The sequence below is a fragment of the Oryctolagus cuniculus genome, chromosome X (assembly GCF_051225735.1).
Source record: "Oryctolagus cuniculus isolate XC-2025 breed Fujian yellow rabbit chromosome X, ASM5122573v1, whole genome shotgun sequence".
In the NCBI taxonomy this organism is placed as follows: domain Eukaryota; kingdom Metazoa; phylum Chordata; class Mammalia; order Lagomorpha; family Leporidae; genus Oryctolagus; species Oryctolagus cuniculus.
The window spans coordinates 102925053-102997141 of record NC_142888.1 but is presented as its reverse complement, the minus strand read 5'-3'; the positions used below and the strand labels follow the sequence as shown (position 1 = coordinate 102997141).

General features: G+C 36.4%; 1 pseudogene; it reads left to right on the top strand.

Moving 5' to 3' along the window:
* The first annotated feature begins 40905 nt into the window (after window positions 1-40905).
* LOC100354728 (large ribosomal subunit protein uL1 pseudogene) lies at window positions 40906-50383 on the top strand (annotated as a pseudogene).
* Window positions 50384-72089: the final 21706 nt, after the last annotated feature.

Genomic DNA, 72089 nt, shown 5'->3' with positions numbered 1-72089 from the left:
TATTCAGAACAATCGAAGAAGAGGGAATCCTCCCAAATTCTTTCTATGAAGCCAGCATAACCTTAATTCCTAAGCCGGAAAAAGATGCAGCACTGAAAGAGAATTACAGACCAATATCCCTGTTGAACATAGATGCAAAAATCCTCAATAAAATTCTCGCTAATAGAATGCAACAACACATCAGAAAGATCATCCACCCAGACCAAGTGGGATTTATCCCTGGTATGCAGGGATGGTTTAATGTGCGCAAGAAAATCAATGTGATACACCACATTAAAAAATGGCAGAAGAAAAACCATATGATTATCTCAATAGATGCCGAGAAAGCATTTGATAAAATACAACACCCGTTCATGATGAAAACTCTAAGCAAACTGGGTTTGGAAGGAACATTCCTCAATAGAATCAAAGCAATCTATGAAAAACCCACAGCCAACATCCTATTGAATGGGGAAAAGTTGGAAGCATTTCCACTGAGATCTGGTACCAGACAGGGATGTCCACTCTCACCACTGCTATTCGATATAGTTCTGGAGGTTCTAGCCAGAGCTATTAGGCAAGAAAAAGAAATTAAAGGGATACAAATTGGGAAGGAAGAAGTCAAACTATCCCTCTTTGCAGATGACATGATTCTTTATTTAGGGGACCCAAAGAACTCTACTAAGAGACTATTGGAACTCATAGAAGAGTTTGGCAAAGTAGCAGGGTATAAAATCAATGCACAAAAATCAACAGCCTTTGCATACACAGACAATGCCATGGCTGAGGAAGAACTTCTAAGATCAATCCCATTCACAATAGCTACAAAAACAATCAAATACCTTGGAATAAACTTAACCAAGGACGTTAAAGATCTCTATGATGAAAATTACAAAACCTTAAAGAAAGAAATAGAAGAGGATACCAAGAAATGGAAAAATCTTCCATGCTCATGGATTGGAAGAATCAATATCATCAAAATGTCCATTCTCCCAAAAGCAATTTATAAATTCAATGCAATACCAATCAAGATACCAAAGACCTTCTTCTCAGATCTGGAAAAAATGGTGCTGAAATTTATATGGAGGCACAAGAGACCTCGAATAGCTAAAGCAATCTTGTACAACAAAAACAAAGCCGGAGGCATCACAATACCAGATTTCAGGACATACTACAGGACAGTTGTAATCAAAACAGCATGGTACTAGTACAGAAACAGATGGATAGACCAATGGAACAGAATTGAAACACCAGAAATCAACCCAAACATCTACAGCCAACTTATATTTGATCAAGGATCTAAAACTAATTCCTGGAGCAAGGACAGTCTATTCAATAAATGGTGCTGGGAAAATTGGATTTCCACGTGCAGAATCATGAAGCAAGACCCCTACCTTACACCTTACACAAAAATCCACTCAACATAGATTAAAGACCTAAATCTATGACCTGACACCATCAAGGTACTAGAGAACATTGGAGAAACCCTTCAAGATATTGGCACAGGCAAAGAATTTCTAGAAAAGACCCGGGAGGCACAGGCAGTCAAAGCCAAAATCAACTATTGGGATTGCCTCAAATTGAGAAGTTTTTGTACTGCAAAAGAATCAGTCAGGAGAGTGAAGAGACAACCGACAGAATGGGAAAAAATATTTGCAAACTATGCAACAGATAAAGGGTTAATAACCAGAATCTACAAAGAGATCAAGAAACTCCACAAAAACAAAACCAACAACCCACTTAAGAGATGGGCCAAGGACCTCAATAGACATTTTTCAAAAGAGGAAATCCAAATGGCCAACAGACACATGAAAAAATGTTCAAGGTCATTAGCAATCAGGGAAATGCAAATCAAAACCACAATGAGGTTTCACCTCACCCCGGTGAGAATGGCTCACATGCAGAAATCTACCAACAACAGATGCTGGCGAGGATGTGGGGGAAAAGGGACACTAACCCACTGTTGGTGGGAATGCAAACTGGTCAAGCCACTATGGAAGTCAGTCTGGAGATTCCTCAGAAACCTGAAGATAACCCTACCGTTCGACCCAGCCATCCCACTCCTTGGAATTTACCCAAAGGAATTTAAACTGGCAAACAAAAAAGCGGTCTGCAGCCTAATGTTTATTGCAGCTCAATTCACAATAGCTAAGACCTGGAACCAACCTAAATGCCCATCAACGGTAGACTGGATAAAGAAATTATGGGATATGTACTCTTTAGAATACTATACCGCAGTAAGAAACAATGAAATCCAGTCATTTGCAACAAAATGGAGGAATCTGGAACACATCATGCTGAGTGAAATAAGCCAGTCACAAAGGGACAAATACCATATGTTCTCCCTGATCGGTGACAACTGACTGAACACCAAAAAGGAAACCTGTTGAAGTGAAATGGACACTATGGGAAACGGTGACTTGATCAGCATAGCCCTGACTGTTAATGAACAACTTAATACATTATCCCTCTTAGTAGTTTTTTTGTCTGTTCTACTTAATATGACTGGTTTAATTCTGTAATTAATACACAGTTATTCTTAAGTGTTGAAAATTAACTGAAATGTGATCCCTGTTAAACATAAAAGTGGGAATAAGAGAGGGAAGAGATGTACAATTTGGGACATGCTCAAGCTGACTTGCCCCAAATGGTAGAGTTAGAAACATACCAGGAGATTCCAATTCAATCCCATCAAGGTGGCATGTACCAATGCCATGTCACTAGTCCAAGTGATCAATTTCTGTTCACAGTTGATCATAATGAAAGGACTAAGAGTCAAAGGGAGCACATAAACAAGTCTAGTACCTGCTAACACTAACCGATAGAATAAATAAAGGGGAGAGTGATCCAACATGGGAAGTGAGATACTCAGCAGACTCATAGAATGGCGGATGTCCTAAATAGCACTCTGGCCTCAGAATCAGCCCTAAAGGCATTCGGATCTGGCTGAAAAGCCCATGAGAGTATTTCAGGCATGGAAAGCCAAAACACTCTGGCAAAAGATCTCTGTGAGTGAGGTCCCAGTGGAAAGAACAGGTCTTCAAAGAAGGAGGTACCTTTCTCTGAAGGGAGGAGAGAACCTCCACTTTGACTATGACCTTGTCTAAACAAGATAAGAATCGGAGAACTCAGAGGGCTCCCATAGCCTTGAAAACTCATGACTGGAGCATAGGGAGACTACTGATGCCATAGACAGGAGTGTCAATTGGTAAAGTCAACAACAGGAGTCACTGTGCACTTACTCCTCATGTAGGATCTCTTTCCTTAATGTACTGTACATTGAGGCTTAATGCTATAACAAGTACTCAAACAATATATTTCACTTTGTGTTTCTATGGGGGTGCAAACTGTTGAAATCTTTACTTAATGCATACTAAACTGATCCTCTGTAAAAAAAAAAAGAAATTATCAACTCCCAACTTGAGTCTCACAGGGATTAAACATGACAATAGGTCTGATCTGATTTCATCATCATTTAAAAAAAATCATCTATTATTTTTCACTTTATGTTTCTGTGTGGGAGCAAACTGTTGAAATCCATACTTGATGTATACTAAGCTGATCTTCTGTATATTAAGATAATCGAAAATGAATCTTGATGTGAATGGAAGGGGAGAGGGAGTGGGAAAGGGGAGGGTTGTGGGTGGGAGGGACGGTATGGGGGGGAAGCCATTGTAATCCATAAGTCGTACTTTGGAAATTTATATTCATTAAATAAAAGTTAAAAAAATGTAAAAAAATGATATGGAAACGACTGAATTACAAAAACACTGATAGCATCTGCACATTCTTTGTATTCTTTAAAATAAATAGTCTAAATGCTACCTCTTTCAAGATCCTACCCTTCCAGATTTTTCTATATAAAATTAACTTTGTTCTCTCCTCCGATTTTGTAAAATTTGGTTGTAAACTCATTCTAGTCTTCATAGTATTAATTACTGAACTATCTATATTTCCTTATAGATTGTGAGTTCCAGGAGACAAGATGTTTATTTAATAAAAATAATAATAATTAGAAAAAAAAGGTCAGCCCCACCCAACCGCCGCCCTCCCAGGGTCTCGTAGCTATGGTGATGTGGTTTGCAGTTTGGTGATTTCTTCTTTCAGGGCAGTTTAGAGTGCAGCTTCTTCTTCTTCATAATTCCCTGACACATATATATGCCTTGTTCTATTTTCAGTTTCCTTTTCTATCACATGACATAATATGCAATTCCTTAATTATTCTGCAGTTTATTTGGATATGAACCTATTTGTTAATTGAAACTTTTTCCAAATGGTACTATCCAGTTGTTCCAACACTATTTATTAAATAATTATTTACTTACATGTTATTTTGAGAGGCTTTATTTTATTACATATTTAAGCTTCACATATAATTTGGTTAATTTTTAGGACAACACAATATTCCACTGAATATATTAATATTATGTCTACAGTCCAACATCTGCTATAGACAGTTTCTTCTGTTTATCTATTTTCTGATTTTTGAAATCTCATCTACTTTTTAAAAAGTACTTTCAAGAAGATTGTTATATCTTAGCTCTGGTATTACATGAATATATAAGTCAACAAAAGACAAAAATCGCAGTTTTGAAGCTTATCATTTTTAGTTTTTCTGTCATTCGTTCAAGCTGTCAGCAATAAGAACATACGAGTATCAGTTACTTTTATTACTTTTCCATGTACTGACTATTTGAAGGCACACTGCATTGACCAGAATAATGGAAAACATTAACACACAATGCTCAGTTACAGAAAAGAGAGCTGAAATTATCACAATACCTTTTTAAATTCTTTGGAAGATCTATATGTATAGCACAAATAGAAATATTAAGCTAATTTACTTTTGTAACACCATCATTAATATTATCCAATTAATCTGTCATTTGAATTCCAGGGTCCCCATGTATAATTATTTATATAGACAGTATGACACAGCTTGCTGAAATGAATATTTTAGGTAATTTCAGACAATGACATTTTTTAATAACAGTAATTTCTTCTTATTTTCCAGTAAGCAAGTCCCTGTTGCTTGTACAGCAAATAAGCAATACTAAATATATCACTACTTTTCTTTGTAAATTGTTACTTTTTATGATGTTAAGGATGTTTCTTATATTCTTAAAATTCATTACATTTTATTGGGAGCAAGTGTTAAATTATATCTGAGACTTTTGACATCTATTATGATTATCATATTGCTTTTCTTATTCAAAAATAATATGGTATATTAATAGATTTCCCATGCTAGTAATAATGGCTACTACTGATTATATGATTACTGTTCAAGTATTTTGCATATGTTACCTCATTTATCCTCACAGTAAACCTGCTATTTAGATAGATGTAGTATTAGTTTCCTAGGACTGTTTTATTAAATTACCAAAAATTAGTTGCCTTAAAACAAGAGAAAATTTATTTGCTTAGAGTTCTTGAGGCTAGAAGTATAAAAATCAATATTTTGGCAGAGCTACAGTTACCTTTGAAGGCTTAGAGTCTGCCTTTCCTTGACTCCTTCAGCTTTTAGTGGATGCTGACAATTCTTGGTGTTTCTTAGCTTGTAAATGCTACACTCCAGTATCTCCATCCACCTTCTCATGGCCTTCCCCACTTTGGGTGTCTGTGCCTTTGTCTCTGTTTTAGAACACTGTTTACAGGTAGGGCCCATCCTAAATTGAGGATGATCTCATCGTCTTCAGATCATTAGCTTAATCACATCTACAAAGTACCTATTCTAAGAGAAGGTCACTTTTTCAGGTACTGGGGGAACATTTGGGGGAGCTCTTACTCAGTCCTCTACAATTTGCCTTCTGTCCTCCTCAAATTTTGTGATCATTCCATAGGAAATATACACTCATTCAACTCCTGCACTCCCAAAAGTGTCAACCCATATACAGAATCATTTCTAAGTCCACTCTTACATAAATGCTATCTGAACTGATAATATTTAAATGAGTTTAAGTTTCACCTTCTAAATAATCTAAATCCCATCGGCCAAATCACATATATGTAGATGTTGGATTTGTTCTGTCCAAAACCCCTCTGTTTCTGTGGACCTGTCTACATAGCAGATAGTTTGTCTACTTCAAAATACGAAGATGGGACAAGGATACAATATATACCCCACTTTCAAAGAGTTTCTATTCACAAAAACGTTGGAAATCTATCAGTATCAATTGCCTCAGGTTTTTGTGCCTATGAATAATCCTTTGAGCTTCAATCCCCACCCTCTGGGGATTGAATTATTGAATTCCACCTTGTAGCTTGTGATGACTCTTCTCTGGGCCAGTGGTGGCTCCACTTTTTGACCCTGCCTCTGGGCTTATAGAGGTGATTCTCTTTGTCTCATGTAGTGATTCGATTTGCCTCTATATCTGACTCTCTCCTTCAATTTGTCTCTGTGGTTTCTACCTCTACATCTGTAAATCTTTCTTCCTCTTTTTGGAAGTGTAGTATATGCTTACAACTAACTAGGTTTAGCAGTCCCAATTCCTGCTTAAGGAATTTCAGAAGACCAGTTGCTCCTTTTCACTTAGTTCTTTATCAGTCCCCTTCAATCCAAACTGGCAGTGTTCTGCTGGTACATTCTGAAAAATGTTATCAATATCTGTATGTGAAGGGGTCTAGTCTATTATACAAGATGGCTCTCCACAGATCCTTTCTCCATCATTATTACTGGCTTCTACTGAGAATGTTGATTAAGTCCATGAGTCATCCACCTAATCTCTTTAGCAAAAGTTTGGTCAGCCATACTTTTGAACTGTTTGTTTTTCTTTACTAACATATGCTTTCTGAACAGTGGATTTAAAATTGGTGTTCCTATAGGATTTTGAAGACAGAAATCTGTTACTCTAACACCTTACTAGAATCCCTGAAAATTGGCTAATTTTATAATCTGAATAGCCCGAATTCCCCAAATCTTCAAGTGCTAGTTCCTTTTGGCTTAACAGTTTCTTCCTCAATTTATATTTTCCTTCTTATATTTTACTGAAAGCACCAAAGAAAACTTAGTTCACTCTTTCAACATTTTGCTTGGGAATAGTCTCAGCTAAATACCCAGGTTCATCGCTTGGAAATTCTTCTTTCCATGCAATATCAGAATACAATTCACTTATCTTTGTATTTATTTATGACAAAGATTGCATTTCCTATGGTTTGAAATAATAAGTTCCTTATTTTCTTTTGAGACTCACAAGAAGCACTTTTAACATTCAAATTCCTACTAACATTTGATTCATTATGACATATATTCTTTAAGATACTGGACGCTTTCTCTGTTTCTTCTCACTTCCTTCTGAGCTCTTACTAAAATCCTCATTAGTGTTTATATTTACATCATCCATCACATCAAGGAAATCTAGGCATTTGCATCATGTTTCTCAAAAGTTCTCTAGCCTCTACTCATTATCCAGTTTCAAACCCAAGTTCACATTTTTAGGTAGCTGCTATAGCATCATCTAAAACTCCACAATGAAAATCTATATTATTTTCCCAGGGATGTTGTAAAAAATTAAAACAAACCAGGTGGCTTCAAGAAACAGAAATTTATTTTACTACAGATCTGGAAGATAGAAGACTGGAAGCAAGGTGTCAGTATGGCTGTGTTCCCTCCAAAGATTCTATGGGGGCAATTCATTCCTTGCCTCTTCCTTTATTTCTGGTGGATGCAGACAATCCTAGATGCTCTTTTGTTTGTTGATGAATCACTTCAACCTGTGCCTCTGTCCTTACATGACCTTTGCATGTCTCTGTATTTCTGCTTTCCTGTCTCCTATAGAGACAGTCACTGGATATAAGGCCATTCACCATTATTCAAGGAAGATCTTGTCTCAAGATCATCAACTACACATGCAAAGACTCTATTTCCAAATATGCTCACATTCACAGGTTTAAGGATTTAAGACTTCAATATATCTTTTGGGAATCACTATTCAACCTAGAGATGTTATATAATTACTACTATATTAATGATAACTTTACATTATTTCTTCATATCTTCTGGACAGTTGTGTGTAAAGCAAATTTAATTCTCTAACCACGTTCTTCCACCCTTAAAATTATTTTATATCATGGCTGGTACTTGGAAAGTATACAGTAATATTGTGTCTTATTAATATCACTTTTATCATTATGAAGTTACATCTTTTATCTCCTCACTTATTTTTGTTTTTAAAAACACTCTTCATCTGATTGATAGACATTTGTGCAGCACTTTTCTTTATTATCTTGGGACTTAAATTATTTCAGTTTTAGTTATTTATTTTAAATATTCTTTGTTGTAAACGTCTATATATTATAATTTTGAAAAGCAGACAGAGAGATCCCATTCACTGTTTGGCTCCATAAATGCCTGCAGTGGCTAACAGTGGGCTGGAGTCAAATTTGAGAGCCAGGAAATCAATCCAGATCTCCCTCAAGAATCATAGGGATCTAATTACTTGAGCCATCATCTGCTGCATTCCAGAGTGTATTTTAGCAGAAAGCTAATACGTATCAGGTGCTAATGTGGGACTTGAACCCAGGCACTCTGATATGAAATGTGGCATCCCAAGTAATGTGTTAATTATACTGCAAAAAAACACCCAACCCTGGGAACTAAATTTCTTTACTTAATTAATTATTTGCTGAAAGGTAGAGTGTCAGAGAAAGGGAAAGACAGAGAGAAAAAGAGACCTTCCATCCACTGGCTCATTGCCCAGATGGCTGCAAGTATGGTGCTGGCATTGTAAGCAGCCCCTTAACCCACTGCACCACAACACTGGCTTCAGGACTACATTTTAATAGTAACATTTAGAAGTATATGTTGTATATTTCTAAATTCATCATGAATAATTTAATCTTTTATGGCAGTATGGTAGGAGTGTAGTTCAGCATTCCACACATGCAATTTTATAATTTAAAAATTTATATTTGATTCATCTTCTGTGCTAGCGTCTAAATGTGTTTCCCAAAATTCTTTTGTTAGGAACTTAATCCTCAGTGCAGAGATGCTGGCAGGTAGAGCCTTTTGGAATGTGTTTAGGTCATCAATGATCCACCTGGATGAATGGATTAAAATATCTTCTGACATTAATGGGAGGACACAACCCTCACCCTCCCATGCCCTTCTACTTTTGCCATATGACAATGCAATAAGAAGGCCTTAACCAGATGCCAACACTTTGAGCTTGAGCTTTTCTGTCTCCATAGATTACCCAGTCTCAGATATTTTATTATATCAGCACAACAGGGAATAAGATACCCTTTCATTTAATTTTGTAACTGTGTGTCATCTCTTTTTTATATCTCTTTGGTAAACAATACATAGTAACTGCTTGTGTTTTAGCAGAATTTATGTCTCTGTGTGTATATATATATATCAGATACAAAAGCACTCACATCATGAATCTTCAATAGCTTAATTTTCTCAAAGTGAGCACATCTGTGTAACTTCCTTGGATCGAGGAACATAACATAACCAATATGTCAGAAATTCACCACATACCACTTCAAGGTAAATGCTTCTGTCTCCTTTTCAAGAGTTCTTGCGTAGATTTCTTAGGGTTTTCTAAATGGACAACCATATTTTCTGCATCCTTTAAATATGTGATGCTTTTTAAATTTCAGTTATTCACCATTGACTAAGAGTAGAACGTTTTGTTATTTCCAGTCTTTGGAGGAAAAAAATTCACTATTTCATTATTAAGCATGCTAGCTGCAGGGTTTCTTCTAAATGTACCTTATCAAGTTGGGGAAGTTTCCTTCTTCTCCTATCTTGCTATAAGCTTTCACCCTAAAAAATATCATTTATTGTCAAATGCTTTGTTTTTGTTGTTTTAGACTACTTATTTGGTGAATCACATTGACTCATTTCTAAATAATGAAGCATGCTTGCATCATCTGAATAAAACCCATTTGTTCATGACACATACATGTCTCTTTTCATGTAATCCTGGATTATATTTGCTAAGCATTTTTTTTTTTGGACAGGCAGAGTTACACAGTGAGAGAGAGAGAGAGAGGGAGAGAGAGAGAGAGGTCTTCCTTTTCCGTTGGTTCACCCCACAAATGGCCGCTACGGCCTGCACGCTGCGCCGATCGGAAGCCAGGTGTTTCCTCCTGGTCTCCCATGCGGGTACAGGGCCCAAGCACTTGGGCCATCCTCCACTGCACTCCCGGGCCACAGCAGAGAGCTGGACTGGAAGAGGAGCAACCGAGACAGAATCCGGTGCCCCGACCGGGACTAGAACCCGGGGTGCCGGCGCCACAGGCAGAGGATTAGCCAAGTGAGCCGGGGTGCCGGCCAGCATTTTGTTAAAGATTTTTGCATCTGTGTTCATGAGGCATATTGGTATGCAGTTTTCTTTTTTTGTTTTATCCTGTCTGGTTTTGCTGCTGCTGTTGTTTTTCAAGTTAATGCTGACTTTACAAAATTACATAGGAATTATTGAAACCTATTTTCTGGAAGAGCTTGTACCAAATCATCTATTTCTTCTTTAAATATTTGTTAGAATTCACAAAGGAAGCCATGTAGGCCTAGAGATTTCTATTTGGATAGGTTTTTAATCATCAATTCAATACTTTAATTGTTGCCAAACAATTGGGGTTATCAATTACACATTTGTTAATTTTTGCTGGTTTGTGGTTATACCAGTTTTCTTGTTGCTTTTCGAACAAATTATCACAAAGTTAGTGACTTAAAGCAATACCATGTTATTGTGTTAGAGTAATGGATATCAGAAATTCTAAGTGCGTCTCACTGGATTAAAATCAAAGTGTTGGCAGGGCAGTGATCCTTCACAAGGATCAGGGTCACCTGCTTTCTTGTGTTGCCCAGCTTCTAGAGCTGAATTCCTTGCATGGGTTGGTCAGGAAACCATCCTCCTCCTTTAAGGGCAGGAGTGTAGTTATCTTCAAATCTCTTTGCTTTGGCCTTAACAGTACGTGTTTTTTTTTTTTTTCTCCTCATAAGGGAAATTTGTGAATATATTAGTCTCACCTGCATAATCATGAATAGTCTCACTGTATTAGGATTCTAAATCACATTTGCAAACTCTCTTTTGTACCACATAAGATAACTCTCATGGGTTCTCATGATTAGGATGTGTACATGTCTTGGTGGGGTAGAGGGAATCTTTTAAATCAACCACATTGGGCGTTTGAGGATTGGACATTTTCATCTAAGTTGTTCAGTGTACACAAGAGGAATTATTTTTAGCATTTTCTTAGTAATCTTGAGTGTCCTTAGGGTGCATCATTATTTTATTTTATTTTATTTTAGTTTAGTTTAGTTTAGTTTAGTTTAGTTTTTTGAAAGAGTTACAGGGGTTGGGGGAGCAAGATCTTCCATTTGCTAGTTCATTCACCAGATAGCCACAAGAGCCAGAGCTGGGTCAGGCTGAAGCCAGGAGCCATGGGCTTCTTCCAGGTCTCCCATGTGGGTGGCAAGAGCCCAAGTGCTTGGGCCACCCTCTACTTCTTTCCCAGGCCATTCCCAGGGAGCTGGATGGGAAGTGGAGCAGCCAGGACATGAAGGGGTGCCTATGTGGGATGCTGGCATCACAGGTGGCAGTTTAATCCTCTATGCCACAATCCCAGCCCCAATAGTGGTAATTTTTGTGTTATCTTTTTTCTAAATGTTGCTAAGGTTTTTAAATTGCATTGATTTTTACAAAGAACTAGCTTTTGATTTCATTGATCTTTGCCTTTGTAATTTCTGGTTTTCATTTAATAAATTTCTGCTTTTATCTTTATTATTCCTTAATTCAACTTGAAATGTATTTGACTGTTTCTAGCTTCTTGAATTGAGAGCTTAGACTATTGATTTAGTTTTTTCTCTATTTTAATGTAAACATTTAGTGCTATGAAGTTCCCTCCCAAAACATTTTTAGTCATATAAAATTTTTATTTAATTCATTTTGATTTTTTCAACTCAAATATTTTCTAATTTTAGTCCATTTTCTCTTTGATTCATGAAATATTTAAAATTGTGGGGGCCGTGGCCGGCACTGTGGTGCAGTGGGTTAATGCCCTGGCCTGAAGCACTGGCATCCCATATGGGCGCCGGTTTGAGACCTGGATGCTCCTCTTCCAATTCAGCTCTCTGATATGGCTTTGGAAAGCAGTAGAAGATGGTCCAAGTCCTTGGGCCCCTGCACCTATATGGGAGACCTGGAAGAAGCACCTGGCTCCTGGCTTCAGATCAGCTCAGCTCCAGCTGTTGTGGCCAACTGGGGAGTGAACCATCGGATGGAAGACCTCTCTCTCTCTCTTCTCTCTCTCTGCCTCTCCTCTCTCTGTGTAACTCTGACTTTCAAATAAAAATAAATAAATCTTTAAAAAAATAAAAAAAAATTGTGGGGGCCAGTGCTGTGACATAGTAGCTTAAGCCTCTGCCTCTGATGCTAGCATCCCATATGAGCACTAGTTCATGTCCTAGCAGCTCCTCTTCTGATCCAGCTCTCTGCTGTGGCCTGGGAAAGCAGTGGAGATGGCCCAGGTCCTTGAGCCCCTGCACCCACATGGGAGACCTGGAGGAAGCACCTGGCTCCTGTTTTCAGATCAGTCCAGCTCTAGCTGTTATGGTCATTTGGGGAGTGAACCAGTGGATGGAAGAACTCTCTCTGTCTCTCCCTCTCTCTGTCTATAACTGTCTAGAATAAAAAATCTTTAAAAAAAGTAATAAAAACTTAAAAATTTTATTTGTAGATGTTGCTGTTATTTATTTTCTCTTTTGTTGGCTTTACATTATTTTATCTAATGTATATCACTTTGAATATTTTTCTTAGTGACATCTCTAGGAATTAAAAAACACAATTAGCTTTTCAGTCCACCTCAGATAAATATTTTACAATAGCAGTGGGAATATAAAAATTAAACACTTCTTTTAAGGACCTACTTTTATATCTGCTTTTTCACCTTCATTCCTGATGTATATTTTCAACAGATATGTAACTCCAAGTTGACAGCGCTATTTATGTCATTCTATTTCCTTCTACCATCTGTTGTTTCTGATGAGAAATCAGCCAGTGGAATGGCTGTTTCCCTATAGATAATGAGTAATATTTCCTCTGGCTTTTTTCGCAATTTTTTAAGTTTAATTTTTGGTAGTTTGACTATGAGGTGTCAAGGCCTAGATTTATTAGCAATAATTGTACATATTTATGGGCTATGGTGTGACATTTTAATACTTGCTTAAAATGTGTACTGGATGCTTAGAACTCCTTTTTTTCTATTTGTTTATAAAATATGTGTTAGGTTATTGTGAACTATGCTGTATAACAATGGGAACTTACTCTTTTGATCTTCCTTTCATCTGGTTCCCTTTTATCCCTCCAAGCCTAGATTAATCACTATTCTGTGTTTACATATAGATGGGAGTATGTGATATTTGCCTTTCTGTGTCAGGTTTATTTCACTTAAGATAAGGTACTCAAGTTGCATCCATTTTACTGCAAATGACAGGATTTTATCCTTTTTATTGGCTTCATAATATTTCACTATCTATATAAATATACACACACATACAGACAGAGACATATATATATATATATATATATATATATATCACAATTTAGTTATCCATTCACCTGTTGATGGCCACTTGGATTGATTCCTTATCTTGACTAACATTAATGGTGTTTCAGTAAACATGGTGGGGTAGGTATCTCTTTGATACAATGAGCTCATGTCTTTAGGATACATACCCAGTAGTGGGACTCATAAACCACATGGAAGCTCTTTTTCTAGTTTTTAGTGAATCTCCTTGTAGTTTTTTATAGTAGATACACTAATTTACATTTCTACTGAAAGTTTATAAGAGTTCCACTTTCTCCACATCTTTGCCAGTGTTTTTTATTTTCTCGGATCACACCAGTGTAATTTCAGCTTTAGGTCCTGTTGATTGTCTTTTCTCATGGGATATGAAATTTCCAATGTTTTTCATATGGCAAGTAATTTGCAATTGCAAACTCACCATTTTACTATGTTGTGAAACTTTGGGTGTTATTTAAAGTTTGTTGCGAGTATTGGTTACTGTGTTTTATCATGCAATCATCCTGGTTATGTTCAGGCTGCAATTCCCAGCCTCCTTTGTGTGGCCTAAGGCCACAGTTCAGTTTCATCATCTTTTTAGTATTCTTCAATTATATCCTTGGTTTATAGTCTATGAGCTAGGATGTGGTGCACTATTTGCTCAGTCCTCCAAAGTCTTTGGTTTCTCATTTTGGATCAGTTCTATACATGTGTAGCTTCAGAGTGATTTTATAACCACATTTAAGGGGGTCATTCCCCCAAATTCTCCATCTCTGTAACATCACTTGTACTTTCTGCATCCAAGTGACATGACCAGAGACTGACCCTCTTAAAATCATGTTTTCAAGAGAAAAGTCACCCATCATTCCTCAGAGTTTGGATACTTCAGGCTCTCATTACTGGCTGCTGGCTCCAGCGTGGTGACATTGTCTGATTGCTGGTGTAGAATACAACAGAGAAAAAAATGGTGGCTTCTATACTTTCTGAATATTATGAGCTCCTTCTCTAGCCCTCAATGTGGAACAAGAGAGTTTTTCTGGAACTATCTCTGTGCATCTAAATTTCAGGTGTCTAGTTGAATTGAGTGGGGGTTGAGCAAAGTGGATGTAATAAGAGAAAACTAACTGAGGATCTGAATGCACTTCAAAATTCTGTCACTCTGGCTACTTATATCCTGCTGTATCATAAATTCTGTCCATGTTTTATATGGAATTTCACTGAGAGATAAAGTAAGAATGCATATTTTGTCTTTCCTAAAACTAGAACTGCTCTTGTGCACTGTTTTGAGTAGAAGTGATGATAAAAGTCATTTTTGTATTTTTCCTGAAGTCTTGTGGAGAGCTTTAATTCCACATTTATACTATGTTAGCTGTTTTTTTTAAAATATTCAGTATTTATCAGATTACGATTCTCCACTATCTCTAGTTTTCTAAGAATACTATCATTAATTTTATCAAATGATATTTATATATTTAAGAGGATCAGATTGTTTCTTCTGCTATGATAGTCAAGTAGTTTGATAAATTTTTAAATGAACAATTCCACATTTCTAGAATAAAGCTAAATTCATCATAATGATAATCCTTTTCATTTAACCCAGGTTTCAATTTCCTAAAATTTTGTTTAGGAATTTTGCATCTATGCTTGCTAGTGTAGTACTTAGTTTTCTCTTCTTCTAACGTCCATGCAAAATTTTGGTATACTATTTTTTTTTTATTTTTATTTATTTTTGACAGGCAGAGTGGACAGTGAGAGAGAGAGACAGAGAGAAAGGTCTTCCTTTTTGCCTTTGGTTCACCCTCCAATGGCCGCCGTGGCTGGTGCGCTGCAGCCGGCGCACCACGCTGATCTGATGGCAGGAGTCAGGTACTTCTCCTGGTCTCACATGGGGTGCAGGGCACAAGCACTTGGGCCATCCTCCACTGTACTCCCTTGTCCCAGCAGAGAGCTGGCCTGGAAGAGGGGCAACTGGGACAGAATCCGGCGCCCCGACTGGGACTAGAACCCCGTGTGCTGGTGCTGCAAGGCGGGATTAGCCTGTTGAACCATGGCACCGGCCAAATTTTGCTATATTATTAAAACATCTATTTTCACTCAAAGACAACAGGCAGATGAATGATCTTGGCTTTATGATCATAATGTCACATGTGTGCATTCTTATGCATTTCCAATAAGAAATATTCAAAAGATCAGTACAGAGTATGAAATCCATTTTAATCTGTATGATATCACCTGCACTTTGCATCATGGAGAGCAGATTTGATTCATCTGCTTTTCCTTGGTTATGTTGATCTCCTTATTCCTTCTTTCAGCTTACTTGTACTATCATGACTGTTCCCTCCTGTTTCTACATTCACTGATACTCACTATTTGTACTAATATTCCCTATTTATCTGTTGAGAGCACTTACATTTGCTTAAACATGCCTGATCCTCATTTTTTCTGCAATACGTAATACCTTCTACATTTAAGCTGGAGCAATGCAGTAATGGAGAGATGGGTTTTATGAGGTCGATGTAGAGGTGACACTTCTATGAACATATTTTTTCACTTTTTTTGCCATGTATTTTATACAGTAAAAAGTATAATTAATGAAATGACAAAATTAAAGTTGAAAACCAGCCAAAACTAACTTAATGACATGTAAAATAACACACAAAAAAAAATAGTTTCAAGTGACTTTTGCATACGGTATTGAGACTGTACGCCATTATTAGGATATGTTTCTTAAAAAATAAAAAGCAGAGAAAATTTAATATTGATGTAGTAATCTGACTCTTAGTGAAAATACTCTTAGTAGCAATATTGGCATTTTAATTTTGAAGCTATTATGTATTATGAAATAGTTTATACGTTAACTTTTTATAAGAATCAAAGAAAAGACATACAGACATACAAATTATTTTAACCAAAATTTATTTAATGTTTTATTTTAATTAAATATGCAAATTAGAGCTAATAATTTTCTTTGTTGTTGTTGTCAATATATTTCCTATCTTCTTTCATTGAAAGGCTAGACTCCATGACAATACTCCTTATATGTACTAACGGATTAATAATCGAAATACATTAGAAATTCAAACAACTGTATGGAAAGCAAGCAATCTGATTTTAGAAATGGGCAAAGGGGGTAATAAAAGAAAAGAAAATGGGAAAAGGATGGGGCTGCTGCTGTGGCATAGTGGGTAAAGCCACTTCCTGTGGTGCCAGCATCCAATATAGGCGCTAATCTGAGTCCCAGCTGCTCAGCTTCCAGTTCAGCTCCTGATAATGCTGATGTGCCTGGGAAAGCAGTGGAAGATAGCTCAAGTCCTTGGATCCTTGCACCCATTTGGGAGACCTAAAAGAAGCTCCTGGTTCCTGGCTTTGGATGGGCCCAGCTCTGGCCATTGTGGCCATTTGTGGAGTAAAGCAGCAGATGAAAGATCTCACAGTCTGTCTGTTTCTCTATCTCTAACTCTGTCTTTCAAAAAATTAATAAATATTTAAAATTATGGGCAAGGGAGTTAAATATACATTTCTTAAAAGAAGGCATACATCTTTACTTAATATATGCTAAACTTATCTTCTGTATATAAAGAGAATTGAAAATGAATCTTGATGTGAATGGAAGGGGAGAGGGAGCGGGAAAGGGGAGGGTTGCGTGTGGGAGGGAAGTTATGGGGGGGAAGCCATTGTAATCCATAAGCTGTACTTTGGAAATTTATATTCATTAAATAAAAGTTAAAAAAAGAAGGCATACAAATGGATAACTTATATATATTTAAAATACTTAATACCCTTAATTATTAGGGAAATGCAAATTAAAAATAATGATATAGCACCTTACAACTCTTGGAATTGGGGTTATAAAAATGACCAAGGAAAACCAGTATAGGCAAGAATGTGGAAAAAAGGGAACCCATACACACTGTTAGTAGGAATGTGAATTAATGAAGTGATTTCAGGAGATTATTCACAGGTTCCCAAAAAAAACTAAAAATAGAATTACTATAAAATCTTGTAAGCACACAAAGATATGAAATCAGTATGTCATAGAGACACTTTCATTTTCATGTACATTGTAGCACTAATCATACCATCCAAGACATGGAAGTAACTAAGGTCTCCATCAATAGAGGAACAGATAAAGAAAATGTGATCATAACTCTACATGCGAAATTTTCAGCCTTAAAGAAACAAATTCTGTCATTCGTGACAACACAGCTGGCACTAGAGAATATTATAGAATATAAACCAGCGACATAAAGACAAATACCATATTTCTTGCTTACACATAGAAACTAAAATAATTGTAATCAAAAAAGAAGAATAAAATAGTGATTACCAGAGACTGGAGTCTTAGGCTATGGGAAGATGGTAGTCAAAGACTATGAAGCCTCAAATAAACAGGAAGAATAAGTTTGTTTTTACTTTATGAGACATATTTCACAGCATGGAAAAAATAGTAAATAAAAATGCATGATACACTTAAAAGACTTTAAAAGAATAAATTTTAAATTTTACAATAAAATGCACATATTTAAAGGAATTTATATGCTAATTAGCAAGACCTAATTAAGCCACAATGTATTCATTATCTTTTTTGTAATTTTGTTATCTTTTTTTTCTTTTTTCTTTTTTTTAAACTTTTATTTAATGAATATAAATTTCCAAAGTACAACTTATGGATTACAATGGCTTCCCCCCCATACCGTCCTTCCCACCCACAACCCTCCCCTTTCCCACTCCCTCTCCCCTTCCATTCACATCAAGATTCATTTTCGATTATCTTAATATACAGAAGATCAGCTTAGTATACATTAAGTATGGATTTCAACAGTTTGCTCCCACACAGAAACATAAAGTGAAAAATAATAGATGATTTTTTTTAAATGATGATGAAATCAGATCAGACCTATTGTCATGTTTAATCCCAGTGAGAGTCAAGTTGGGAATTGATAATTTCTTTTTTTTTTTTTTACAGAGGATCAGTTTAGTATGCATTAAGTAAGGATTTCAACAGTTTGCACCCCCATAGAAACACAAAGTGAAATATATTGTTTGAGTACTCATTATAGCATTAAATCTCAATGTACAGCACATTAAGGATAGAGATCCTACATGAGGAGTAAGTGCACAGTGACTCCTGTTGTTGACTTTACCAATTGACACTCCTGTCTATGGCATCAGTAATCTCCCTATGCTCCAGTCATGAGTTTCCAAGGCTATGGAAGCCCTCTGAGTTCTTCGACTCTTATCTTGTTTAGACAAGGTCATAGTCAAAGTGGAGTTTCTCTCCTCCCTTCAGAGAAAGGTACCTCCTTCTTTGATGACCTGTTCTTTCCACTGGGATCTCACTCGCAGAGATCTTTTGCCAGAGTGTCTTGGCTTTCCATGCCTGAAATACTCTCATGGGCTTTTCAGCCAGCTCCGAATGCCTTTAGGGCTGATTCTGAGGCCAGAGTGCTATTTAGGACATCTGCCATTCTATGAGTCTGCTGAGTATCTCACTTCCCATGTTGGATCACTCTCCCCTTTATTTATTCCATCGGTTAGTGTTAGCAGGTACTAGACTTGTTTATGTGCTCCCTTTGACTCTTAGTCCTTTCATTATGGTCAATTGTGAACTGAAATTGATCACTTGGAATAGTGAGAATGGGAGAGGGAAGAGATGTATAATTTGGGACATGCTCAGGCTGACTTGCCCCAAGTGGTGGAGTTGGAAGCATACCAGGGGATTCCAATTCAATCCCATCGAGGTGGCATGTACCAATGCCATCTCACTGTTCCAGGTGATCAATTTCAGTTCACAGTTGGTTATGGTGGAGGGACTGGGAGTCAAAGGGAGCATATAGACAAGTCTAGTACCTGCTAACGCTAACCGATGGAGTAAATTTTGTTATCTTTTTTAAGATTTATTTTCTTTAACTTTTATTTAATAAATATAAATTTCCAAAGTACAGCTTTTGGGCTACAGTGGCTTTCCCCCCCCCATAACGTCCCTCCCACCCGAAACCCTCTCCCGCTCCCTCTCCCATTCCATTCACATCAAGATTCATTTTCAATTATCTTTATATACAGAAGATCAATTTAGTATATATTAAGTAAAGATTTCAACAGTTTGCACCCACACAGAAACACAAAGTGTAAAGTACTGTTTGAGTAATAGTTATAGCATTAATTCACATAGTACAACACATTAAGGACAGAGATCCTACATGGGGAGTAAGTGCACAGTGATTCCTGTTGTTGACTTAACAAATTGACACTCTGGTTTATAGTGTCAGTAATCACCCAAGGCTCTTGTCATGAGTTGCCAAGGCTATGGAAGACTTTTGAGTTTACCAACTCCGATCGTATTTAGACAAGGTCATAGTCAAAGTGGAAGTTCTCTCCTCCCTTCAGAGAAAGGTACCTCCCTCTTTGATGGCCCATTCTTTCCACTGAGATCTCACTCACAGAGATCTTTCATTTAGGTCATTTTTTTATTCATCAGAATGTCTTGGCTTTCCATGCCTAAAATACTCTCATGGGCTCTTCAGCCAGATCTGAATGCCTTAAGGGCTGATTTTCAGGCCAGAGTGCTATTTAGGACATCCACCATTCTATGAGTCTGCTGTGTATCCCGCTTCCCATGTTGGATTGTTCTCTCCCTTTTTAATTCTATCAGTTAGTATTAGCAGACACTAGTCTTATTTATGTCATCCCTTTGACTCTTAATCCTATCATTATGATCAATTGTGAACTGAAACTGATCACTTTGACTAGTAAGATGGCATTGGTACATGCCACCTTGGTGGGATTGAATTGGAATCCCCTGGCACGTTTCGAACTCTATTGTTTGGGGCAAGTCCGATTGAGCATGTGCAGAAATGTACATCCCTTCCCTCTCTTATTCCCACTCTTATATTTAACATGGATCACTTTTCAGTTAAATTTACACACCTAAGAATAATTTTGTTTTAATTAAAGAGTTCAACCACTGGTATTAAGTAGAATAAGAAAATACTAAAAGGGATAAAATATTAAGTTGTTCCTCAACCGTCAGGACAAGGGCTGATCAAGTCACTGTTTCTCATAATGTCCGTTTCACTTCAACAGGTTTACTTTTTGCTGCTTGGTTAGTTGTCACCGATCAGGGAGATCATATGATATTTGTCCCTTTGGGATGGTGCATTTCACTCAGCATGATGTGTTCCAGATTCCTCCATCTTGTTGCAAATGACCAGATTTCATTTTTTTTACTGTTGTTTAGTGTTCTATAGAGTACATGTCCCATAATTTCTTTATCCAGTCTACTGTTGATGGGCATTTGGGTTGGTTCCAGGTCTTAGCTATTGTGAATTGAGCTGCAATAAACATTAATGTGCAGACAGCTTTTTTGTTTGCCAGTTTAATTTCCTTTGGGTAAATTCCAAGGAGTGGGATGGCTGGGTTGAATGGTAGATTTATATTCAGGTTTCTGAGGAATCTCCAGACTGACTTCCATAGTGGCTTGACCAGTTTGCATTCCCACCAACAGTGGGTTAGTGTCCCTTTTTCCCCACATCCTCGCCAGCATCTATTGTTGATAGATTCTGTATGTGAACCATTCTAACCAGGGTGAGGTGAAACCTCATTGTGGTTTTGATTTGCATTTCCCTGATGGCTAGTGATCTTGAACATTTTTTCATGTGTCTGTTGGCCATTTGGATTTCCTCTTTTGGAAAATGTCTATTGAGGTCCTTGGCCCATCTCTTAAATGGGTTTTTTGTTTTGATGTTGTGGAGTTTCTTGATTTCTTTGTAGATTCTGATTATTAACCCTTTATCTGTTGCATTCTTTGCAAATATTTTTTCACATTCTGTCGGTTGCCTCTTCACTTTCCTGTTTCTTTTGCAGTACAGAAACTTCTCAATTTGAAGCAATCCCAAATGTTAATTTTGACTTTGACTGCCTGTGCTATGGGGTCTTTTCCAAGAAGTCTTTCCCTGTGCTTATCTCGCAGGGTTTCTACAATGTTCTCTAATAATTTGATGGTATCATGTCGTATATTTAGGTCTTTAATCCCTGTTGAGTGGATTTTTGTTGTTGGTGTAGATATTTGCAATGATTTCTGGTGTTTCAATTCTGTTCCATTGGTCTATCCATCTGTTTCTGTACCAGTAGCATGCTGTTTTGATTACAACTGCCCTCTAGTATGTCCTGAAAGCTGGTATTGTGATGCCTCCGGCTTTGTTTTTGTTTTTGCTTTAACCATTCGAGGTCTCCTGTGTCTCCATATGAATATCAGCATCATTTTTTCCTAATCTTAGAAGAATGTTTTTGGTATTTCAATTGATATTGCATTGAATCTGTAAATTGCTTTTGGGAGAATGGACATTTTGATGATATTGATTCTTCCAATCCATGAGCATGGAAGATTTTTCCATTTCTTGGTATCCTCTTCCATTTCTTTCTTTAATTTTTGTAATTCTCATCGTAGAGATCTTTCACATCCTTGGTTAAGTTTATTCCAAGGTATTTGATTGTTTTTGTAGCTATTGTGAATGGGATTGATCTTAGAAGTTCATCCTCAGCCATGGCATTGCCTATGTGTACAAAGACTGTTGATTTTTGTGCATTGATTTTATACCCTGCTACTTTGCCAAAATCTTCTATGAGTTCCAATAGTCTCTTAGTAGAATTCTTTGGATCCCCTAAATAAAGAATCATATCATCTGCAGAGAGGGATTGTTTGAGTTCTTCCTTCCCAATTTGTATCCCTAATGGCTATTTCTAAAACTTCCAGAATTATATTGAATAGCAATGTTGAGAGTAGGCGTCCCTGTCTGGTACCAGATCTCAGTGGAAATGCTTCCAACTTTTCCCCTTTCAATAGGATGTTGGCCATGGGTTTTTCATAAATTGCTTTGATTGTATTGAGACGTGTTCCTTCTATACCCAATTTGCTTAGAGTTTTCATCATGAAAGGGTGTTGTATTTTATCAAATGCTTTCTCAGCATCTATTGAGATAATCATATGGTTTTTCTTCTGCAGTTTGTTAATGTGGTATATCACCTGATTGGTTTACGAACATTGAACCAGGGATAAATCCCACGTGGTCTGGGTGGATGATCTTTCTGATGTGTTGTTGCGTTCTATTAGCGAGAATTTTACTGAGGATTTTTGTGTATATGTTCATCAGGGATATTGGTCTGTAATTTTTTTCATTGCTGTATCTTTTTTATGCTTAGGGATTAAGGTGATGCTGGCTTCATAGAAAGAATTTAGGAGGATTCCCTCTTTTTTGATTGTTCTGAATAGTTTGAGAAGAACTGGAGTTAGTTCTTCTCTTTGTGTCTGGTAGAAATCAGCAGGGAATCCATCCGGTCCTGGGCTTTTCTTTGTTGGCAGAGACTTTATTACTGTTTCAATTTCTGTCTCAGTTATGGGTCTGTTTAGGTTTTCTCTGTCTTCCTGGTTCAATTTAGGTAGGTTGCATGTGTCCAGGAATCTACCCATTTCTGATAGATCTCTGTTTGCTGGCATACAACTCTTTGTAATAATTTCTGATGATTCTTTTTATTTCTGTGGAGTCTGTTGTTACATTTTTTTCATCACTAATTTTATTTTATTGGGTCTTTTCTTTTTTTAGTTGTTGGTCTAATGGTGTGTCAATTTTGTATATTTTTTCAAAAAACAGCTCTTGGTTTGGCTGATTTTTTGTAATTTTTTTTTGTATTCAATCCTGTTGATTTCTTCTCTGATTTTAATTATTTCTCTTCTACTAGTTTTTGGTCTGGTTTGCTGCAGTTTTTCTATATCCTTGAGATGCATTGAAACTTCATTTATTTGGTGCCTTTCCAATTTCTTGAGTAGGCACCTATTGCTATAAACTCTCCTCTTAAAACTGCTTTGCTGTGTCCCATAAGTTTTTTTTTTTTTGGATAAAGAAAATACACTGTGGAATACAACTCAGCCATAAGAAAGAATGAAATCCTGTGTTTTACATTAATGGGACAGAATGGATGGAACTGAAAACCATTATGTCTAGTGAAATAAACCAGTACCAAAATGACAAATATATGTTTTCTCTGATATGTAGTAGTAATATTGAATACACAAAAAATGTATAGGAACGAAATGGGTATCATGTGATCTGACTGTTGGTTTAGATCTGTATATATTAGGTAATTGTGGTCTTTTCATTATTTACTTTTTGAATATTATGTTGGTGGTCTAGTAAGCTAGTGATTTTAAAGAAGACTGAAACTATGTTTTTGCAAAAATTAAAGAGATGGAGGAAGGAAGGGATTGGGGGAGGGAAAGACAGAGGGAGGAAAGTATGGCACCTTTCTTCTTAGCATTGTATCTGTGAAATACATGAAATCTGTTCTCTTTATATTAATATAGTATTTTTTTTAAAAACCTCATGAAACTATAGGATCTCATCTAACAGAATTCCTCCTTGGTTGCCACTGTATTCCATAAGTTTTGATGTGTTGTGTTGTTATCCTCATTTACTTCCTGATAGTTTTTGATTTCTCTTATGATTTTTTCTATGACCCAATGTTCACTCAGGAGTACGTTGTTCCGTCTCCACGTGTTTGCATATGCTCTAGGGATTCCTGAGTTGCTAGCTGGCAACTTCATTCCACTGTGGTCTGAGAAGCTGCATCGTATGATTCTAATTCTTTTGAATTTGGTGAGACTTGCTTTATGGCCTAGGATGTGGTCAATCCTAGAGTAGATTCTTGTACTGCTGAGAAGATTGTAAATTCTTTAAGTGTAGGATTGAAAGTTCTGTAGATATCTGTTAGATCCATTTGGGCTATAGTGTCAATTAAATCTGCTGTCTCCTTGTTGATCTTCTGTCCAGTTGATCTGTCTATTTCTGAAAGTGGAGTATTAATGGCCCTCAGTACTATTGTATTGGAGACGAAGTCTTCCTTTAAGTCCCTTAACATATCTTTTAAATAAACCAGTGCCCTGTAATTAGGTGCATATACATTTATAAAAGTTACATCTTCCTGTTGAATTGATCCCTTAATCATTATATAGTGCCCCTCTCTGTCTCTCTTTACAGTTTTTGTGTTAAAGTTTATTTTGTCTGATATTAAGATGGCTACGCCAGTTCTTTTTCATTTCTTTTGGCGTGGAATATCTTTTTCCAACTTTTCACTTTCAGTCTGCATGCATCTTTGTTGGAAAGATGTGTTTCTTGTAAGCAGCAAATAGATGGGTTTTGTTCATTAATCCATTCAGCCAGTCTGTGTCTTTTAATTGGAGTGTTGAGGCCATTTACATTCAATGTGACTATTGATGAGTAGTAACATTGCCCTGCCATTTTCCAAAAGATATTTCTAATATATGCTTTGAACTTCGTGTGATCTTTTGCTGTGAGGTTTCCTTCCTTTACCTTCTTTCATATTGATGACCGTGTTTCTGTGTTTCTGTGTGTAAGACATCTTTAAGCTTCTTTTGCAGGACGAGTGGTGACAAATTCTTTTAATTTCTGCTTGATATGAAAGGTCTTTATTTCACCTTCATTCACAAAGGAGAGCTTAGCAGGATATAATATTCTGGTCTGGCAGTTTTTGTCTCTTAGTACCTGGGCTATATTTCGCCAATCCCTCTTAGTCTGTAGGGTTTCTGATGAGAAGTCTGCTGTGAGTCTAATTGGAGATCCTCTGAGAGTAATCTGACATTTCTCTCTTGCACTTTTAGAATCTTGTCTTTATGTTTCACTGTGGTGAGTTTAATTACAATGTGTAGTGGTAAGGATCTCTTTCATCATGCTTGTTAGGGGTCCTATGTGATTCCTGTACGTGAATGTCTCTGTCCTCCAAACCCAGGAAATTTTCTGTTAGTATCTCACTAAAAAGGCCTTCTATCCTTTCTCTCTCTCCATGCCTTCAGGAAGTCCTCGAACCCAAATGCTGGCTTTTTTTAATAGTAACCTGCAGATTCCCAACAATATTTTTTAGATTTCTAATTTTCTCTTCTTTTCTTTGGTTTGACTGTATACTTTCCTGTACTCTGTCTTCTAAATCTGATATTCTCTCTTATGCTTCACTGATTCTGTTTTTAAGGCTCTCAAATGCGTTTGTCATTTGATGTATTGAATTCTTCATTTCATTTTGATTTCTCTTCAATATCACAGTTTCATGTTCTACTAGTTTCTTCATTTCATTTTGATTCCTTCTTAAGATTTCATTTTCACAAGAGAGATGTTCTATCCTGTCCACTAAGGCTATCTGTAGTTCAAGAATTTGTTTTTGAGAACTTCTAAATGTTCTTATCAAAATTTTTTTGAAATCCATATCTTGCATTTCTTCTATCTCATCATCTTCATAATCTTGGCTTGGGGTGTCTTGTTCATTTGGGGGCATCATAATGTCTCCCTTATTCTTGTTTCCTTGGGTTCTGCATTTGTTGCTTGGCATTGTGGAGATATTCTTTCGTTTCTTCTTTTTTTTCCCTCGCTATGGGGGCCTTTCTCTTTAGATTAAGTGGACTGTCTGCTTTTGATGGAGATTTAGAGGCTTGAGATGGGTGTGACCAGAGAGCTCTGTTTGGTTCTTCAGGGTTAAGGGTGTGCCAAAGGTGATACACCCAGATTAGGCGTGGTAAATCTCTCACTCTCTCTCTCTTTTTTTTTATTCAGAAGGGAAATAATTCCACAGAGCTGAGCAGAATTGTACCGGTGTCTGAGCTCTGGCCCCTGTGGGTATAATATTCGTCTGCTGTGTCCCAACCACCACACAAAGGATCTGTTCAGTCCTCAGTGTAAGCTCAGATTCCCCTGTAATCCCCCACTGGGTTGTCAAGGTCACCGAGTTTGTGGTGTCTCTTGAGAGTACTCATGTCTCAGGCACTCCATGAGTTCTTTCACACACCCTCAGTTTTTTATTTTTTTTTCACAGTCTCAGTTCATAAGCTCCACACATTCACTCGATCTTAACCTCCTGTTATTTCTCCCCACCAGAGTAAGGTTTTTCTGCTTGGCTGAGGATGGGCACAGCCCTGAGTAGGCACAACTTTTACTTATGTCCAAAATGGCGCCTGCTCTTTACTTGTTCACCTTTGTAAGGTGAGTGGAGAGAGAGAATCATGTCTATACCAGTCCCTTTTAATTATTTATTTATTTTTCTCTCTCTAGTTAGCCTGGTGAACTTTCCCCCACGGGACTTCAAGCCTCGTTCCCTCTAGGCCCTTCCAGTTGCTTCCCCACCAGTGTCTCCAGCTACTGCGGTTTCACCTCAACTCCCTTTCCAGCACTGGTGCTTAGACTTGGTGGCTGGGGTCCTGAGCCATGGGTGCCTGTGCCCTCCACGTAGGTCCACTGTGTCCCACTAGTTCCGGAAGAGTTTCCTCTGCAGTTTTTTCCCTAACTCTTCCCTGAAACTACAGTATTTATTATTTGAATGTCAGAGTTAGAGAGAGAGAGGAGAGGCAAAGAGAGACGTCTTCCATCCAGTGGTTCATTCCCCAGTTGGCCACAATAGGCGGAGCTGCACCGATCCGAAGCCAGGAGCCATTAGCTTCTTCTGGGTCTCCCACGTGGGTGCAGGGGCCCAAGGACTTGGGCCATCTTCTGCTTTCCCGGGCCATAGCAGAGAGATGGATTGGAAGAGGAACAACCGGGACTAGAACCGGCACCCATATGGGATGCTAGTGCTTCAGGCCAGGGCATTAACCCTCTGCGCAGCAGCGCCAGCCCCTGTATTCATTATCTTAACATCACTTTGTACCCCATAAATAAATACACATGTATACAACTATAATTAGTCAGCTACAGTTTGTGGCATATATATATATATATATATATATATATATATATATGCTGGAATACTACTCAGCCATGAAAAAGACTGAAAGGTTGTCTTTCACAACAAAATGGATGCAATTGAAGATCTTTATGTTTAGTGAAAAAAGACCAGTCCCCAAAAGAAAAAATGCTGCATGATTTCTGGTAACTAATATACAGAGTACAAAAAATGTATTATGAGTAAAATTGACATATTGCTTATAGCCCTCATCTATACTTCTTTTTAAAAGATAGATTTATTTATCTATTTATGTATGTATTTATTTATTGACAGGCAGAGTGGACAGTGAGAGTGAGAGACAGAGAGAAAGGTCTTCCTTTTCCGTTGGTTCACCCCCCTATGGCCAATGCAGCTGGCACACTGTGGCTGGCACACCGCGCTGATCTGAAGCCAGGAGCCAGGTGCTTCTCCTGGTCTCCCATGCAGGTGCAGGGCCCAATAACTTGGGCCATCCTCCACTGCACTCCCGGGCCACAGCAGATAGTTGGACTGGAAGAGGAGCAACCAGGACAGAACCTAGCGCCCTGACCGGGACTAGAACCCAGTGTGCCAGCACCATAGGTGGAGGATTAGGCTATTGAGCCACGGCGCCTGCCTTATTTATTTGTTTGAAACCCAGTGTTACAGAGATGTAGAGGCAGAGGCAGAAAGAGAGAGAGAGGTCTTCCATCCACTGGTTCACCGCCTAAAGGGATGCAGTGGCCAGAGGTGCACCAACCCGAAGCCAGGAGCCAGGAGCTTCTTCCGGGTCTCCCACACAGCGGCAGGGGCCCAAGGATTTTGGCCATCTTCTACTGCTTTCCCAGGCCATAGCCGAGAGCTGGATTGGAAGCGGTGTAGCCGGGTCTTGAACTGACGCCCATATGGGATGCCGGCAGTGCAGGCGTCAACTCTCCCTTCTATGCCACAGCGTCGGCCCTTTGTCTATACTCTTGAAGAACTGTGGTTTTGCTACTTTCTACTTGTTGAATTTTTTAAGTGGACATCTAAGCTTGTGTTTATAAAGTAAATTGTAATTATGTCATTGTAAAAATTAAGAGAAAGATAAGAAAGGAAGGAGGATTAAGTTAGGGAGGGAGGGTAGGGTTAGGAGTATCCTTAGGCTCTTAAACTGTATATATAAATTTCCTCCCTTTATGTAGACGAGTTTTTTTTTTTTTTAATTTAAAACAAGGGTAAGCATTATGGTGCAGCACGTTAGGCTGCCACTTGGGATGTCTGTCTCATGTAAGAATGCTGGTTCGAGTCCTGGCTACTCGACTTCTGATATAGTTTCTGGTTAATGCTTCCTCAGGGGCAGCAGATGATGGCTCATGTAGTTGGGCCCCTGCCACCTTTGTGGGAGACCCGTATTGAATTCTGGGATCCTTGCATTGGCCTGGTCCAGTCCTAGCTGTTGCAGGCATCTGGGGTATTGGCAAACATATGGAAGATGCTCTCTCTGTCTCTTTCCCTCTCAATCCCACTCTCTCTAATTCTGCCATTCAAGTAGATAAAAATAAATAAACATTAAAAAAAGAATAAAAGCATTTAGAAAGAAACCAATACCAATATCAGTAAGCACATCTTGTCCTCAGATCTTGGTTTCTAAATAGTACAGCTGACTTACATGGACCATTTTTTTTTATTGAAATGGTTTATTCCAGGCCTTGGACAGGGAAGGTATAAGATTAGTCAAGGGCACCTACTAATGGCAGAATGCAAGGAAAAGGATCAAAAATGTATAAATACCATGAAATGGCATTTATCTAATTCAAGCCTTTGATGTTAAGTTGTAACTTGAAAACAAAATATTTTACAGCTTCAGTATCAATCCAACAGTAGTAACAAAACATAATGTGCTTTACTAGTTCACCATATGAGGTATTTTTCTCTAATGATATTTTACTGCGAATCAACTTTCATTATGTTCTTAATGCTTCCCAGAACTCCACCTTGATGATTATGTGATACTCCATTATTCTGTATAGCAATCACTTAACAGTACTTTTGATTTGAGTTCTATATTTCCCCACTATCTTTGCAATAACTGTTTATTTGAAGTTGGAATCTCAAAAACATATTATGAGTGCCTTAATTAATGTTTTGGATCGCTCTGAGTAATCATATAGTGTGTGTTACACCCCTCAATTATCCTCTGAATGGGATGATGAACCAATTGTAAAATCTGTTGATTTCTAATTGTAGAGCACAATGTGCTTGCATGTATGTGAAGATGTGTATTTATAAAGGGATAATACTGTCATTAGCTTTTGTAATACCTATTGCTGTTTTACACCACTTATTTGCCAGTTATATATCCTATACATAAACAAATTCTTTCATAATAAAATTTTGTACAACACTAGTAATTTGTAAAATTATCTCAGTATTGAGGGATTGACTTAATTAAAATTATAGTTTTAAAATTTTGTTTAGATATTAAAGAATTAAACAATGTCCTATCCTTATTTTACTACATGCTGCTTTGATATAGTCTTTGGTGATAAAAATATTGAATATTACCTTAATTATTTAAGAAATTTTCATGGAGATATAATTCACAAAGTTAATCATTTTAAAGTCTACTACTCAATGTTTTTTTGTATATACAGAGTTGTGTAACTTCATGACTATATAAACTTAGGACACTGCCATCACTCAAAATGAAATACTATATACTCACTTCATTCCCATTCCCTGGAAATTACTAATCTGTTTTCTTAGTGGATTTACTTATTGCAGACGTTTCCTATAAAATGATCCATGCTACAGATAATCTTTTGACTGGCTTCTTTTGCTTACCATCATGTTTGCAAAGTTCATCCATGCTTTATGGATTTATTTCATAGATAGGTATTTAGTAACACACTGACACTTCCTACCTTACCCTCCCTCCTGCCCATGCTCCAACCCTTCTTACTTCTCCTGCTTCTATTCCAACTGTTAATTTTTACAAGGATCTTGTTTCAGTTTACTTAATGATCATAAGGTTAACCCTGAACTAAGCAGAAAGTTAAAAATATAGTATGAAGAAAAAAAAAAAAAAAAACACTGTTCCTCAACAGAAGAGACAAGGGCTGTAAACAGTCATAGAATTTCAAAATGTCCATTTCACTCATATATTACATTTTAGGTACTTTATTAGTTAACCCAAATCATTATATCTGTCTTTTGGGGACTGGCTTATTTCACTAAATATAATGGTTTCCAGTTACATCCATTTTGTTGCAAAAGGCAGGATTTCATTCTTTTTTAATGGCTGAGTAAGATTCCATAGTGTATATGTACCACATTTTCTTAATCTATTCATCAGTTGGTGGACATTTGGGTTAATTTCATATCTTAGCTATTATGACTTGAGCTGCAATAAACATGGGGGTACACATAGCTCTGATTTCATTTGAGTAAATTCCCAGGAGTGAGATAAGGTCCCATCTGGACATGTCCCCTAGTATCTCATAAGAAAAATTTTATATCAATACAAGTTGTGGAAGGAACAAATCACATTCAAGCCATAAAAATTTGTAAATTCTATATACAAAGCCATGTCATCTGTAAATAGATTTATATTTATGCTGTGGCCTAACTATTCCCCAAATTCATGTGTTGAAATATAAAAGCCAATATATGCGCCAATCACTCATGAATGGGATTAAGGATTAAGGATGGGAAAGGGTTTAAGGGATTGTGTTCACTCTCTTTTGCTCTTTCATCAAATGTGGCCACACCTTTCATCCCCTTTTGACTTTCTGTCCTATCCACCAAGGGATGTGCACAGATAGAAGCTACTGTCTGAAAAAATAAGCCTTCAATACACATGAAAACTACTGGATTCTTGACCTTGGACTTCTCAGCCCCTCAACTGTGTGAAAATAAATTTATATTGTTTATACACTACAGTCTCGGGTATTTTGTTACAGTAGCACAAATGGACTAAAGCAATTCACTTCTTCCTTTTCAGTATGAATGGTTTTTATTTATTTTTCTTGCCTAATTGTCTTGGTTAAAATCTTCAGTACACTGTTAAATATAAGTGATAACACAAGTCATCTTTTTATCCTAATTATTTTAGTAGAAGAGTTTTGCTAAATAATCTACTGTTTAATTTATTTTGTATTATTGTTAGATTATGCAACACATTCTTCTGCATTTTTCATGTCATACTGCTAACCATGATAAGGAACTTTTTCTGAAGCTTCTAAAAATGTCTGCCTTTTATGGAAAGTGAGGAATGATCGCCTAATAAAATACACATAAACCTCCATATATGTTAATGTTTCCTGTACTTACCAGGCACAGTTGTTACTGAATGAAAAATGTGGTATATATAATTTTCTTTATTTTAATGTTAATATGATATTAATATGAAGAGAACAGATTCATTATAGTTCCTAGATACAATTAAAAGAATATAATTATATTCCCTTCTTCTTTCACTCCCCTTCTCTCCCCTTCTCCCTCCCTCCCCCCTTCCTCCCTCCCTCCTTCCTTCCTATCCTTAGTTTTTTGAAACAACATATATTTTTTTTTGACAGGCAGAGTGGACAGTGAGAGAGACAGAGAGAAAGGTCCTCCTTTTGCCGTTGGTTCACCCTCCAATGGCCGCCACGGCTGGCGCACTGCGGCCGGCGCACTGCATGCTGATCCGAAGCCAGGAGCCAGGTACTTATCCTGGTCTCCCATGGGGTGCAGGGCCCAAGTACTCGGGTCATCCTCCACTGCACTCCCTGGCCACAGCAGAGAGCTGTCCTGGAAGAGGGGCAACCTGGACAGAATCCGGTGCCCCGACCGGGACTAGAACCCGGTGTGCCAGCGCCGCAAGGTGGAGGATTATCCTAGTGAGCCGTGGTGCTGGCCGAAACAACATATTTTTAAATTTGCATTATAGTCAGGGGTTTTCTGCTCCACCAAATAAAAAATTCAAAAGGCAAAAAGTAAAAAGATCCTAAATTCAGTCGGAATATATGCAAGGGCTGTAAATAATGATCAAATGGAAAAAATGCCCATTTCACCAATTTGCAGTAATCACAGGTCATTAAAAACTATGGTAGTGTAAAATTCTTAACCATTGGTGTAACAAAGAAATTAGTTTCACTTCTATATATAGCGGCTAAGTTTGAATGAGGGAGAACAAAGTATGCACACTATAGCTATTTATTTATTTATTGTGCAAAAGAAGCTTATGTGGTGGTGCATTTCATTTCAATGCTTAATTTTTTCCTGCTAGTTCCTGAGTTTACATGAGTGTGAAAATTCAGAACTCAGTTTTAATGCAGCTGCAAACAACGCTTCTCTGTAACATACCATGACAGAGAATTGTGCAGGTCAACTATATCTATTGCAAAGAGTCAGTTCCTTTTATTCATTTCAAATTAACTGTCCTTCAGTCCCATCAATTGTCTCCTGGTTTTCAGGAACATGTTAGAGCAACTGAAGAGCTGCAGATGCTGACACTCACTTTGTCCATAATTATTTAGTGTGTGTCAATCAAGGTCTTCTTCTTCTTCAATTTTAAAAGGATGTTTTTCAATCCCTTCTTAAGACTTGGACTTCTCCCTCCCAAAACAGTGGGAAATACAAAATATTTTCATCACTACCCCTGCAGACAATGCTGCAATATGTAGTTTTTGGAATCTCTTCATGTACAGAATATTGCTGACACTTAATTGTACTGGTAGTGATAAAATTTTGTTAATTGTTTCTGGCTTCTTTTTAAAAGAACATTTCAAACATACATTTAAATAATATGTTTTAATCAAATAACAGAGGGAGAACTTAACATGAGAACAATCCTAGACTCTGCCTCTCTAAAGGGAACCATTCTTAAACATTTTAATTCCTTCTTCTCATTGTTATTTCTTTACTTCTAGCAAATACACTTAAACTGACAAATTTTGATTCATCAGTTTTACACATTATCCATTGATTCCTGGGTATAATTGATTATTGTCTCAATCATGTAAATACTACTCCAATATAGTTGCATCTCTATTTCTTAGTTAATGTATTTATTATTTTGCAAATTATATACCTCGTGCATTACCCCATCTAATATAAGCGATAATTTGCACTTTGTACTATGAGAGCATTAATAATTGTAATTCCCCTTTTGTTCTCCTGTCCCTTTCCATTTCTTCATATTTGTAGTTATATCTATTTTTTTAACTGCAAATGTGAAAAGCTTTTACATACTCTACAATAACAGAATTTTAGTTCTCCAGGCCTTGCCTACTGGCTACTCTAAATGATGAAAATGGGAGAACAGTGTCTACATTAGTATTAAATTATATATACACAAACCAAGTTGTATGGTGTGATTGCATTTCTTATTTTTCACAACTCCTTATATTTGTGGAAATTCTTTCTTTAATAACCTTTACTGAAACACTCTTCACATACCATAAAATTTATCCTTTTAAAGTATAGATTCAGAATTTCAGTATATTTAATTTGAGAACCATAACTACAATCTTGTATGGTGAGAATACATTTGATTTTGAAATGCTGTCTAGTAAAGTTTACTGAACTTGTTTCTTAGCTCTAATAGTGTTTTGATAACATTAGAAGATTTTCATCACCCTAATAAGAAATACTATACCCATTAACACTCACTCATAATCCCCTAATGCAAACCGTAGGCAACCACAAATGAAATTTCTGATTCTCTCTTGTTCTATGCTGCATGCTGCATATTTTAAATATCTGTGTTGTGGCATATTTCTATACTACGTTCTTGTCAATGGCCTAATAATATTGCACTATTTAGATATAGCACATGTTAATTATCAATCCATTACTTGATGCTTTTTTTCATTATTTCTGCATTTGACTATCATGAATAAATCTACAAATAAAAACTTGTGTGTAAGTTTTGTGCAGACACTTGTTTTCACTTCTCTTAGATATTTTACTAGTAGTAAAATTGCTAATTTTTATGGAAACTCTGTGTTTAACATTTGATGAATTGCTGGACTCCTTTCCAACAAGGATGTAACATTTTACATTCCTATCAGTAGTGCATGATAATTTGAATTTCTCCATAATTTCGTCAACAATTATCATTATCTACTTTTATTATAGTTATCCTATAAAGTAGGATCTCATGATGGTTTGGATTTCTATTTCCCTGATGACTAATAATGTTGAGCATCTTCTTAGTTACTTTTTGGTCATTTGTATCATTGGAGAAATATCTCAGCAGATCATTTATTCATTGTTACTTAGATTGTCATTTTGTTGAGTTGCAAGACTTTTATTTTTGTATTTTGTATGCATTTCCATTATCAGGTACATGATCTGCAATTATTTTCTCCCATTCCATGAGGTATCTTTTCACTCTCTGATGTTATCGGTTGCAAAAAAAGTTTTAAATTTTGATGCCCTACAACATAGTTTACCTTTTTTTTTCTTTTGCTCTTCATGCTTTTGGCATTTTATGAGATAAACTTACTTAATATAAAATAATGAAAATTTATTCCTCTGTTTCCTTTTAAGAGTTTTATACTTTTATTTTTAAAAATCAGGCCCATTATATATTTTAAGTTAATTTTTCATATAGTGTGAGGTAATGGTCTAACTTCATTACTTTGCTGAGTGGACAGTTGTTCCAGCATAATTTGCTGAAAAATATTATTCTTTCCCCCATTTATTTGTCCTTAACTATTCCATGAGTTAGTTTAGTTGATCACATTTGTAAAGATTTGTTCTGTGTGCTCAAATCTCTTTCATTAATATAGATGTTTATCCTCATGCCAACACCACATTGTCTTAATTCTTCAAGCATTATAGTGACTTTTGAAATCAACTTTGCTGTTTTTGCTTTCAAAATATTTTTGAACATTATGAGTTACTTCATTTATATGTGGATTTAATAAGCAGTTTATTAACGGCCACACAGAAACCAGCTCAAATTTTGATTGGGATCACATGGACTCTGAATCACTTTGGTTAGTATTGTCATCACAACCATATTCAGTATATTAATCCTGTAACATGGAATGTCTTTCAATTTAAGTCTCCTTCAATGTTATTTTTTGATTTTCACTATGCAAATCTTGCACTTCTGCATTAAGTTTTTATCTATTTTAAGTCTTGATGCTATTGCACATGGAATTGTTTTCTTAATTTGCCTTTGGGACTTATCATTGCTAGGGTATAGCAATATATTTGATTATGCATCTTGGTGTTGTACCTTGTAAATCTTGCTTAAATTATTTATTAGCTCTAATATTGTTTTTCCTGGCGTTCTTAGGATTTTCTGCAGAAAATATTTTGTCCTTTGTGATAACACATACTTCTTTCTTTTAAATTTAAGTAGTGCATTTTATTATTCTGATTGATTGCTCTCAGTAGAACTTCTAGGGCAAAGGACAATGGTGAATAGAGGTGTTGAGAGAGGACATCCTGATCTGTTTCTGCTGTCTGCATGAAATCACTTAGTCTTTCACTATTAAATATTTTGCTAGTATACTCTGGTTTCTCTTCAGAGTGTATAAAGGTTTCACCTTTTAAATATTATGCTAGCTGTGTTTTTTTTTTAACAGTCTCCCTTTACAAAGTTGATGAAAATTACTATTTTTGTTACTTTTATCATAAAGTCTAGAAGGATTTTGTTAAGTGACTTTTCACCATCTACTGAAGTGGTCATGTGAATGTTGTTTCTTTATTCTCTTACTACGATCTGTTAATTTGATTGGATTTTCAAACCAATCTGGAGTTCCTGTATAGCTTCCATTAGATTTAGTGTATAATACTTTTTCTATCTTGGTGGAGAGACTGTGCTAGTGTTTTACCAGAATGTTAGTTTGTAGGTTTTTTTTTTTTTTCTTCTCATGTATTTGACTTACAAATCATGGTTTTCTATAAGGATAATACTGAGTTTATGCAATGTCTTTGGAAGAGATTATGAAAGAAGCTTTTAATTAATATTACATTTTTGATAAAAATTTTTACTAGTAAAGTCATTTGTGCTTGAGAATTCATTTATGGGAGTTTTAAAATTACTAATTCAATACTTTCACTGATTATAGTTCTGTTTAGTTCTGTTTAGATTCTCTATTTCTTCTTGATTTCATATTTATACTTAATGTCTGTCCAGAAGTTTAGTCTACTTCATCTGAGTTATCTAATTTATTGGCATCTACTTGTTCATAGTATTCTCTGTAATTTTTTTTACTTCTGTAAAGTAGAACGGGATGTCCTCTCATCTTCATGATTTTGTATTTTGAGTCTTCTCTTTTTTTATGATTAGTGTAGTTAAACAGTTGTCTCTTTTATTGACCTTTTCAAAGAACCAAATTCAATTTGATTGATTTTATCTATTTTTTTCTATTCTGTATTTCTTTTGTTTCTGCTCTAATTTTTATGATTTCTTGCCAGCTACTTTTCTTGTTTCAGTTTGCCTTTCTTTATTATGAAAGGGAGAGAGACAGATTACCTCCCATCTGCTGTTTGACTCCCTAAATTTCTGCAACAGCTGAGGCCAGGACAGGGTCAAGAAAGCTATCCAAGTTTCCCTTGTAAGTGGCAGGAACACAACTCCTTGAGCCATTACTGCTGCCTCCCATGGTCTACGTTTACAGGAAGCTGGAGTCAAGAGCCTGAGCCAGGATTCAAACCAAGCATTCCAGTCTGGGATGTAGACATCTTAATTGCTAGGGTAACTGTCCAATTCCTTTTCTTATTTCTTATGTTAGAAGGTTAGCTTATTGGGGCTGGAGCTGTGGCACAGTAGGTTAACGCCCTGGCCTGCAGTGCCAGCATCCCTATGGGCGCCAGTTCAAGACCTGGTTGCTCTACTTCCAATATAGCTCTCTGCTATGGCCTGGGAAAGCAAAAGAAGATGGCCCAAGTCCTTAGGCCCCTGTACCCGTGCAGGAGACCCGGAAGAAGCTCCTGGCTCCTGTCTTCAGATGGGTGCAGCTCCAGCCATTGCGGCCAATTGGGGAGTGAACCATCGGATGGAAGACCTCTCTCTGCCTCTCCTCTCTCTGTGTAACTCTTTCAAATAAATACATAAATCTTTAAAAAAAAAGATTAGGTTATTCATTTTAGATCTTTCATCTTATTCAATAGACGTGGTTACTACTATAAATTTGCACCCTACCTTTTGACTGGACTATTTAGTCCATTCACATTAAGTATTATTATTAATATGGTTAGTTGTAGGTCTACTATTTTGTATTTTGCATTATTTAGGAATCACACCATTTTTGTCCATCTGTCTTTTTTACTTTTGTCTTTTGTAGTAACAAAAACTTCTAGCATAACATTATTTTTTTTTATTTTTTAAAGGTTTATTTATTTGAAAGTCAGAGTTACACAGAGAGAGAAGGAGAGGCAGAGAGAGAGATCGTCCATCAAGTGGTTCACTCCCCCATTGGCCGCAAATGCTGAAGCTGCGCCAATCCGAAGCCAGGAGCCAGAAGCCTCCTCCGGGTTTCCATGCAGGTGCAGGGGCCCAATGGGCCATCTTCTACTGTTTTCCCAGGCCATAGCAGAGAGCTGGATTGGAAGTGGAGCAACGGGAACACTAGCGGTTTTATGGGATGCTGGCACGACAGGCAGCAGCTCTACGTGCTAAGCCACAGCACCAGCCCTGTAACATTAAAATAAATTTAATATCATATGGTTTTTGAATTATTATTCTCATAGCTTGCTGCTCATAATATACATGTTAACTGACCTATCTACTTCAGGTATATACTACTTAATTATAGTAAAGAATATTTACTTTTTCATTGCTTCAATTCTTCTTTATGTTCTAGTTTTACTTACATATAATCATATATTATATATCTCATCAATACATTGTTATGATTATTACTTTACATAATCTTACAAATTTAAAGAAACTGTGAAAGCAAATGATAATATGCATAAATAGAATTTTTAGATATTTATTTGAAATGCAGAATGAGAGAGAGACAGAAACAGATACAGTGACAGAGAGACCGAGATCTTCCTGCACTGATTATCTTCCCAAATTCTGGCAACATCTGGGGGCTAGACTAGGTCATACCCAGCAGCATGGACCTCCACTCAGGTCTTTCACATGGGTGGCAGGGACTTAAATACTTGAACCATCATCTGCCATCTTCAAAGATGCATTCGCAGGAAGCTGGAATGGAAACAGGACAGCTGGTTCTTGATCCTGGGTTCTCTGATATGAAATGCGGGTTTCCCAAGGGCTTGAACTGCTATACCACACTGTCTATCCCATATGTAGAATTGTTAACGTTAGCTCTCTAATTCATCATTTCTGATTTTCTTCATTTCTTTCTGTGGATTTGTTAACATCTGGTGTCACTTCCTTACTGCAATATTGCTTTTCTCACATCTGTTATCTTTGTACTGTTATTGTCAAGCAGATTACATTTATATGTGAAAACACAATACAGCTATTTACAATTGTTTCGTTCAATTACTTTTTAAAATAAGAGAAGAAAAGGGAATAAACATGCAACTACAGTGTTTTATATGTTTCCCTATGTAGTTAATATTAGTGCTACTCATTATTTCTTCTTTTGGCTCAAGATACTGTTAATGTACTTTCTTTTTGGTCTGAAAGATTCACTTTAGTATTTCTTGTAGGGCATATTTGCTAGTGAATATTTCCAACATATTTTGTTCACCTTAGAATACTTTATTTTATTATTCATTTTTGAAAAAAAAACATGATCTTGAGATATAGTACGGTCTTTCTTCAACACTTTAAATATCACAAACTTTTGCTTTGTGGATCCCATTATTTCTAATGAGAGTTCTGCTGTGAACAGTATTTGAGTTACCTGGTACATGATGAATAATCTTTTCTTCATTTTGTCAAAACTTTCCATTTGTTTCAACATTTTGATTTTTATGTGAAGTGTATGTCTCTTTCTGTTTATTATCCTTGGAGTTTTGCACTGCTTGGATAGATAGATTAATATTTTCAATCAAATTTAGCAAGCTTGCATCCATTATTTCTTCAAATATCTTCTCCATTTCTTTGTCATTGTTACTTCTCCTTTTATTATTCCTATTATGCATATGTGTTCAAAATTTCTGAGACCACCTTTGTTCTTTCTTTATCTCTAATCTTTTGATTATATAATCCTTTACAAACTGTCTTCAAGTTCCTTGATTATTCTGCTAGCTAAATGTCACACACTCTAAGTTTTCTTACCAAGATTTAGTGATTTTCCTTGACTAAATATTTCTGAACTTACAATATACATACACTCAGGACAAAAATGGTCACCACAGATATAAATATGTATAAAATTTTATTCATATATGTTAAGTAAAAGTAAACATTTATTTACTCAAGCACGTTTCAGAATGGGTCACCCAACAAACTCAGCTGAATGCTGCATGTAAGAGATGTACCCAAACCAAAAAATCTAGAAGGTTTGAGAATTAAATAGATACCAGGAAAAAAAAAAAACACAAAGAAAGCAGGAGTGGACATTTTAATACCATAAAAAGAGGAAAGAGGGTATATTATTATCTAAGGTGTATAAGTCAGCAAAGACAACAACTATAAATATCTATATACCAAACAATATGACATCCACAAATCAACACGCAAGTCAGGAATCTTTATTCACTAACAGTGATTTTGTGGAAATTTAAGGAGCAATCCCATTCACAATAGCTACAAAAATTAAATAGCTCAGATTCTACTTAACCAAGCATGTGAAAGACATCTATAATTTTCTTCATTTAAATGCTTCTTTTGGGAGAGGGGTATATATTACACCATGCTCCTGCACATGTCATCCCTACCTCAATTTTCTAATATCTCTTTTATTTAGGCTTTAAATTCACTGAGGTAGCCATAGACATGGTCTCCCTACAACTCCAGATAGCTTATATCTCCCTTAATATGTTAATTTACAAGAGCAAAGGAGGTTTAGATTACAGATAGAAATAAAGTTACTAATCTGCTGACTATGAAATTGAGAAATTATCTTAGATTATCTGTTTGAACCCAGGGTAATCAAATGGTTCTTCAAAGTGGAATTGGAGTGTATAGGGGAAGAGTCAGTGTCAGAGTGATGCAATCAACCAGTCACTGCTGGCTTTGAAGATGGAAGAACGGATTATGAGCTGGTAAATAAAAGACAATTTTTTTCTTCTGTGGAGCCGCCAAAAAGAAGTACAGCCCAACTGACACCTTGGTTTCAGCCAAATGATACTCACTTTAGAATTCTGAGTTAGAGAACTGTAAGATAGTAAATTAGTGTCGCTTTAAGCTATTGGATTTGTGGCAATCTGTTAGAGCAGCAGTAGAAAGCTAATGCACTCACTAAGATATCATTCAATCTGTAAAACTTCCTATCCCCCTTTGCATTTCAGAGCTGTCTGTCTAATAGTTGTCAGCTTTACTTGATGTACCTTTGTTCTGCTACACATTTACCCAGTTAACACCAGAAGAAAAGAAGTAGGATTAGAATAATTTTTGATACCTCATGTTCCATTAATTATACATAAATCAGTTTGAATTTTCAATTATGAAACTATCTCACAGACTTTACACTGTTCACACTTACAAAATGGCTTCATAGAAGGCAAAGAATATGGTACAGCATCATCATCAGAAGGCTATGCATTGAACATGTCCAGAAATCTCAAATGCAGGCTTCTTTTCATCTGTTGCTATTTCATGCAAAGATGGACATTGTCTCCAGATCTCGAAGCATTACCAGTGTGCATGGTTAGGAGCACCATTTATCTTTAACTAATACATGTCCTAACATGACCAAGAAGCAACAATTTATGATAAAAGTAAAATCAGTTTAGATTAGATGAAATTAATTCATGCTATGCACATTTTTCTCATCTTGTTTCATTGCGCTCCAGTCAAGAATCATCCTAAGAAAGAGGAAGTTATCTCTTGTGTTCTTATATGTATCAATGTTTTCATACGCCCTAGATATCATTTAATAGTTTGTCTTGGTGTAGATTTAGAGACTCAAAACTAGTTTATATCAGAAGATGAAAGGCATTTTTATCCAGTATTGTTTATGAAAACTCTGATGCCAATCTGAGTAGTGCTTCTTTGTAGTTGACCTCTTTGTTTTTTCTATCTTGTGTGCTATAGCTTAGGAGATTCTTTTTATCTTTGGTGTTCTAAACTTTCAGAAGGAGGCATTTAGGTTTAGTTGTTTTGTTTGTTTCTGTTTTATAATAATGTATTCTTCTTATTTGTTGTACTGGGTGCATAATCAGGTCTTTGATATATCATAGTTTTCATATTTATTTGAGAGGAAGAGAGAGGGAGGAAAAGAAGGATAGAGGGAGAGAGGGAGGGAGGGAGGGAGAGAGAGAAAGTATCTTCTCTGCTGTTTCACTCCCCAAATGTCTGCAATAGCCAGGATTAGGACTAGGCCAGGAATGCAATCTAGGTCTCCCATGCAAGTGGTAGGAATCCAATTACTTGAGCCATCACTGCTACCTCCCTCCCAAGGTACACATAAGCAAAAAGCTGCAGTTGGACCTGGAGCTGGGTCTCAAACTCCAACACTCCAGTATTGGATAAGGGCATGTGGACCACTGGGCTAAATACCAGCTCCATGAAGTCCCTTGTTCTTTAAGCTTGAAAACATTGTGTTATTACTCTCAAACTTTCCTTCACTCTGTTGGTAAATTGAAATTGGGCTATTTGGATTGATTGATCTTTTTGAGGTTTACTTTCCATTTAATCTGGTTGAATTTATTTGCATACAACTTTATCCTGTCCCCTTATGATAGTTTTTATTTTCATAAAGTCACTATTCCACTGTAGTTGGAAAAGTACTTTATATAATATGAATCATTTCAAATTTGTTTTTCTTGTTTTTTCGGTCTAAGTTATCATCTATCCTGTAGAACTTTTTGTCTAAATGAAGGATTGTTTATTGTATAGGCAGAACAATAGATTCTGCTGTTACTGGATGGCATGTGGAGTACACAGATACCTGTTAAGGCTACTGATTTATAGTTAACTCTCTAATTTCCTTTTTTCTAGCTATTCTATCTATTTTTCAAATATAGAGATCTATGTGCCCTACTATTATAATTGAATTGTCTATTTGTCCCTTAAATTCTTTCAACATCAGCTACTATTGGTGGTGGTGGGGGGGTTCTGTTGTCAGGTATATTTATAATTGTTCTGTGTTCTAGAGAAATTACACTTCTTATCATTAAAAAGATTCCCTTGGGGAGTGTAACAAATGATGGAATCTCTCTCTCTCTCTCTCTCTTTCTCTCTCTCTTCTCCTTCTCCTTCTCCTTCTCCTCCTCCTCCTCCCCCTCCCCCTCCCCCTCCCCCTCCCCCTCCCCCTCCCCCTCCCCCTCCCTCTCCCTCTCCCTCTCCCTCTCCCTCTCTTCCTCTCTCCCTGTCTTCCTCTCCCCACCCCATCTCTGGCACTCTGCCTTTACAATACAAAAAATAAAACTTTTTAAAATCGAAACAATAAAAATTTTTTAAAAATCCTTTCTTGTTTGGGGTCAGTACTGTGGTTCAACAGGTTAAGCCACCACTTCCAACATCAGCATCCCACATGGGAGTACTGATTCAAGTCCTGGTAGCTCCACTTCTGATTCAGCTAAGGAAGATGGCCCAAGTGCTTGGACCCCTGCCACCCACATGTGGGTAACCCAAATGGAGCTTTGTGCCCCTGGCTTCGTCCTTGACCAACCCTAGCCTTTGTGGCCATTTGGAGAGTGAACCAGTAGATCTATGATTTCTCTCTCTCTGTGTCTCTCCTTCTCTCTGTTTCACTCTGCCTTTCAAATGAATAACATAAATCCTTAAAAATAATTAATTTTGTGGCCGGCACCGCGGCTCACTAGGCTAATCCTCTGCCTTGCGGCGCCGGCACACCGGGTTCTAGTCCCGGTCGGGGCGCCGGATTCTGTCCCGGTTGCCCCTCTTCCAGGCCAGCTCTCTGCTGTGGCCCGGGAGTGCAGTGGAGGATGGCCCAAGTCCTTGGGCCCTGCACCCTATGGGAGACCAGGAGAAGCACCTGGCTCCTGCCTTCGGATCAGCGCGGTGCACCGGCCGCGGCAGCCATTGGAGGGTGAACCAATGGCAAAGGAAGACCTTTCTCTCTGTCTCTCTCTCTCACTGTCCACTCTGCCTGTCAAAAAAAAAATAATTAATTTTAAAATTGCTTTGTTTGTCTTCAAGAAAAGTTTCACCTTCAATTCTTTTTTATCTGATATATATGCTCTCTAGCTCTCTTTTAGAAACCGCTTGAGTGATGGTATCTCTTCCTATCTTTTCACAATAAACCAATTTATGTCTTTGACTTTAAAATATATACATAAGGGGCCGGCGCTGTGGCTTAGTGGGTTAAAGCCCTGGCCTGCAGTGCCGGCATCCCATATAGGCACTGGTTCTAGTCCCGGCTGCTCCTCTTCCAATCCAACTCTCCACTATGGCCTTGGATAGCAATAGAAGATATCCCAAGTCCTTTGGCCTCTGCACTAGCGTGGGAGACCAGGAAGAAGCTCCTGGCTCCTGGCTTCAGATTGGTGCAGCTCTAGCTGTTGTGGCCATCTGGGGAGTTAACCAGTGGATGGAAGACCTTTCTCTCTGTCTCTACATCTCTCTGTAACTCTGTCTTTCAAACAAATAAAATAAATCTTTAATATATATATATTTTCTTATATATATGTAAATATATATATATACACAATTGGGGCCTGCATTGTGGCACAATAGGTTAATCCTCCACCGTGGTGCTGGCATCCCATATATGTGCTGTTTCTAATCCTGGCTGCTTCTCTTCTGATCCAGCTCTCTGCTATGGCCTGAGAAAGAGGTGGAAAATGGCTTGGGCTCTGCATCTGTGTGGGAGACCTGGAAGAAGCTCCTGGCTCCTGGCTTCAGATCTGCACAGCTCTGGCCATTGTATTCATTTGGGGAATGAAACAGTGGATGGAAGACCTCTCTGTCTCTCCCTATCACTGTCTGTAAATCTTTCTCTCAAAGAAATAAATAAAATCTTTTAAAAAGAATAAAATATATCTACAATATAAAGCACATATTTACATCATTTTTCTTATCCATTCTACCATAATTTTGATTTTGACTCAACTGTTGAATCCATTCAAGTGCAATATAATTAATAATGTATTTATCATTTTGCTATTTTTTTCTGTATATTGTTTCAGTTGTGTCCCTCTCTTCACCTACTGTTATTTTTTCTTTTAAGATTTATTTATTTATTTGAAATGCAGAGTTAGAGAGAGGCAGAGGCTGAGAGAGAGAGAGAGAGAGAGAGAGAGGTGGCTGGATCGGAAGTGGAGCAGCTGGGACTTGAACCGGCACCGATATGAGATGCTGGCACTGCAAGAGGTGACTTTACCCGCTACTCCACAGTGCCAGCCACCTGCTGTTGCTTTCATTTGAGTTATAAAGATATTTTCCAGTAAATCATTTTAAATGTGTGTGTGTTTGTCTGTAATATGAAGCAAATTCAAAACATTCATGCACATTTCCATGAATTTTTTGAAGTCCACTCATGCATGCGTGTGTGTGTGTGTGTGTGTGTGTGTTCATTCTTTAGTGGTTATCCTGGATATTGCAATTAATAATTTGTCAGAAGTTCAGATCACTACAAACGGAATTTTAATAGCGTAATTAAAAAGTGCTCTTATGTAATTTCAATCTATTTATTTTAAAATTATAGTCCCCCAAATATATTTTATACGTATTTATTCATACAATTATCTTTTAAATAAAATAGCAAAAGATCAGATACACATAAATATGGATTTACACTATCTTTTGTACTTATCTATGTAGGAATTCTTTTCAGGTGTCCTTTATAGATTCATGTGGAGTCAGGTTATTGTTTATAGTCTCTTTCTTTCAGCAAAGGTTTCCCTTTAGTGATTTTTGCGTGACAGGTCTCTTAGTCTGTACTATTATAAAAAATACCTTAAACTGGTAATTTATTAACAAGAGAAATGTATTTCACACAGTTTTGGATACTGAGAACTGCGGGATTTAGGAGCTGACAACTTTGATGCTTGGGCTGCTCTTCAATTTCAGGAGGATACCTTCTTGCTGTGTTTTCACATGGTGTATATACAAACCCATACATATGTGCATCCATACAGATAGATACACAGACACACATACTCATAATTAGATTTACAGTAGATATAATTACCAGGATGTTACAAACCAAACATGCTTAAATATGAATTATACATGCAAATCTACTCTAACTAGGAATTAAGTCTAGCAACTTTAAAGGCACAGTGATGCATTTACAAGGATTGTCAAGACAAATTACAACTAAGTGGCTTATGCAAGAAAGAAATTTATTTTCTCCCAGTTCTGGTTGCCAGAAATCCATGACTGAGTTGTTAGCCAGCTTGCATTTTTGCTGAGGCCTCAAATGATCATCTTCTCCCTATGTCTTCTCGTGATCTTCCCTCTCTGTGTGTATGGACTTTTTCTTCTTTTTATAAGAACACTTGTTATCTTTGATTAGAGCCCACACAAACAACTTCATTTTAACTTTATATCCTCTTTAAAGATCCTAAAACCAAATATGTTCACATTCTAAGCTGAGGGGGTTAAGAATACAGTATATGACTTTGTGGGGGATAAAATTCAGCCTAAGAACTTGTGCTTATTTCCGCGTATGTCAGCAGTTTGAAGAAAGTTAAATTCTGAATTCTTCCTGCTAGGCTGCTATCCAACATTGGGTTATCATTGACACTTTGTGCTTTTCCTTGAGATTTGTATAATTGACTCATGAATAAATTATTTTTCCATTGAAATATCCTGTTTAACTCAAACTCATGACATTGTAAAGACCCCAATATTAGAACCATTTTGTAAATTACATTATTTCTAATAATACAATAATGCTAAGAATTTTACTACTTTAAATAACCTCTCTCCAGCTGAATTTCTCTCCAGCTTCTACACTATTCTGCTTCCTTTTCGAATTGTCTTCCCTGTAAGATGTTTTGTGTTGGATATCTCAAAAGTTTCTTCTCTGCTCATTTTTCAGCCAATTCCAATAAAACATTTTCCTCTATGTATTTGCCAAAAAATATTCTTGACAGAGTCAGCAAAAACATTTGTGTTGTTGAATACATTGATGCATTTTCATAACTTATTTCATTTGACCTAATAGCACTGCTTAATCAATACAATGATTTATCCTTTCTCAAAAACCTTACTTGATTTTCATAACACTGTATGCTACATTTCCCTTTCTAATTTACTGCCCTAGCCTGCTTTAGTGGTGATAATGACTAGAAAGGAGCACGACTAAGTCCCCTGTTACGTTACTAATATTCTACTTACTGATCTATGTCTTGGTCCATTCAAGTTACTGTAAAAAATATAGACTTAATAAGATATAAACAGCAGAAATTTATTTCTCACAGTTCTGGAGCCAGGGAAATTAAAAATTAAGGTGAAAAGCTATTCAGTGTCTTGTGAGGAGTGGATCACAAATGGCACTTTCTCAGTGTCCTCACCTGGAAAAAGAAAGAAACCAGCTCACTGGGAGTTCTTTTACAATGGTATTAATCCCATTCTTGAGGGTGCTGGCCTCATGATTTTATCATCTCTCAAGGACCCAGCTTTCGATACCACCACAATTGTGATTAGATTTTCAACATGCAAAGTTTGAGGGAACACAGACATTCAGATTATAGTTATCCAGGTAATAGTTACATGGATGTGTTCACCTGAAAACTTAATAAACACATACTCACTAATATGTTAGATTTTCTATAAGTTAGTTTTTAAGTAAATCCACAAAGAACAAAGCTTAGGGAAAAGCTTCAACATTTGGAGCCATCTGTATAATCCATATTTAAAATGTTGAACTTTGTGTTCTAGAAAATGTGGTATATGTAAACAATGGAATTCAGCTTTCAAAGGAAGTGGCAGTTCCATTATTTGTTGAACCTGGAGGATATTAAGCTGTGTAAAATAGGCCAGGCACAGAGAGACAAATATCATATCATTTCACTAATATATAGAATGTACAGGACTTGCATTCATAAAATAGAGAGTAGAATTATGGTTACCAGAAGATGGGAAGAGTAGAGTAGATATGGAAAGGGGAGATATTGATCAAACCATACAAAATTTCTGTTGTATATCTGTAATAAATTTAATGATATATTATACATAATGACTACTATAATAAATAACACATTCTATATTTAAAAGTTGCTAAAAGAAAATATTTAAATGGTTTTACCACAAAGAAATGCTAAGTATGTGAGGTGATATGTTTGTTAAATAGCCTTACTTAATTCACATTGTGAAAGTATACCACAGATTCCAAATCTTTAGCAAAATTGTAGACATGAAGGGCATATGAGAACATTCTGCTCAAAATTAGCAGATTATACATTCTTCTCAAGTGCATATGTAACAATCTCCAGGATAGCTCATAGATTAGGTCCAAAAGAAATTCTTAACAAATAGAAGACTAACATCATGCCATGTACCAAAAATACACAGCAAAAGTAGTAATAAGAGGGAGTTTTATCGCAATAAAATATATTAGGAAAGCAGAAGCCTTCCAAATAAACAACCTACATTTATACTTCAAAGAATCAGAAAAGCAGTAGAAATTAAGCCTAGTATTAGCAGAGGGAAGGCAATAAAAGTATGTAACTGAAATAAATGAAATATAAAAAATGAGAAGAAAATCAACAAAATTAAGACAATATGGAGATTCTTCTGAGATCTGAAATTAGATCTACTGTATGACCCAGCCATCCCATTCCTGGGAATTTACCTAAATGAAATGAAATCAACATATGAAAGAGTTATCTATACCCCCATGTTTATTACAGCTCAATTCACAATAGCTAACATTTTAATGCCCATTGCTTATAAAAAGCTCTCAACTAGCTAGGTATAGAGTGAATTTACATCAACATAATAAAAGCTGTGTGTGACAAGCCCACAGCTAACATCATACGCAATAATTAAAAGTTTAAAATGTTTCCTGTAATTTCAGGAATAAGACAAATATGAGAACTCTCACTACTTTTATCCAACATAGTATGGGATGCCTGTCATAGCAATTAGGAAAAAAAAGAAGCAAAAAGCATCCAAATCAAAAAGAAAGAAATTAAATTGTAGTGTTTACAAATGTCATGATCTCATGTGTAGAAAACATTTAAGACAAAAAACTTGGTAGTAGTAATAAACAAATTTAGTTAATTTGCAGCTTACAAAATCAAAATATAAAAATCTGTTTTGTATCTGCATAACTATGAATTACAAATAATCAAGAAAATAATTCCATTTACAAAGCATCGAAAGAAGTAAAGCTAATAACACAAGTGAAAGACTGATACACTTGGCAGGCACCGTGGATTACCAGCCTAATCCTCCGCCTGCGGTACCGGCACCCTGGGTTATAGTCCCTGTTGGGGCGCCGGATTGTGTACTGGTTTCTCCTCTTCAAGTCCAGCTCTCTGCTGTGGCTTGGGAAGGCAGTGGAGGATGGCCCAAGTGCTTGGGCCCTGCACCCCATGGGAGACCAAGAGGAAGCACCTAGCTCCTGGCTTTGGATTGCGGCAGCGCCAGCCCTGGCGGCCATTTGGGGGGTGAACCAACGGAAGGAAGACCTTTCTCTCTGTCTCTCTTTCTCACTGTCTAACTCTGCCTGTCAAAAAAAAAAAAAAAAAAAAAAAAGAGAGAGAGAAAGAAAGAAAGAAAGACTCATACACTAAAAAAATGAAAAAAGACTCATACATTGAAAACTACATATTGCTTGCTGAAAGCATTTAAAAACACAAATAAAATAAAATTTTAAAAAAGACACAGGTAACAAGAAAGGCATTTCATGATCATGGACTGAAGTACTTAATATTTTTAGAATGTCTATGCTATCCAAAGATCATGGACTGAAGTACTTAATATTTTTAGAATGTCTATGCTATCCAAAGCCATCCACAGCTTTAGTGTATCCTCAATCAAAATCTTAATGGCTTTTTTTTTTTTTTTACAAAATAGAAAACAATCCTAAAATTCACATGGAATCTCATGGGATCACTGAATAGCCAAAGCAATCTTGAGAAAAAATAGAGGGCATTGCACTCCCTGATCTCAAAATTTACTACAAAGTAATTAGAATAGTATGGTACTGGCGTTAAAACAGATTTATAGACCAATGAAACAGAATAGAAAATACAAAATAAATTACTCATTTTCAGCCAACTGATTTTCAACAAAGGTTCCAAGAATACAGTGTGAAAAGCATAGTTTCTTTAACAAATGGTTCTGAGAAAATTATATACCCATATAAAAATGCTGAAACTAGACACTTATCTTAAACAATACAGAAAAATCAACTAGGACTATATTAAAGACTTAAACATAAGACCTGAAACTATAAAATCCCTTTAATGAAACAAAGAGAAAATTCTTCTTGACATTGTTATTGTTAATGACTCTTTGAATATGACATTAAAGAACAGACAACTAAAAGAAAAAGAATAGCTCTTTTCTGGTTACGGTGGTGCGAGGAACCATGAGCAGACATCCTGTATGAGGCACTGCAGAAGTCCTGTTCTGTAACCAACACAGGCGCTGAAAGTTTTCGGAAACAATGGAGCTTCAGATCACCTTGAAAAGTTAGGATCCTCAAAAGAGCAAATGCTTCTTGGGCATCATCAGGCTGGAGTCTACTCCCCGCCCCAAGTTCTCCGTGTTTGTCCTGGGAGACCAGTAGCACTGTGATGAGGCCAAGGCTGTGAATATCCCCCACCTGGACATCCAGGCTCTGAAGAAGCTCCACGACAACAAGAAGCTGGTCAAAAAGCTCACTAAGTATCATGCCTGTTTACCCTCAGAGTCTCTGATCAAGCCGATCTCATAAATCCTGGACCCAGGCCTAAGTAAGGCTGGCAAGTTCCCTTTTTGGCTGATGCCCAATGAGAATCTGGTGGCCAGACTCCAAGAGATACAGTCCACAATGAAGTTCCAGATGAAGAAGGTGCTCTGTCTGGCCATGGCAGTTGGCGACATAAGGATAGCATATGATGAGCTAGTGTACAACGTCCACCTGGCTGTCAACTTCCTGGTGTCATTGCTCAAGAAGAATTGGCAGAACGTCCGGGCCTTAAGAGCACCCTGGGAAAGCTGCAGTGCCTGTATTAAAGTACATCCTAATGAACTATGGTGTCACCAAAAAAAAAAAAAAAAGGAAGAAGAAAGGATAAAAGACATAAAAATAAAAATATCATTAAGCATTATTATAGCATTATTGTGAATCACTATGTAACAACAGATATGATAATCAAGAAGAAATGGCCTAATTCCTAGATGCATACACCATGCCAGACTGAATCTTAAAGAATACAAAAGCTGTGGGATAGCAGTGGAGGATGGCCCAGGTCCTTGGGCCCCTGCGCCCGTGTGGGGGACCTGGAGGAAGCTCCTGGCTCCTGGCTTCAGATCAGCGCGGCTCCGGTCATTGCGGCCATCTTGGGAGTGAGTCAGCGGATGGAGGACCTCTCTCTCTGTCTCTACCTCTCTCTGTAACTCTTTCAAATAAATAAAAATAAATCTTAAAAAAAAAAGAATAGAAAGGCTGAACATATTACTAATGAGTAAAAATAAAATCAAATCTGCAAGAATCAGTAATAAGTCTTCCACTGGTGGCAGACATTTGACACAGAATTTAGGCAGTCACTTGGGATGTGTGTAACCCATATCAGAATACCTTGGGGTCAACTCTAACCACTGCTCTCAACTCCAGCTTCCTGATAATGTGCACCCTGGGAGGATGTATGTGGTGCCACAAAATAGTTGGGTCCCTGCTACCTGGCATTTATTTCAAATAAATAAATAAATATTTGAAAGGTAGAGTTACAGAGAGGCAGAGAGAGAGAGAGAGAGAGAGAGAGAGGTCTTCCATTCGCTGATTCATTTCTCAAATGGCCTCAATGGCCAGAGCTGCACTGATCGAAAGCCAAGAGCCAGGAGCTTCTTCCAGGTCTCCCGTGTGGGTACAGGGCCCAAGGACTTTGGCCATCTTCTACTGCTTTCCTAGGCCATAGAAGGACTTGAACTGGTGCCCACATGGGATGCCAGCACTGCAGGCCATGGCTTTACCCGCTACCCCACAGTGCTGGCCCCCAGATTATATCTTGAAGCAAGACATTTAGGCTTCCACTCCTGTGTTTATGTATTTCCATATTGTCTCTAATACGTTTTTTTCAAAGACATTACAAGCATTGCTCAAAAGAACACTCTATCTTCTTCAGTCAGTAGACTCATGGTATTTGCATAAATAAATACACAAAGACCAAGTTGGTGAAGTTTAACTCTACCATTTTTAAATTCTATAAATCTAAGTTAATGAATCCTATTGTGATATGATCCTTACAAAGAGTCACTTAAAATTTAAGTTCCTATGTGACAAAACACAAAAATAAAGACTGCTATTTTAAAAACAAATTATGAGAGACTTCATTTGGAAGCAGATGGGGAGAAATTTTGTGTGGTGCTGAAGTAATTATATTTATTATATGTGTAAATATATCACACAAAGAAAATGCTCAACTGCAGATATGTGTATCTCACTCATATACTCACATGCCTGGTAAATATGTGTACTGTCCATAATTTATAGTAAATATGTTTCCTAGTTATTTGTGTGTTTTAATTGGAAACACATCTTTCTTTAGATTTGGGGATTTGAAAGCATCTTCAAATATTTTCTCTCTTACCTTCTTTGCCTATTGAACTTATTTTAAAAAATCCCCCATTATAATCTCATATAAAATAGGTTCACTTTTATGATGTCTAACATTTTTGAGCATGTGAAATACAATTATAATGCTTATATTTCTGTCAAATAATGACTTTTGAAATAACATTAATGTTTAATTATTGAGTTTATTTTCTTTTTGCTTAATAGTAATGTTGCCATTGCAATAGTAGAATAAATCAGTTAAAACGCTTCAAATTCCCCATACTACTTTTAAAATGTTCCCTTGAAGTGGCATTGTCCACTTTTATGCATGGTTTTTATTACATCTTAAGGACTTTTTATATAAAAATATGTCACATTTTGATAAGGATGTTGGTTTGGAATTGGTTTAAAGTATAGGAAATTTCTTTATATTTCAGTTGAAAAAATATCTTTCCCACAGTGAGGCAAACTATGTCGTCACTCTTTATTTAAAAGCACCAATTTTCTTCAAGTTGTTGATACACACTATAACAATGATGATAATCAAGAAGAGTAAGGCCTGAGCAGTAAGGTCGAATAAATATGTAACATGCCAAATAAAAGTTAATCAAACTATACTCTTGAGAGAGTCAGTATAGATGATTATAGAGTGCATACTAAAATTACCCAGGTACCCTGATATATGCTAAAGGATTACAACACCACTAGACAAAAAATCAAATATTTTTGAGTAAAGATCAATAAACATGTCGGTTCAATTGATAACCATATAACTTGGAATAATTATGGTGCTACACTGAATGAAGATACAAATTATAACCCAAGATATTATACAATGCCATTTTGTAAACTATTGTTATATCTTCCGTCTGAATGTTGAACTTCTTTATAATATATATGTGTATATATATATATACATATATGCTGTGCAATTCCTTAAACAGCTATATCACTAGCCTATCTTATTTGTTTTTAAGCCATGGATTTTGTTGATAGTGGATCAAAAATAATTTGCACTAATCTAAATGATTTCCAGTGTGTATTGAAATAAATTGTGCTAGTATCTACATATAGCCACTCTCATATGCTTTCAATAGAAAGTAATCATGTGTGCTGAATAGCATAGCATTTATTGGACTTGGTAATATACATGGAAAAATGCCTTATTTTCAAAGGCACTAGTTACTCACAGCAGAATTCAATTTGCTCTACACACAGTACTTTTTCTTCATAAATGGTTAATGCTGGCGTCCACTTAATCAAAAATAACCAGAAGTATAACTAAAAAACAGTGATATGCATCAATGATCATTACTGAATTATAGGGAGGATTTATAATGAACATATGTACTCAGCAAAGTACCAACTGTCAGAAATAATAATTTATGAGCAGTAAGTAAAATAGGAAGTTCGATATATTTATGAACATCATTATATTGGATCTATGGGTTACAGCATACAGATTCTATGTAAATTGATTACATAATAATAATGTGAGACTTCCTCCCACATTCCTTTAGAAATACATTACAAAAGATAAAAATAGAAATTTCTACTGGTACTCAAATACAGGAAGTGTATTATATGAATGCTACATATGTTAACACATGTAAGAAGATGCCTACTCAGAATGTTTTCCCCTGCTAAGAGGAATAATCCTTGGAAGCAAATGCAGGAAATCCTGACATATCCACTAGATAGCCCCAACTCGCAGGGAGCAATTGAAGAGAGAACACAGAAAACTATGTGGAATTTATCCTTCTGACAAGTCATATTCCCTCTAAGGAGACAGCTTGGTAGAAAAAAAGAGATTAAATATGTACAGCAAGCAAAAGTTAGTATATCTGAAGAATTTGGCTGTATTTGTGAATAATTACTGAAGCATAGAAAAAAGGTACCACTTCAAGAATCAACCTAAAGGTAGTCCTTCCCTTTTTATGAGACAAATAAGAAACATTTTTAAGTTCTGTTTTCAAAGAGATTACAAGGAACTTACATTTATGAAGTCATGGCAAGTAGTTGTAAGTAAAGAATAATCTGAGATCAGAAAACAGTAAGGGGAAGATAAATGAATAAGAAGAATAGAAAATGAACGACAAATTGGCATTCTGAATTTTAAAACTTCTTATTTGAAGAGGTGAAAAATATTTCATCCATAACATAATATAATTATTTCAATCTAACAACTGGTTTCATGTTTAATGGTGAGAAGAAAAAATAGGGTTCTCAAACCTGGTTGTACATAAGATCCACATAGGGAGATCTTAAAAAATATTTTTGATGCGAAGATCTCCCTGAAGTTCAATTAACTTACTGTCTCCTGAAGCACAGTCTAGTCATCAGTACTTATTTAAGTTCCACAGGCTATTTTAATGTGAAGCCAAGGTTGTAAGCCACTGCACTCCCATGTCATTTTTCAAAGTGTTCCTTTAATATGCTGATATAAATTGCGGTCTGCTGGAGAAGAATATCATATGTAGCACTTCCGCAGAAGCTATTTAATGTGAAACATCTGGTTGGACCACTGTTTTGTGAAACGTAATTTGGGAAATGCAGAACCAGAAATATTGCCATTCAAAACAAGGACACCAAAACATTTTCAGTCATTATCACTATTTAATATTCTGGAAGTTTTGACCACTATGGTTAAGTAAATGAAATGCTTCAAACACTGGAGAAAATTGAAAATATTTTCAGTTATGATAGTATAGTCTATATGAAGAATCCAAGATAATAAAATAATATAAAATTAACAGGGCCAGTGCTGTGGCTCACTTGGTTAATCCTCCGCTTGCGGCGCCGGCATCCCATGTGGGCACCGGGTTTTAGTCCTGGTTGATCCTCTTCCAGTTCAGCTCTCTGCTGTGGCCCGGGAAGGCAGTGGGGGATGGCCCAAGTGCTTGGGTCCCTTCACCCGCATGGGAGACCAGGAAGAATCACCTGGCTTCGGATCGGAGCAGTTCCAACTTTGGCAGCCTCTTGGGGGGGGGGGGGTGAACCAATGGAAGGAAGACCTTTCTCTCTCTCACTCTCTCTCACTGTCTATAACTTTGCCTGTCAAATAAAAAAAAATAACAAGAAAGCTTAATGATGTAGCAGTTAGCAAATTACCATATTCAAAAAGAAAATGAGTTTTCTTTCATGGCACATTTTCTCAACTAACACAATTGGCAATTTAGATCAGGTAATTCTTTGTTGTATGGTATTGTACTGTGATCATAAGTTTTTTTTAAGGTTTATGTTGCTTACTTTAAAGGCAGAGTTAGAGAGACAGAGAGAAGCAGAGAGAGATCTTCTATCCGCTGGTTCACTCCTCAAATAGCCACAAGGGCCAGACCAAGCCAGACGGAAGCCAGGAGCCAGGAGCTTCTTCCAGGTCTCCCACGTGGGTGTAGGGGCCCAAGCACTTGGACCATCTTCAAGCACTGCTTTCCTAGGCCATAGCAGAGTTGGGTCAGAAGAAGAGCAGCCAGGATTAGAACTGGCGCCTACATGCAAGTGGAGGCTAAGCCCGCTATGCCACAGCACCCCCCGCCATGGACTTTTTGAAGATCACTTGTTCATATTAAATAAATAAAATGATGAGGTTATTATTGAGGGGCTGAAGAAAAGGGGATGTATTATAACTACAAAAATGTCTGAGAGAAGCTACTTGGGAAGAAAGGTGGCTCATTTCAAATAGAAGTTTTGGAGGTTCACAGTCCAAGATAACGAACCCCATGAATCTGATATTTGATGAGGGCAGTAGATGGCGGAACTTGTACTGATGAAGGATTCTGGACAGCCAGAAAGCCAAGAGACATGGGGAGCATGCTCTCTCCATGTCCATGTGGTCTGTTTTTCTAAAGTCACCTTGACTTTATAATGGAGACTCCATCTCAGCAACATAATCCATTATTCCCCAAAATTCTACTTTCAGACACTGCAATTGGATTAAGTCTCCATTCTTAAGCAATTAACATTTAACTTTATTCTATTAAGCACTAACATAAGTATTTGGAGATCAAGCCTGTTATGTGTAGTCTTCTGTGGGACACCAAAATGTCCTCTCTGTAGCAGGGGGAAATATCATTTCATAATTTCTATGAAAGAGCTTAGGCAATAACATGTACACATCATGATCACTGTCATCACTGTCATCATCCATACTACCAGAAATACACTTAATAAAAACTTTTCCTGACAAGTGTCACACCTTTGAACAGAAGACATTATTCCTTTTCTTGAAGGAGAAAATAGAAATTAACAGTAAACCCATAGAAATGGTTGCTGTAAGATATGCAGAAAAAACAGTTTCATATGTAGAAAGTCAAATGTGTAAAAGAATGGTATAGTGTATTTGCCTTTACATGTATGTAACGATGTCTCCAGTTTCCATTGTCATGTTCATATACTGGCCCCAGTTCTTTTCCAGTAGGAAAGTTTTTGAAGTTGTATACTCATGACTTTAGAAGTATTTAATATCTCATTGCCACAAAAGCATTCTAAAAGTTGCTTTTCATATTTTATTCTTTCATTCCTCTGTCACTCAAAACTAAATTTATTCTTCAAAAAAAAAAAAAAATGTGACCCAACAACACCACTTCTGGATAGGTACTCAAAAGAATTTAAAACAGGACCTGAGTTGTTTGCATACAATGTTTGTCGTAACATAGCCAAGACGTGAAAACTAGTCAAATTCCCATCAACTGATGAATGGATAAACAAATTATTGTATATCTATATTATGGAATATTATCCATCCTTTAAAATGTAAAGAAAAATATCTGTCTAATTCTACAACGTTGATGAGCTTTAAGGACATTATGTTAAGAAGTATTGACAAGGAGTCAAATACTGTATGATTCCAAACATTTAACATATTTAAGTTGTTAAATTCATAGAAAGATAAGATAGCAAGGTGGTTGCCTGAACCTGGGGAAGGGGAAATTGGGAGATGTCCTTTAGTGAATACAGAGTTTCAGTTTTGCAATATTAAAAAAATTCTGGAAATCTGTGACTGTGATACAACAAGTGAATGTATTAGCCTTTTTCCTGTTACTATATTGAAATACCTAAGGCTGAATATTTAGTTAAACGAGGGACTTGTTATTTGGCACAGTGGTTAAGATGTTGCCTGTGATGTCTGCATCCCATATCCAAGTCCCTTGTTTTGAGTCCATACTCTGTTTCTAATTCCAGTTTCCCACTAATGCCTATACTGGAAAGCAGTAGATGATAGCCCAAATAACTGTGTCCCTGCCATCCATATGGGAGTTCTAGATTGAGTTCTGGGCTCCTGGCTTTGACCTGGCCCAGCCTTCGATGTCGCTGGCAATTGGCACTCTCTTTCTGCTCATTTCAAAAACGTTTAAAAAATGGATAAAGATTTTAAAAAAAAAAAAAAAAAAAAGTTTACTCAACTGAAAGCCCGAACAGCATAATGCCAGCTCTAATGTAGGCCCCTGGGCTGTTTCATCATAATGGGTGATATGATTCAGGAGTACATGTAAGAGGAAGAGATCACATGATGAGACAGGAAGCCAAAGTAGAATGAGGTCTCATTAAGAATGATGCAAGTCCCTTCTGAGGACGCATTCCCAATGATCTAATGACTTCTGACTATACTCCACTTCTTAAAAGTCTGATGAACTCTTCAACATTGCTATACCAGTTACGAAGCTTCCCACACATAAACTGTTAGGGGATATACTTAAACCATCAGCAAATCATAGCAGCAGATATATATTGAACACTAGGAAAGCATGCACTTAAAATGACATAAATGGTAAATTTCATAAGTATTTTTTTACTTTAACGTTTAAAATTTCTTCCGTTAATTCTATTCAATTGTGGAGAGTTGTACTTGCTTATAAATCAGCCCAGGCTGATTTATTGCCAAAGGGGTCACTAGAACCATGATTAAATGACCAACTTGGCACATAATTATTTGCAATTTCCTTACCAGAATGAGTTAGTTTGGCTGTCATGGGCTCTTGGTACAAATATCTATTAGTTAGACTTTTGTCAGAAATGTTTTCCTTAAAATTTATCTAGTGTATTAATAAAAGAATATATGTAAATAAAATAAATATGATTAATACACACTCTTATCAGAATAAATTAATTCATATAGGGTACACTAGTCCCACCAACAATTTGAGCTTGCCAAATATACTGGACAAAATATATAAATGCCACAATCTAGCATAATTCATGACAGTAAACCAAAAAAGTCTTACACTGAATTCAAAATAAAAGCACAAGAGTATGTGTTACACATAAATGCTTCATTTTTTGCATGGATTTTTCACTTAAGTCTTCTTATTTTGGAAAAATAGCATTAGTTGTATTTCAAATCACTATATTCATTTCATTTTGGCATCCAGTGTTTGATTCGTATTTCACGTTGTATTTGATTTGCATCTTTGTGGAAAGAGACACATATGACCCCTTCATTGAGTCATTCTGTTTTCCCCATAAAAGTAATATCATTGCAACAAGTCTGCAAGACAATGACAAAGTGTTCAAGATGTTCTTTGCCAGCCATTTATCAAACTGAATTTCAAACATAGATATGGCCTCACTGCAACCAAATTTAATAAACGTAAATATGGATTTATGAGGCAGATCAATCAATGGCTGCTCAATTCACAAAAGAATTTTTCCCAAATTAAATAACTCCCTGGTAAATTCTAACTAGAAATAAGCTTTTGTTTATGTTCTCAGTAATATGAGTATTTCAAAAAGTTCATGGAAATGTGTACTATAGAAAAAATTGCATATGAATGTCAAAAATTTTGCAATTAAATAAACATTGGGCTTGGCATTGGGCACAGTGGGTTGTGGCATAGTAGATTAAACTGCCACTTGCAACACTGGCATTTGGTGTCAAAATGCCAGTTGTTTCCACTTCAGTTCTAGCTCCCTGCTAATGTGCCCGGGGAAAGCAGAAAGGATGATGGCCCATCTGCCACCCATATGGGAGACCAGAATGGAGTTACAGGCTCCTGGCTTTGGCCTGATCTAGAAGTGGCTGTTGTGGCCATTTGGGGAGTAAACAGGCAGATGGGAGAACTCTTTCTTTCTCTCTCTCTCTGCCAATCTGCTTTTTAAATAAATAGATGCATAAATAAATCTTTAAAATATAAACGTCTTTTTATTTAGTTTCCACAAAATTTTTGAAGTACCCTCATGGGTTTCCTATGCTATAAATGCCATTCAGCTAAAGACCACCAGAAACATACTTGTAAAGTGAATAGCTTGAGTTTCTTAGTTATTGCAGTCTCTTTAGTCACAAAGTGTAAGGAAAACATAATAGGACATGAGCTTTGTTTGGGTGATCTTGTTAAGTGTCTAAGGAAAAAAGAGTTTTGCTTTGAATTGAGTGCTTTGAGGAAGCGGGAACAATTTTATTACTGGACATCTTCACAAATGTTATTCATAGTTTAGACAGATGAAAAATGAGGATACATCTGTAATTGGTTAAGAATTCAGTCATTTAATTTAGTTTACATCACAAAACCCTTGTGTAAAAGGTTAAAACTTTTATATATCTTATAAAAGTATGATGGTCGAACAATTTAAGAAATGCTTTGACTAGATTTTATTTAAGAATTATATTGAGGGAGGCAAATACCAGAAACAATGACAAATTCCTAGGTTGCTGTGATAATTCATATTTTGAAAGCTTGAATTGAGGAAGTGACCATAAGGTTGTAAAGGTAGGGACACATCTGAGAATGAATTGATGACTAATTTTGTATTACTTTGGAATTAGTGGAAATTAAGGATTACGAAAATTTCAGAAGATTTATCTGAGATTATGAATATGAAAAAAGATTCATGGGCTTTAGGGGAAAGTAGATGGACAGAGGGAAGGAAACATCAAATGCACTTTTGAACAAGTTATATTTGCCTAAAGAACATCCACATGAAGATACACATGAAGAAATAGAGATGTAAGACTTAAGGGAAAAGGGTCAGTCCTAGAGGGAATATTTCTACTGTTATGGCACCATATAATATGACAGTTAATATTGCACATTAACTTGACTGGGACACAGGGTACCCAGATTTGATCAAAAGTCATTCTGGATGTTTCTGGAAGGATGTGTTTGGATGAGATGAACAATTAATGTGGTGGGTTTTGAGTAAATCCAATAACCCTGCATAATGTGGGTGGGTTTCATCTAATCGTAAGAAGAACCAAATGTGTCATAAAGACCAATGTCCATCAACAAGAGAGAATTATGCCATAGATTGTCTTTAGACATCATCTGCAGCATTAGCTCTTACTGGGTCTGTATAAGATAGCTTTCACACTGGAACTGCAGAATTAGATCTCCTGGGTCTCCAGCCTGCCAGCCTACCCTGCGGAATATGGACTTGTACACCTCCACAATTGCATGAGTCAATCATTTATGATAAATTCTGTTGTTCCTATTGTATTCACCTTGTATTCTTGTTTCTCGATTACCCTGACTGATACATATGAGTAGGAATGTTTTGCTATCACCTAGGAATGTGTAAAATCAGAAAGTAGAGTTAAAATATGCAAGCAGTGGGTGGAGCTAGTGAAATAATGCAAACAGACTGAGAAAGACTATTAAGAAGGGGAACAACAAAAAATAGTGTCTGGGAACAGGAAAGTTTCAAGACATGGTAAGTGAACAGGTCAAGTTTCGTAAAGTGTAATAAGATAAGGACTTCAAAGTTCCCATATGGTTCAGGTAACTAAGAAATAGATGAGGTGACACATTTCAAATTATCCAGACCTGATCTTTGTACATCGTTTATATGTATTGAAATGTCATACTGTGCCATATAAATATGTACAATTTTAAAAATCAACTAATTTTAAATAGAAGAAAGATTTAGGTCACAAATAGAGTCACTCTACCTATTATGAGATTATTCTGTGGCAGAAGAGTGTTTTGTATCTTGAATTTGTAAAGGGTTTCATCATCTACACAGACCTTTCACATATTTATTTATTTGATTTAATCTTCACAACACATGGTGTGAGGAAGGTATAGTTACTACCCTTCTGCAGCTGAGACACTGAAAATGTGAACAAGCTCCCCAAAGTTTTAACTTTTAAATGTCAGAGTCAATACAAAAATCTAGGCCTGCTTATTCCTAGAATAATTTAATTTACATTGCACCATAAGGAACTTCCATCAAGCTGCATAAAGTTCTACAGAACCGAGTCACATACTGGCAAAACAACTTGAATTTCCTTGACATCAGTATCACAAGTCAGGGACTCACACAAACCTCCTTGGCTTTCAAAATCTATTATGTAACTTTCTTTGGCGTCGGCACTGTGGTACAGTGGGTTAAAGCCCTGGCCTGTAGCACAGGCATCCCATATGGTACTGGTTTGAGTCCTAGCTGCTCCACTTCCCATCCAGCTCTCTGCTGGTTTGCCTGGGAAAGCAGCTTGGGATGGCCTAAGTGCTGGGACCCCTGCACCCACCTGGGAAATCTGGAAGAATATCCTGGCTCTTGGTTTCGGATTGGCTCAGCTTCAGCCATTGCAGGCCATTTGGGGAGTGATCCAGAAGATGGAAGATCTATCTCTGTCTCTACTTCTCTCTGTAACTCTGTCTTTCAAATAAATAAAATGTTTCTTTTTAACCTTTTTACTTATATAATGGGAACAAATTTCTTGTATTTTATATGTATATGTATTTTTTAAGAGAGTGATGATACTTCCTACCCTACCCTCCCTCCCTCCTCCTCCTTTCTTTTAATTTCTACAATGATGTACTTTCAATTTACTTTATAATCAGAAGCTTAACCATCCACTAAATAAAGAACAAGTAGTAAGTGGAAAAACTACCATTCCTCAAGAGTGTAGACAAGGGCTATACATAATAATCAAATCTCAAAGTGTCAATTCACTCATATACATTACATTTTTTGTTACTTTGTGTATCAGTTACCACAAATCAAGGAAAGCATATGGTATTTGTTTTTTTGAAGACTGGTTTATTTCACTAAGCCTAATGGTCTCTGTTGGATACATTTTGTTGTGAAAGACAGGATTTCATTTTTTATGATAGAGTAGTATTCCATTGTATATATATACCACACTTTCTTTATCCAGTCATCAGCTGATGGACATCTAGGTTTATTACATGTCTTAGCTATTGTGAGTTGAGCTGCTATAAATATGGGGGTACAGAAAACTCTTTCATATGTTGATTTTATTTTCTTTGGGTAAATTCTCAGGAGTGGAATAGCTGGATCTTATGGTAGATCTATTTTCAGATTTCTGAGGAATCTCCATAAAGTCTTCCAAAATGCCTGTACTAGTTTACATTCCTACTAACAGTAGATTTGGATACCTTTTCTCCCTCATCATTGCCAGATTTTATTGCTTTTTATTTTTATGTGATAGCCATTCTAACTGGATTGAGATGAAACTTCATTTTTATTTGCATTTCCCTGATGGCTAGTGATCCTGACTGTCTTTTTATGTGTACGTTGGCCTTTTGTATTTCATCCTTTGAAAAATGCCTGTTCATATCCTTAGCCCATTTCTCAACTGAAGTGCTTGTATTCTTGTTGCTGACTTCCTTGAACCACATGTACAAACTGGATATTAATCCTTTATCTGATGCATAATTTAAAAATATTTTCTTCTATCCTGTTGCTTGCCTTTTTACTTTGTTTAGTGTTTCATTTGCTGTGCGGATGTTTCTTAGCTTGATGTAATCCCATTTGTTTTTCCCTTTATTGTCTGTGCTTCTGGGGTCTTATAAAGAAAGTCATTGCAGATGTCAATGTCTTACAGTGTTTCGCTTATGTTTTCCTCTAGTAATTTAATGGTTTCAGGTCTTGGACTTAGACATCTGATCCATTTTTAGTTGATTTTTGCAGAGGATGTAAGATAGTGGTTTTGTTTCATATTTCTACATGTAGAAATTCAATTTTTCCAACATCATTTGTTGAAGAAACTGTCCTTTTTCCACGGAATTATTTTAAAACTTTTGAGAGAAATACTCATTTTTTTTATCACATTGTATGGTAATTAAATTCTATGTGTGAGTACCATTTTATATTCAATGATACCTTCTTTTAAAATGTTGGCATGGTTAATAATTACTTAGTTACATATGCTGGTTGTTGTCTATTTACCTTACAAATATTAGAACATTTCATGCTCCAAAAATACATATGGGGTAGGTATTACTTGGGCTAGTACTATTTTGGAAATGAGAAAACTGAGGGGCTGAGTATTAAAATAATTTTCTCAATATGATACAGCTGATAATATGGTAAAATTGGGATCCAAGTAGTCATTTGCAATATGCTGACTGCTATTGTGTTCTAACTTCAAAGGGGTGACATTAACTCTGATATTCTAGCACTTAGTGAATAAATCTGCTTATACACACCTTGCCCCACTTCCTATACCTTGCAGTTTGAGCAACAGTTCTCTGTGTTCTGCATTCGTAAGACAGGCCCTTTTTCTCTTTCTCTCTGTCACCTATCTTATCATTTGCATGTTTTTTTCTCTTTTACTATATGTTATTAAATATTGTATGATTTCTTCAGATTGTAGCTGAAGCCCAGATAAGTCTTCATTAGTTAGATTTTTGTGTTTTGATAAAAGATGAAAGGTACAAATATTCTGAGAATGATTGTAAGCAATCATATAATTATTATTATGTTTATATTTTTGAACTTTGAAGAACATTTACTCATTTCTGTTAAGTGAATAAGTCCGTATATATCTATTTCATCTGCTAATAAGTAGTATTGCAAGAACATTGCACTTATCCAGCTTTTGAGAGGACAATACCCTTGATCTTTGCCTCCCCTCTACTCCAAAGGAAAATTGCAATATAGTATTTTCATCAATCTTCATATAAGACCTCTAAAAGCATTAATTTGCTTAATCCAATGCACTGGTCATTAGAGCTGTAGAAAAGAATGTCCTGCACTGTACAGTTTAAGTACTTTACATAGACACAAGGTTGATAGGTTTTTGAAACCTCTAACTGCTTAAAGTACATCTTCTACTCTGTCATTAATCGATTGACGTTATTTGACTGTTCGCTCTACAATAACACAGAGGAAACTTCATTACTACATTTCAATGACACATTAGATAGAGTGAATACTAGAGAGACAGTAGATTGCCTGAATTGGAAAAGAGAAGATAAGTAGATTTATATCCTTTTTGTTTTTTTCTTGCAACTCTGCAAAAACACAAACAGAATTATAGAGCCAATCATTAAAATCCTTTTATTTTATTACATAGGCCTAGATCAAGATAATTCCCTTTTAACACAACAGTGATGATGTTGCAGTGCTTCTGAAAGCAGTTCTCTTTCTAATGTTTCATTAGCTTTTTAAACTTCTTGCTTTGATCCAGACTATTTTTTTTTAATTTCATTTGTAAAGCAAGTAAATGTAATAAGCACCCTTTTGGAAAATCAGCCTGGCTTAAATCATGCATTCTTTATACAATGTTAGGAGGAGAATGGTTAACATTTGTAGCCTCATGACTTGCAAATGAAAGAAAATAATAACGCTTAGCAAGACATTAGAAGAGCACATTCACCATGAATCATACTGCCCTTGAAGGTGCAGCTTAAAAAAGCAGAGAAATAGATTTGACACCACTTGGACTTGCAGCTCGGACATGCTGCATTAAACTGTTCAAAATTAATTTAATCTGAGCAAGGAGAATAATAGCCTCTCAGTTCAAGGCTTCTGATAGCAGTAATTTGCACTCGAAAGTACTTCCAAAGGGAAAGAATAAATGAAGGGCGACTCTCCAAAACTGAGTGAGCAAATGTATTCACTAAATGAAAGCCTCTTGATCACCCTATAAAAGATCATCCCCCAAAATGACACATTCTATTTCATTCTCTTGGGTAGGAATTTTCTCTTGCAACTATTCAGTTGCTCTGCTTTGGGGATAGATTCATGCCTTTTTGAACTGTTGATGACTCTGGAGGAAGTGTCTGGCTTCAGTTGCTACATTAATTCAGTGGTCCACAACCAATTTGATGAAAGATCATACAGTCATGGGCTTCTGGCCAATATTCTCTTTCATACTCTTGGGGAAGACATTTCTTGGTGAGCAGGTGGGCAAAAGAAGCAAAGTAAGTATTTGGGGTGGGAGACACTCCATGACACTTCCTTTTAATCACAGAAATGCTCTCGCCAAACCCAGGTGTCAGGGTGCTGAGCATAGTGGAGGATATGTCCCTAAGAGACAGTCCTCATACTAAAAGGTCTGACCTGTCAAATCAATCAATGGAATTACCAGAGGAGGCAGAGTAATATACGGGGTGATTTGAGAAGAACCAACAGAATCTGCTTACTCAAAATTCTTCTGTTGATTTATCACAGAATCAAAAATTCTACCTGATTGTCATTTCTTTGGGGATAATTACTTCCGAAATCATTGATTTTTTTTTAAAACTTTTATTTAATGAATATAAATTTCCAAAGTACAGCTTATGGATTATAATGGCTTCCCCCCCATAACGTCCCTCCCACCTGCAACCCTCCCCTTTCCCTCTCCCTCTCCCTTTCCATTCACATCAAGATTCATTTTCTATTTTCTTTATATACAGAAGATCAGTTTAGCATACATTAAGTAAAGATTTCAACAGTTTGCTCCCACACAGAAACATAAAGTGAAAAATACTGTTTGAGTACTAGTTATAGCATTAAATCTCAATGTACAGCACACTAAGGACAAAGATCCTACATGAGGAGTAAGTGCACAGTGACTCCTGTTGTTGACTTAACAAATTGACACTCTTGTTTATGGCCTCAGTAATCACCCTAGGCTCTTGTCATGAGCTGCCAAGGCTATGGAAGCCCCCTGAGTTCACTGACTCTGATAATTTTTAGACAAGGCCATGGTCAAAGTGGAAGTTCTTTCCTCCCATCAGAGAAAGGTACCTCTTTCTTTGATGACCCGTTCTTTCCACTGGGATCTCACTTGCAGAGATCTTTCATTTAGGTTTTTTTTTGTCCAGAGTGTCTTGGCTTTCCATGCCTGAAATACTCTCATGGGCTTTTCAGCCGGATCCACATGCCTTAAGGGCTGATTCTGAGGCCAGAGTGCTGTTTAGGACATCTACCATGTTCTCCCTGATCGGTGACAACTAACTGAGCACCAAAGGGGAAACTTGTTGAAACGATATGGACACTATGAGAAACAGTGTCTTGATCAGCTCTTGTCCTGACGGTTGATGTACAATGTAATACTTTATCCATTTTAGTATTTTTTTTTTTTTGTTCTAGTACCATTGGTTGAACTCTGTGATTAACACACAATTATTCTTAGGTGTTTAAATTTTAACTGAAAATTGATCCCTGTTAGGAATCTGGAAAACATTATGCTGAGTGAAATAAGCCAATCCCAAAGGGACAAATACCACTTGTTCTCCCTGATAGGTGACAACTAACTGAGCACCAAAAAGGAAACCTGTTAAAGTGAAATGAACACTATGAGAAACGGTGACTTGATCAGCCCTCACCCTGACTGTTGATGAGCAACTTGATATGTTATCCCTCTTAGTATTTTTTTTGTTTGTTCTACTTAATACTTTTGGTTGAATACTGTAATCAATACACAATTCTTCTTAAGTGCTGAAACTTAACTGAAAAGTGATCACTGTTAAATATAAGAGTGGGAATAAGAGAGGGAGGAGATGTGCAATTCGGGACATGCTCAGGCTGACTTACCTCAAACGGTAGAGTTAGAAACATACCAGGGGATTCCAATTCAATCCCATCAAGGTGGCATGTACCAATGCCATCTCACTAGTCCCAGTGATCAATTTCTGTTCACAATTGATCATAATGATAGGACTAAGAACCAAAGGGATCACATAAACAAGACTAGTGTCTGCAAATACGAGCTGATAGAATCAAAAAGGGAGAGAATGATCCAACATGGGAAGTGAGATACACAGCAGACCCATAGAATGGCAGAAATCATTGATTTTTTATTACATTAGAAATCACATAGAAATTAGCAGAATTCTGGGGGATTGAGGCACAACATGAACATAGAATAAATGGACTTTAAGAATACTGAGCATGTAGGTCATTGTGGCAGTAGATGGTAGAAGGAACTCCTGATAACTGCCTTGTATTCATAACTAATAAAATGGAGTAAGAGCAAACAAAAATAGTGATTCTAAATATTCAAATAATTACATGCACAGGGAAGCAAAACTAACTTCATTTTAGACTGTTTCTTTTCCTAGATGTTAATCAAGTAGTTTTCTGCAAACACTGGAGAAATTATTTTTCCCTTGATTTGAACTCTAATGGTGGTTAGAAGGTACATGCGGGGAAATACAAAGAATGAATTTATCCAAGTAGCCTGAGAATAAGTAATATTTTAGTATTCAAGATTCATTTCCAGTTCCTCAGTTGCTTTCCTTTTGCAAATTTAGATAAGGGAAAACCAAAAGGTCTTTTTAAATTCTCTGGTTACACTTAATTTCTTCTCAATAATTTATCTGCCAGTAGTTATTTATTCCATAATAATTCAAAGAATGCTGGTTATGCCAAAGGCCTTTTAAAATGTTGCTAGGATATTTTAAAAGTTTATAATAAATTAGGACTTTCAGAACATTAAACAACATACCCATTTGCTATTGATCAAGGGTGCCAATTAAAGCCCTCTTCAATTAAAAAAAGAGAATGATTAGGCCTTAAATGTAGTATTCTTATCTGGTCTTTAATAAAAATTTCTTCATATAATTATTTTGTTTTACATGAATTAGATTAATATTATCAGATGAGTAATCTTAAAACTTTTTATTAGTTTGAAATTTTCAGATTGATGAAATTTTGTTGAATTCTTCATATTACACAAGTTATTTTCCTTCAGAAGAAACATAGACTTCTACACATGGCCATTCAATAATAGACAGGGTCATGTTTCTCAAAATATAATTGTGAACCATTTGTATCATACTTATGCCACAAAGAAGACCTCACTCCTCATGCTCCTTCCTTATGGGATTCATTCTGAAGCTTGAAGAACAGTTTTAGACCTTTTAGAAAAACTGCTTTCCAATACAAGAAACATCCTTGAAGGATAGGCTCAGAGCCTCTCCTTGAAAATTCCCACTGTAATGAAACTTATGATGTAACACACTAACCATTATTAAAGTTTACTAATGTTTGGGGCCGGTGCTGTGGCTCACTTGGTCAATCCTCCGCCTGTGGCACTGACATCCCATATGGGCACCGGATTCTGTCCCGGTTGCTCCTCTTCCAGTCCAGCTCTCTGCTGTGGCCCAGGAGGGCAGTGGAGGATGGCCCAAGTGTTTGGGCTCCTGCACCTGCATGGGAGACCAGGAGGAAGCACCTGACTCCTGGCTTCGGATCTGCGCAGTGCCGGGCATAGTGGCCATTTAGGGGGTGAACCAACGGAAGAAAGAACTTTCTCTCTGTCTCTCTCTCTCACTGTCTATAACTCTACCTGTCAAATTAAAAAAAAAATCTAAAGTTTACTAATGGTAATAATTTTTCCTTATACTGTGCCAAAATATACTGTGAAACTTCTATTTTTAATTCTAGTTCTTTCCTCTTAAAGCCCACAAAATAAACATAATCCATTTTCCACATGACAATCCTCAAATCTTTGGAGACAACTACTGTATCCCTTCTGTTTTCTACACTGGGCTAATTAACTTTAGTTTCCTAAACCATTTCTTCTATGTCATTTCCACATGTATTACCTTTCTTGTCACCAACTCTGGGTAGATTCTAGTTTGTCATTGTCACTCATAAAATGTGTTCTAGAGATGTGCTTTGACCAATGTAAGGAATTCTGACACTCTTCTTTCTTTTACTTCTTTAGAAAACTAGACATCAATAAAATACCCTAAACATATTCAGGTCTTTGTGACTGTGTAAATTTTTTTGTATGAATGCACATGTCACTGCAGCAGCATATTGTGCTTATAGTGAACAAAGATCCATACATTCAATTTATATTCTTATCTAAGAGAAAAAAATTAGCTTTTATTTCCTTTACATAAGATTATATTAATGGTGGTCCATCACTGAAGTATATTGACACTTAAATCAAAAATAATTTACTAACATCGATTCCATACAGCTTTACTTCATCTGTTTTATTTTTATAGTCTTTTTTATGGCTTCATTCAAGTAATCAACCAAAATATTTTAATTCAGAAGAAATATGAAAATCATAATGACAGGTCCCTAATAACCCCTTACCAAGTGGATCAAAATCAATTAATCAAAAGTCAAAAAAAAACTTTTAAGTTACTTTTTAATCATAAATATTTTTGAAGATTTTGTCATTCTTTTGCTATTTACATTTAAGGTTACTAATTACATCTCTTTTACCATTTTTATGGTGGTATTGATATATATGTCATATCCCAAAAAATTCACTTATTTAAAGCATATAGTTACATGCAAATTAACATATCTACAGAATAGTGATTCATCACCAAAATAAATTTTAGAATATCATCATTACCCAAAAATAAATCTCAAACCCTTTAACAGTGACTGTCCCTTCCAAAATCCCAGCAAACTATGGTAACAACTAGTGCATTTCTAATCTCTATACATTTGCTAGAATGGATTTTTTATCTCAAAAAATCACATAAAACTCATATGTGGCCTTTTGTCTCTGGTTCTTTCACTTGCCAAAATCTTTCCAAGGTTCATCAATGCTGTAGCATGTGTCAGCACATCATTCCTTTTCATAGCTGATTATTCATACTATCAGGTTGTAAGAGGACACCACATTTTATTTATCCATTTAGTTAAAGAACATGTGGGTTGTTTCCAACTTTTGGCTATTGTGAATAGGGCTGATATGAACATCCCCATAGAGGTTTTTGCTTTGACATGTGATTTCATTTTTTTTGGATATATACCTAGGAGTAGAACTGGTGCATCAAACTCAGTGCTTGACCATTTGAAAAACATATATATCATTTCCAAATGCAGGTGCATCATTTTATATTCACTTATTAGGGTTCCAATTTATCCATATGCTCAACACATGTGTTATTACCCTTTTTTACTTATTGCAATTTTAACAGACGTGAAGTGATATCAAATTGTGTTTATTTGAATTTCTCTCATGTCTGATGATATTTTTATCTATTTATATTCTTGATTCTGTCCTGTGAAGTACAAAATTGCTGTTTATTTTGATACTGTCCAATTTATCAATTTTATTTTTATTGCTTATGATTTTGGTGTCATAGTTAAAAAACACATGCCTAATCTACCAATATGAAGAGTTATATTTATGCTTTCTCCTAAGATGTGTATAATTTCAGTCAGTGCTTACATGTACACCTTGATCCATTTTAAGTTAATTTTTTATGTATTATGAGTTAGGCATCCAACTTCATTGTTTTACGTGCAGATACCCAGCTGTCCCAACGTCAACTGTTTAAAGAATTATTCTTTCCCCACTGAATTTTCTTGAAATATTGGTTAATAAATATGTAGGTTTATTCCTTTACTCCATTTTATTTCATTACTCTCCATGTCCATCATTATTCCAGTAATACACTGTCATGATTACTATAGTTTTGTGGTAAGTTTTGAAATCAATAATTGTAAGAAATTCAACTTCGTTGATTTTGTTGAAGTTTATTTGGCTGTTTTGAGTTTCTTGAATTTCTATGTGAATATTCTGATAGATTTTCAATTGCTGTAGAACAAGCAACTGGGATTTTTATAAGGAATTTTTCAATATAAAAATGAATTAGGGGAGTATTGCCATATTAACAATATTAAGTCTTCTAATCAGTGAACACAGGATATCTTTTTATTTTTTATGTTTTCTTAAACAGTTTAACTATGCTTTGAAGATTTCAAGTACATAAGTCATACTTCTTTTGTTAAATTTATTTATTTATTTATTTTTAAAGATTAATTTATTTGAAAGTCAAATTTACAGAGAGAGGGAGGAAGGGAGGGAAAGAGAGAGAGAGAGAGAGATCCTCTATCTTCTGGTTCACGCCCCAAATGGTCTCAATGGCCAGGGCTGGGTAAGCTGACGCCAGGAGCCAGGAACTTCATCTGAGTCTCCCACCTTGGTGTAGGGGTCTAAGGAATTGAGCCATCCTCCACTATCTTCCCAGGTGAATTAGCAGGGAGCTGGTTTGGAAGTGGAGCAGTCAGGACTCAAACCAGCACCTATATGGAATGCTGGCTGTGCAAATGGCAGCTTAACCCACTGCACCACAGGTCAGGCCCCTGTTAAATTTATTTTAATTACTTTATTCTTCATATGCTTTTGCACATTAAATTGTTCTCTGGCTTCAATTTTAGTTTATTCATTAGTGTTATAGAAACACGATTGGCTTTCTATATTTATCTGTGTCCTGAAACCTTGTTGAATTCATGTACCAGTTTTAATATTTTTGAACCTTGAGTTTACATCATTTTCAACTACAGATAATTTTAATTCTTTCTTTCCAATCTGGACTAATTTTATTTCTTCTTGTTCTTCCCTATTTACTGTAACTAGGACCTCCAATTCTATAGAATAGAAGTGATGAAAGCTATTACCCTTGTCTTTTGCCTGATCTTAAGAAGGAAGAATTCAGCCTTTCACTAGTTTTGATAATATTAGCTGTGAGTTTTTCATGGATGCACTTTAAAAGTTCAGGAACTTTCTTCTGATCCCTTATTTATCATCTTCAAGATGAAGAGATGTCAAATTTTGTCAAAAGTATTTTATGCATCTATTAAATGATGCTGTATTTTTTAAATCCTTTATTGACATGTATTGTCAGTACAATAGGATTTGTCTACCCAAAAATCACGCAGCTATTTAAGCTTTGATGACTTAATGTTAATGGCTAATTAAGGGTGGAAGCTTTCTATTTTTTAAAAAAATGTGTTTAAAAACAATGTGGGCTGGCACCGTGGCTCACTAGGCTAATCCTCCACCTAGCGGCGCCGGCACACAGGGTTCTAGTCCCGGTCGGGCTCCGGATTCTTCCCGGTCGCCCCTCTTCCAGGCCAGCTCTCTGCTGTGGCCCGGGAGTGCAGTGGAGGATGGCCCAAGTACTTGAGCCCTGCACCTGCATGGGAGACCAGGAGAAGCACCTGGCTCCTGCCTTCGGATCAGCGCGGTGCGCCGGCCGCAGCGCGCTGGCCACGGCGGCCATTGGAGGG